The sequence below is a fragment of the Acinonyx jubatus genome, chromosome B4 (genome assembly GCF_027475565.1).
Source record: "Acinonyx jubatus isolate Ajub_Pintada_27869175 chromosome B4, VMU_Ajub_asm_v1.0, whole genome shotgun sequence".
Classification (NCBI taxonomy): domain Eukaryota; kingdom Metazoa; phylum Chordata; class Mammalia; order Carnivora; family Felidae; genus Acinonyx; species Acinonyx jubatus.
In genome coordinates this window covers 77,109,325-77,177,784 of record NC_069387.1, presented here as the reverse complement: position 1 = coordinate 77,177,784, position 68,460 = coordinate 77,109,325, and the positions used below count along the sequence as shown (strand labels likewise).

The 68,460-nt window shown below is 52.6% G+C and overlaps 4 protein-coding genes and 1 long non-coding RNA gene across 9 annotated transcripts; 3 read left to right on the top strand and 2 right to left on the bottom strand.

Moving 5' to 3' along the window:
- The first annotated feature begins 11,410 nt into the window (after nt 1-11,410).
- On the top strand, nt 11,411-18,073 carry LOC106986419 (keratin, type II microfibrillar, component 7C). Its single transcript, XM_053226276.1, has 9 exons — nt 11,411-11,881; nt 13,169-13,377; nt 14,440-14,500; nt 14,631-14,726; nt 15,312-15,476; nt 15,744-15,869; nt 16,123-16,343; nt 17,026-17,057; nt 17,556-18,073. Exons 1-9 carry the CDS (start codon nt 11,498-11,500, stop codon nt 17,741-17,743), a joined length of 1,482 nt encoding a protein of 493 aa, XP_053082251.1. The 5' UTR covers nt 11,411-11,497; the 3' UTR covers nt 17,744-18,073.
- Nucleotides 18,074-24,813: 6,740 nt separating this feature from the next.
- Nucleotides 24,814-31,693, bottom strand: LOC106986418 (keratin, type II cuticular Hb6). The gene is made up of 9 exons (XM_053226277.1): nt 31,246-31,693; nt 30,287-30,495; nt 29,435-29,495; nt 28,585-28,680; nt 28,204-28,368; nt 27,811-27,936; nt 27,337-27,557; nt 25,691-25,722; nt 24,814-25,559 (listed from the first exon to the last, which is right to left on the bottom strand). The coding sequence occupies exons 1-9, from the start codon at nt 31,612-31,614 to the stop codon at nt 25,399-25,401; spliced, it is 1,440 nt and encodes a 479-aa protein (XP_053082252.1). The 5' UTR covers nt 31,615-31,693; the 3' UTR covers nt 24,814-25,398.
- Nucleotides 31,694-40,807: 9,114 nt separating this feature from the next.
- LOC128316400 (keratin, type II cuticular Hb1) lies at nt 40,808-46,365 on the top strand. The gene is made up of 9 exons (XM_053226274.1): nt 40,808-41,257; nt 42,008-42,216; nt 43,008-43,068; nt 43,823-43,918; nt 44,135-44,299; nt 44,569-44,694; nt 44,948-45,168; nt 45,433-45,464; nt 45,764-46,365. Exons 1-9 carry the CDS (start codon nt 40,889-40,891, stop codon nt 46,006-46,008), a joined length of 1,524 nt encoding a protein of 507 aa, XP_053082249.1. The 5' UTR covers nt 40,808-40,888; the 3' UTR covers nt 46,009-46,365.
- Nucleotides 46,366-51,291: 4,926 nt separating this feature from the next.
- On the bottom strand, nt 51,292-57,050 carry LOC106986415 (keratin, type II cuticular Hb1-like). Of its 5 annotated transcripts, none has more exons than XM_027036226.2 (6): nt 56,357-57,050; nt 55,826-55,921; nt 55,101-55,205; nt 53,296-53,516; nt 52,302-52,333; nt 51,292-51,784 (listed from the first exon to the last, which is right to left on the bottom strand). In XM_027036226.2, exons 1-6 carry the CDS (start codon nt 56,357-56,359, stop codon nt 51,621-51,623), a joined length of 621 nt encoding a protein of 206 aa, XP_026892027.1. In that variant the 5' UTR covers nt 56,360-57,050; the 3' UTR covers nt 51,292-51,620. The 5 variants fall into 5 exon arrangements, with proteins under 5 accessions (XP_026892027.1, XP_014940069.2, XP_026892029.1 ...); XM_015084583.3 differs by having other exon boundaries at nt 55,080-55,205; nt 56,357-57,046; XM_027036228.2 differs by having other exon boundaries at nt 51,292-51,437; nt 55,080-55,205; nt 56,357-56,791.
- On the top strand, nt 56,509-63,931 carry LOC106986454 (uncharacterized). The gene is made up of 3 exons (XR_001432066.3): nt 56,509-56,862; nt 60,202-60,375; nt 63,036-63,931. It is a non-coding gene; the product is annotated as an uncharacterized LOC106986454 (long non-coding RNA).
- Nucleotides 63,932-68,460: the final 4,529 nt, after the last annotated feature.

The window sequence follows — 68,460 nt, the reverse complement described above, 5'->3', positions numbered from 1 at the left end:
GACAGAATCGCACTTGAGGTGAGGAGTATAAGGATGAATCCAGAGGGAGCACTGGTCTGAGATGAGGACCTGTTTCTGAATCTGGAGGACAGAACTCCAAGGGGGAACCAAGTCTGGGGTGAGCCGGGGGAGACACCCCACAAACTGCGCCCCTGCAGAAACAACTTGCTCTAGCCTTTTGCTCTTGTGGCCCCCGAAGCACGGCTCCCACGCTAACCCTAACAGGTGGGAAGGGGAGCTGAGTGTGCCAGAAGCTGAGAGAGCTCCTCCGTGGGGGGACAGGAGGACCAAGGAAAGCAAAGCAGAAACCTGATGGTCTGGAAGGGCCTGTCTCACACTGGGCCCTATTTGTTTCTTTTTTTTCATTCAGCAAGGACTTATTGAGCACCTACTATGTGCCAGGCACCTTTCTATGAGCTGGGGATACCTCAGTGAATAAAATACACAAAGATGTACGTTTTCGTGCGTTCCCATTCCAGGCGGAGAGATCGACAATAAACTTAGCAAGTGAATGGATTGTATATTTGATGGTGGTAAGTGTCCTAAGAAGAAACAGAACAGGAAAGGGGGACTCTACAGAAGTGAGAGAAAGATGGGGTCCAATTTTAACAGGCTGCCCTGCTCCCCATTGAGCACAGAGTTTGAGAAGCTGAGGGGACGAGCCAGTGCCAAGACCAGAGGTGGGAACAGGCCTGGTGTGAGCAAGGAGGCCAGTGTGCTTTGAGCAGAGAGAGCGAGAGGGAGGCCCGGGCGTGGCAGGTTCGGGGGATACAGGGAGGGAGCTGGGGACCAGTGGGCCGTGTGGGTTCGGGCCTGCTCCTCACTCAGCCACGCGGCTTACCTGTGGGTGCCTGAGCTGCTTCCGGTCCCAGCACTGCTCGGGGAAAAATAAAAGCAAACTCACTTTGGTGTCTTTGGAATTGAAATTATGTGGCCCGCCTTCAAAGCGGGCCCCTCCAGAGTGTGCAGGAAGGCGTGGCAGAAAGCTTCCCACCGGTCAGGACCAGCAGCATCTCTGGTGACCCAACTACAAATGTCTGGCCTAATCTTGCTAATCTTGTGGCCCGGGTCACAGGGCACAAAGATAAGTACCTGGGACCTCTTTCTCCACAAGGGCCTACATTCTGGAGCAGGCAGAACTCCCAGGATTAGTAAATATGTTCCTGTATTCCTGTATCGTAAAGGAAGCTCACTGTGTTAAAAAAAAAAAAAAAAAAAAAATGCGTAATGGCTCCAGCGATGGGGAGGGGGGCGGGGGGGTGTGCACTGAGCGGGTGGGGAGGCAGTGCACTCTGATAGGGAAGAGTACTTTGTCACTGGGATGCCTGGGTGGCTCCATCAGTTAACACCGTCCGACTTTGGCTCAGGTCATGATCTCGCGGTTCGTGAGTTCAAGCCCCATGTCAGGCTCTGTGCTGAGAGCTGGGAGCCTGGAGCCTGCTTTGGATTCTGTGTCTCCCTCTCTCTCTCTCTGCCCCGCCCCTGCTCACGCTCTGTCTCTCTCTCTCTCTCTCAAAAATAAACAAACCTAAAAAAGAATTGTTTTTAATAAAAAAATAAAAACAAAAGAACTGCTCCTGCTGGGTGATAACAAAAGCTAACTGATTTTTAGTCCATTTTATTGTTGTTTTTAAATTCTCTACCAAAAAAAAAAAAAAAAAACCGCACCCCTAGGCCTCCAGCCAGGGTGGACCGGTCTCACGGCACCCCCACTCCATCCCATATATCACTGAATGTCTCAAATGCCGTAAGAGTTTATTCCTTGTTCACGGAACGCTGCTGAGGGTGTAGATTTGTGGGTAGTGTGGCTTCCCCCAACATAGTTATTCAGAGACCAAGGTTCTCATAAACGTTTGTGATTCCCCACCTCGCCCAGCATATGTAGAGCGAGCCTGTGGGTATAGGATGCTGGGTGAATCGCCAGAGGAAAACTGGGGATCTTCTATTATAGGCCCTGAAGGTACTACATACATGGTCTTTCCATTTTGTCTCCAGCTTAAGGACGCTTGGATTTCTTGCTGATATCACCAACATTATGAGAGTGCCCCCCCCCAAAAAAATCCAGAAGGGAGGATCTCAACTTGAATCTTCTGCTATGTTCGCTCCTAAAGGAGAGTTGGCGATTCCTGGCCGGATTCTTCAGCTGGAACACCAGCAGGGTTGGGAGCGTGGGAAGCCCCTGAAAACCGAGAACGTGGCCGTGGATTGAGCCCTGTTCACAGCCCGCCCAGGCTGCCCTGCCTGGCATCCGTCTCCAGCAACAAGCCTTTCCCTAGCATCTGAATGTGTCTGAATGTGTCTGGCAAGCGGATGTTCTGTGGTTTGGGGGGTAGGGGAGCAGGGTGGCCCCTGAATACCCATCTACCCCCTCGTCTGCGAGTCCTTGGTCTTAGCACATCCACTGATCCATTCATTCAGCAGTTGCTTATCAAGTGTCTGGCGGTGATGTGTTGGGCTTGATGCTGGTGACCTCAAGCCGGGCAAAAGCCAGTCCTTGCCCAGTCCAGTGGCCCACAGCCTACCGGTCACAGTGGGAAGTCAAGCATCTATAGTACAGTGTGGTAACAGACATGGGCAAAGATACTGAGCTCCTTTTAAAGGAAACACCCCTGAACCAAGCCTTGAGTTGCCCAAAGCCAGGGGACAGTGTGTGCGAAAGTATGGAAGGACATTCAGCTGGCTGAGTGTGGCAGGAGGGCAGGGCGTCCCCTGCGGAGTGATGAGGGGGGCGGCAGGAGGGAGCTCAGTCAGGACCCAGGAGTTGACGCTCACCCTGCCAGCGGCAGAGGATTTCAACTCTCGGTGGCAGGCGGGTTGGGCTGGACAGTGAGGAATGGGTAGGTGGGTGGGAGGAAGGTGACTGCATGTACAATGGGATCAACTAAGAAAGGGGGTGAAGAGCTGCTTGTGGGGACATGATAAGAGGCAGAAAATCCAGCTAGCAAGCTATCATGTGAACAAAATGAGAAATAACACGGCCTGAAAGAAGACCGCGTTGGAGGGAGTGCAGAGGACAGGGAAAGGACCACAAGGTATCAGAAGAGCGTGGCAGTTTATTGGATGTGGGAGAAGCAAAAAAAAAAAAAAAAAAAAAGACGGAATGGCAAAGAGCAAGTGACCTGCCCATCCCTGAGCCGCAGCACCCCCGTCAGCCCTGCAGAAAGACGCCCCGATCACAGCCCTGCCTGAGCGTGTGGAGAAAATCAGATGAGACGGCCGCACAGTGCACTTAGCACAGCGGTCAGTCAGTAGTCACTTGTGCTGTCCTTTCCCCCTTGGGGACCCAAGCCAGTGTGTACTAGAAAATAGCACAGACAGGGGCGTCTGGGTGGCTCAGTCAGTGAAGAGTCCGACTTAGGCTCAGGTTGTGACCTCATGGTTTGTGGGTTCGAGCCCCGCATCTGGCTCTGTGCTGACAGCCCGGAGCCTGGAGCCTGCTTCGGATTCTGTGTCTCCCTCTCTCTCTGCCCCTACCCTACTCATGCTCTGTCTCTCTCTCTCTCAAAAATGAATAAACATTAAAAAAAAATTTTTTTTTAAAGAAAATAGCACAGACAGTGGGATGTACCAGCATGAGGACAGACTATCCTGCACGTCACACTAGCTCCCGTGTGCAGGTCACATTAAACGTGGGTGTGAAACGTCACACTCAGTGAAACGCTACCCCAAGGAGCAGGGTCTCTGTTCGGCTGGCGGCTGTGAAAATGAAGCAGGACCTATCAAGGACACAGTGGCAGCCTCACAGCCAGGAGGCAGCCTTCCGGTTCCGTCTCCGCCTTGAGCTGGCGGTCGGGCCTGAGGACAGCCCCTTCCCCTCCCTCCGGGGCCGTTTCCCAGTAAAGGGAGAGGCTGAGCCATGGCCCTATAACCCCAAACCGCTGAGTCAGCTTCACATCACATCCAATGCACTTTACTGCAGCAGGAAAGTCGGTAACAGACTTTAGGAATATTTCCATACACACAGAAGTTTGGGGTCAAACTTCCAGTATTTGAAATTTTACTAAGAGTAACATCTCTTTCCCTCGCAATTCCAGATCAGCAGAAGGTCCTTGCCCGTGGGTCAGATCCCTGCTTCTAAGACGCTTCCAAGCTAAGTGCGAGAAGAGGACAGACAGCCCGGTGCAGAGCAAGAGTGTGGGACAGGACGAGAAGGACAGGGACGCAGTTACATCCCGGGCAGGTGGGAGATAGGAGCTGACGTCTGGGACGTGGGTCATCAGGAAAACATGTGCATCACCAAGGAAGATGGTGGGGGACCTGGGGAGAAGAGCTTTAAGTCTCCTACACCTGATGGGGGAGGGAGACACACACAGGCTCTTCTGATTTCCAGGGTGAAGCGGCCGCTAAGAAGCTACGAGGCACATGTCCAGTAAATTAAGATATTTGGAGCCTTATTCTGAGAGGGATGGAGATCCAGCGGATTTCTCCTGTGGTCCCAGAACGGCAGCCGAGTCCCAATGCTGAGCACAAAAGGGCATTAGTCCCCCACGTTCTAAGAAGCTACACACGGACCCGGCCACCACCCCTCACGGTCACCAGCTTACCCGGTGGAGAGTGGAGACGGAAGGGTCGGGCCTTGTCAGCACCCAGTAGCATGGAAGGCAAGGTGTGGCCACAGGTCACAAGGCAGCACAGCGTCGGGGGACCTCACTGAAAGCCACCCTTGAGCAACAGGCATGTGGGGGGCCACCACCCACATGGCGGCCATGGAGCCTCCCGCCCCCACCAGCTGTCACCGAGGCAGAGCCCTGTGTGACAGTACCTCCTGCGACACAACACATGTTTGGAAATCTCGAAAAAGAAGGAGGCCATGAAAAGACTGTGCCCCATGAACCGAGCCATTAGAGCCATAAGAGGCTGGCCGGGTGTGGGGGAGGGGCAGGTGGTTTAGGGGCGGGGAGAGAGAGGAGGTTGGAGCAGAGCTTAAAACTGAAATTGTGGGGGCACCTGGGTGGCTCAGTCGGTTAAGTGTCCGACTTCGGCTCAGGTCATGATCTCACTGTCCGTGAGTTCGAGCCCCGCGTCGGGCTCTGTGCTGACTGCTCAGAGCCTGGAGCCTGTTTCAGATTCTGTGTCTCCCTCCCTCTCTGCCCCTCCCCCGTTCATGCTCTGTCTCTCTCGGTCTCAAAAATAAATAAACGTTAAAAAAAATTAAAAAAAAAACAAAACTGAAATTGTGCCATGACTTTAAAATGTCTTAAATTCTGGAATAAGATGAGTCTCATCATAGGAAGCGGTTGCAGACTATGAAATCTAGCCAAGACGTCTGTTCTGGGAACCGTAGCTGTGTACTAAACCACCCCGAAACTCAGCAGCTTTAACAACCAATATTTGTTGGGGTGCCTGGGTGGTTCGGTCGGTTAAGCATCCGAACTTTGCCTCAGGTCATGATCTCACAGTTCGTGAGTTCAAGCCTTGCATCGGGCTCTGTGCCGACAGCTTGGAGCCTGGAGCCTGCTTTGGATTCTGTGTCTCCTTCTCTCTGTCTCTCCCCATTTCACACACACACACACATTCTCTCTCTCTCTCAAAACTTAAAAAAGTTTGTTTTACTCATGCATCTGCAGCCTGGGCAGTGCTCGGCAGGGACAGCTCACTTTTCTGTCCCAGGGAGCTCCCGCACCCTCAGGCGGCACCTACAGACGCACAGTGTCCAGGGCAGCGGCCAGCCCTGCCCTCTGCTGCTCAGACCACACAAGAGGGAGAGCGACCGGTCACAGCCCCCTCGCTGCTTCTAGGGGGCCAGTGCTGGCCAAGACACTCCCAGGGGTGTCAGGGCTCCGGGGGCCCGAGACCCAGCCCTGTGAGGAGTGTTGAGGAAGAGGAGGCTGGTTTGGAGTGGGGGGAAGAGCGGAGGGCACACATGAGGCAGCTGAACCGGCAGGCCCTGAGTGAGGACAGGGCTGATGTCATGGGGTGCCCAAAGAGGACAATCAGTGGACTGAAGTGACAGGGGGTTCAGCTTCGGGCCCTACTTAAAACCCACTCCCAGGGCTTTCCAACCTGCTCCATGGGACAGGGAAGCAGCTACCTGGCTTGGGGGGGGGAAGGGGGGGGAGGGCACAGTGGGACATTGCCCCCTGCAGGGTTCCCCTAGTCCAACAGCTCAGAAGCCTTGCCAAGAAGGAGGACTTTCAGGAGACAAACAGGAAGAAAACTTGGCCCAGAAACACTTATAATTAGCCCTTTCCTGTCTTCTCCCTGGAGCCCATCCAGCTGCATCACACCTGCATGACGTGCAGTCCATTTCACAAACCAAAACCCTGAGCTCTGAGGCTCAGAGAAGCCCACGGGGCTGTGTGAGTCACCCACCCCACTGCTGCAGAAGCGCCTTAGAAGAGACGCGTCTGGACTGCGAGGACTGCCACACTGTTCCACTAGAGGGCGCCCTACCCTGGCGGCAGAAGTCACCCAAAGCCCCTTTCCTCCGGGAAGCCTTCCCAGGTTAATGAGCACAAAGCGTGGGGCTTCCCCGGCTCTTCTTCCCTGCCTGGATTTTTCACGCTTCCAGCAGCTTCCCTGCAAGTACTCAGCACGCCATGGTGCACCCTCGCTGGTGGCCCGCAGCCACCACCCCCATGTGTTAACTTCCTAACAGATCTGTGTGCCAGGCTTCCCTCCCCCAGTTTATCCTATGCCTTGACAGTCTTAACTCGCTCAAAATCTGCTTCCAAGACACACGTGCCCGGGCACCAAAGGCCGAGCAGAAAGCATCTGACGGTTCCTCAGCCCAATCCCCAGGCTGGCACAGCAAAGTCATCTCCTAGGACCTCCCCCACTTTCTTTATCTTATCTTCAGTTGCGCTTTGGGACCTCTTGGGCAGAGGGGTAAGGCTGTGGCATGCTCCTGCTCTCGGCACGGCGTCCTTGCCGGCCCACAGAAGCCCCTCTCGGTTTTGTTCACCTCTTCCCTTCGTTCTGTACCCACCCCACCCCCTCCGTCCCTCTCCACATCACAGGCAATGCGTGTGATGCCCTCACATACATGCTCACGACTGGAAAGGAAGCAGCAGCACATTCCGAGTGTGTCTGTTTGATCTACCAGAGCAGAATGATTTTGACATGTTCTAACTCAACCCTGTGTGGTCGGTAAGTACGTCCACTTCTAACTGCCTTAATCTGCCTTTACCCGCTGTCCCCTGTCACTGTCCAGTCTATCATCCAGCTTGGCCCAGCTTCCTTCTGCTGCACACAAGGCCACTGCTCCTCTCGTCTTATTATTTCTATAGTTTATCAGTTGATTTTGTTTGGTTTTCTTTTTCTTTTTAATTTTTTTAATGTTTATTTATTTTTGAGAGACAGAGACAGAACGCAAGCAAGGGAGGGGCAGAGAGAGAGGGAGACACAGAATCCAAAGCAGGCTCCGAGCTGTCAGCACAGAGCCCGACGCAGGGCTCGAACCCACAAACCGTGAGATCATGACCTGAGCCGAAGTCAGACGCTTAACCCACTGAGCCACCCAGGTGCCCCTTGTTTTCCCTGTAGCTGTGCAAACAATGCCAATCCTCCTCTCATGCTGACACATATTTACTTTCTTGGCCAGGAACTCCAGTACGTTAAGGACGGCCTTGAGAGTAGGCATTCTTGCCCTGCCCCCGGTCTTACGGGAGTGTGCCTGAAGTTCATCCTTCAGCGTGACACCCTCCAAGCTCTCCCCATATTCATCTGCTGCCCTGACCTTTCCCATAGCCTCCTTGGTTGCGCCAGCTCATGGAGAGCTCCTCCCTGGGCCGCTGAGACAAGACACACTCTGTCAATCGACCATCCTTCATGCACTGACCCGAAAAACTACTCTAAGTACTGTCCACGTAACTTGTGCCTGCTTACAAACCTACCTGACCAAGCAGTCAGCTCCTTAGGACAGGAATGTATATTAAACTCCTCTTTCTACCCTCAGGTACGTAGTACGTGTTTAATAAACACCTGTGGAGCACATAAGGGTGCCACGCTTCGTCAGCTCCAGCTCACGGGCCGGCATGTTGTGAGTTCAAGGCCAGAAGACAAAACTGGAGTCAGCGAGGTCGGAGAACCAAGGCACAAGAGATCCCCCACGCCGGGTAGGAGGCGGGTGCACGCTCAGCCCCAGTGTCCCGTGTGCTGTCACACACACCACTTCGTTGCGTCTTCACAAGGCCCAGGAGGTCCATATTCCTAAAGAAATTGGCGGCTACGTGCATGAAGATACACCTTACATATGTTCATCACAGTGTTGTTTATCAAAACTCCATTAAGGGGAGGGGCGCCTGGGTGGCTCAGTCGGTTGAGCGCCCGACTTCGGCTCAGGTCATGATCTCACAGTCTGTGGGTTCGAGCCCCGCATCAGGCTCACTGCTGCCAGCATGGAGCCTGCTTCGGATTCTCTGCCCCTCCCCTGCTCATGTTCCCCCACTCTCTCTCTCTCAAAAATAAATAAAACATTTTTTTTAAAAAATCCATTAAGAAGATACAAAAATGAAAAGGCCCGCTGATATGAAGGCAACAAGAAATGCCAACAGAACCAGTGGGCCAGACAGGCAGGTGACCACCAGAAAACCCCAGTTATAAATAAGGACAAGCGGTTCTTACAATCCCAGGGAGGGAGGGAGGCCGGAATCAAAGGTCCAGAAGGACAGGGCAAGCAGTCACTCCGGGCAGCAGGGACCAGTCAGCCCCCAGGCCGACCCAGGCCAGCTGTGTGGGGAGCAGGCTCAGGGCACAGGCCTGGGTGACCCAACCAGCCTGGGGCTCGACCAGAGCCTTTATAGCCCACGGTTAGGGCCTGGAGCCCAGGTGGACGGAAGCAACCTGCTGGGCTGCTGTCCCTTTGTCAGCTTCCTGTCTAAGTCTGTTTTCAAGGGCTCACCCAGTTCGCAATTCTCTTTGTTCTCAGCCATTTACAAATAGGTGCTCTGATTAAAGCTTTCTGATGTGGCCGTGACTGCCTTGTAAAGCTGTTGGGCTGTTTTCTGCTTACCAAGAATGGTACTTCACAGCCGGTATAGACTATGCCTTGCAAGGGCCTGCTTAACCAAGACCAGTCACCTTGTTAGTATGGGGTGAAGGTGCGGGTGGCGCCTCCCACCTCCAGGCACCCATTTAGTCCCTCCCAGCCGGGCATGGATCTCTGTTCATATTTTACCAGTAAGGAAACTGGGGAACCATTACTTGCCCGGGGTCACAAAGCTAGTCAGCGGTAGAGCCGGGCTTCAAACCATGCCTTTCTATCTCCAGAGTCCACACTGCCATCATCTCCAGTTAGGACAGGGGTCTGGGCTCACTCATGGCTCCCCCAGCCCAAGGAAGTGGGTGTGTCTACACAGAGACCCTCAGTGAAGCGTGCAACTCGACACCAGCCCAGTGGGTTGTAACGGATGGCATGGGTCAGAGCGCAGAGGTGCAATCACCAGCACGGCAACAGAGAGTGCTTCCTGCGAGATTCAGCGCCTTGTATCCCTCAGCGTTTTACCAAGAATTAAATCCCATGTAATCCTTGGGCATTTGAGAGAAGAGGAGCGAAAGAGCTGGTCCTTCCTCGGATGTCTGGTAGATGTGTAACCCAGCCAACACTCAGCATGAAAGTACCCACCGGCCACGCCTCCCACAGAAGCGCTCCAAAATCCCACCACCGGCCACTCAGCTCCTCCCCAGGCCTTGCCTTCTTGGGTGTCTCTCACCCCAGAAGCCCCTACCCCACAGCCCATACCTGAAGAGCTCGCACTCCACACGTGAGAGCCTATGAAAATTTTTCCATAGGGCCCAAGAGGAGGGGCTGGAAGTAGGATACATTAAGATGTTACCCTGCCCCTGACAGATTTCCTTCCATAGCACCATCACCTGCCTTCCCAGAAAAGACAGGCCTTCCTTTACCCTGGGACATAAGTGACCCACCTGCCCTGAGAGGACTAAGGAGGGCAATAGGTGAGGCCCTTTTGCATAGAGGGCTATTTTTAGCCCAGCCTCGGTCAGCATGTGCTTGTGGCTGGTCGGTAAACAGGTCCATCAAAGGAGCCATGCTCAAGTACAAAGGCAGTCAAGAATCTTGCTCTTGGAAGGGTTTATGAGCTCAGACCCACAGGTTTGAGGAACCTCCTGGCTTGGTCCCACTGTCCACCCACCAAAGCCATCAGTGGTCCTAGCCCAAAGCGTTGAGGGGGAAAATCATGAGAAATTGGCCTTTGGGACGGCCACATGAGCCCATCACTTCCTCTCATGGCGTGAGTCCTCGGAGGAGTGGAAATGATGCCATTTCAGGACGCTGGTGACCTCCCTCCCCCCATCTCCAGCACCTTTCATCCTTCCTGGTGGGGGCATACCCACCAGTATTCATCATTCAGCTTCCCTGCTGACAACCTAAAGCGTCCCCAGAGCCCCGTATCAGATCCCAACTCAGTGTAAGCATCTCAGGACCTTCTCTCCACCTTTGGCTTCTCCTCCTCCCCCCCGGCCAACTGTTGCCACCCCTGTGTGCATGCCGCCCTCTCCCACCTCCAAATACCTCAGGCCTCTGCTGGATTCCCAGGACCTAGCAGGTGCACAGTTGGCACACATAAGAATTTTCTGAATGAATGAGAGAGTGCATGATTACACAGCCTAGCCTCCAAATCCGAGCCAGACTCCTTTCTCATCTCCTCCCAACCCTGCCCCCACTGCACCCCAGTCCTGCTTCAACCCACCTCCCGGTGGTCTTCCCTGATCAATCTCTATAGCTCTGGGTAATTCTACACTCCTACTCTTGCCCCCTAATCCCCCAGCAACAAGACCCAGAACTCCGAAGAAGAGCCCCGGTTCTCTCGTGAACTCTCTGACTCAGTTTCTCCCATGTCCCAGCTGGTGTCCAGTGGCCCATCTTCCTGGGAATACCCAAAGTGCAGAGACCATGCTCCCTCCCAAACCTGTACCCCCACTGCCCTCCCTGACTAGGCTCTGGGTAGGAACAGGTCGGGAGAGACTGATATTGACAGTAGAGAAAGGGACACGCTTTGGAGAGACAGAAGAACGCAAAGGAGCCTCCTAGAACAAGAAGTTGTTTGGGACACAGCCCGCTCCTTGGGGCAGGCTAGCCATCCACCCTGAGGCCAGGTCATAGGTCCGAGGCCCATAGCCCAGCGATGACCCTTCCAGAAACGAGAGCAGGCTCCACCCCAGGTCCCTGCACCCATTCCCCGTAGTCAGAGCGTCGAGTGCAACTGATGCTTCCAGGACCCCTTCCCTTTCTCCGCTTCCAGTAGCAATGGGAGGGGGAGAGGCCATGAGGAAGCTTGTTAATAGCTTTGAAGATGAAACAGGCCTGTGGCTGTGGATTGTTGACACAGCTACACTGAAGAGGCAAGCCTGGTTGGCTCTTAAGAGGCCGGGGTGATGCCAAGCCAATAAAACGCAGCTATTGTCTCTTTGCTGCCCCTTTTAATGCCAGCTGCCCCTGGCGCATAAAAGGGCCTGCCACAGCCCAGGGAGCACAAGCCTTTGGCTCTGTCCTCTGCCAGCTTCTCCACTGCTCCCACACCTTCCTGTCTCCAACATGACCTGTGGCTTCAGCTCCGTGGGCTGCGGATTCGGTCCCAGGAACTTCAGCTGCATGTCGGCCTGCGGGCCCCGGCCCGGCCGCTGCTGCATCACCGCCGCCCCCTACCGCGGCGTCTCCTGCTACCGCGGCCTCACCGGCGGCTTCGGAAGCCACAGCGTCTGCGGCGGCTTCCGCGCCGGCTCCTGCGGCCGCACCTTCGGCTACCGCTCCGGCGGCGTGTGCGGCCCCAGCCCGCCCTGCATCACCACCGTGTCGGTCAACGAGAGCCTCCTCACGCCCCTCAACCTGGAGATCGACCCCAATGCGCAGTGCGTGAAGCACGAGGAGAAGGAGCAGATCAAGTGTCTCAACAGCAGGTTCGCTGCCTTCATCGACAAGGTGGGTGTCCTTGATCACACCGTCCCTGAATCCGAACCATGGTCAGGACTCCAGCGGGGCACTGAGGAGGGAGTCCGAGGCAGGCCTTTGCCCAGAGAAATCCCCAGCCAAGTCCAAAAGGGGAAGCAGTCACCCCCCTAGGACACAGACAGAAAGACTAGATAAACCAGAGTGGTTTATCCAAGCCTTGGGGCTCAGGATCCAGGGGTGAACAACAATCCCCACTCTGTGGGCCTTATAGGGGGGCAGGCAGTATATGGTCTGGACGCAGTTGAACCCATCAGCAGATGTCAGTGTTCAGCTCAAGTCTGCAGCCATCTTCCCCATGAGGGGACGAGGGAGAACTCTCCAACTAGAAAGCAGTTCTGGGGCTGGGGAGGGCTCTCCGGAGTCAGACTGGAAAGAAGTCACTCTACAGAGATGTTCACCAGGAAGGACCCAAAAAGTCTGGAACTGCTACCAACACGAAACACCAAGGACAGTACCGGAAAGGACTTAGCAGGGTTGTAGCAGTCTCGAGACAAAGGGATCTGAATGAGGAAATGGACCGGCCGGGCCAGCCTCGTGGCAGGGAGATGGAGGTGAAATTTACCCGAGGGCCAATAGTCTGATTATTCTAGAGAGAGAAGAGCCCTCTGTGGGGCAGAGTTTTGAGTCTTTCCTCTGCCATTGTGAGGTCTCAGGCAGCCAGGTAACATCCCTGGGCCTTCAGTTCTGCACCTGTAAAACGGGAGGGTTGGAGTACAGAGCAGGCGTGCCCTCAAATCCCGGGTGACTATCATTCTAATGGCCTTGTTGTTGTAAGGTTTCAATGATTGGCACATACTTTATTTTTCAACTTCTGCAGGCAGCCTTTCTAAAAAGGCCAGCCTGACCATCTGCACGCCGACAACCACAGCTGCCCTGTGTAGTAGCTGTCCGGCCTGCAGGTGCCCAGGCTCACTAAGCCCTTTAGTGAAGTGAGCATAAGCCTCCCACTCCGCAAAGAGGTTAGCTGCTGGGTCCGAGGACACGTGACTAACAAGCAGCAGCAGAGTCTGGGCTCGGCATAGTTTAGCACATTCCGTGGCAGCCCGTAATGGCCCAGGAAAGACGGAAGCGGGCTCTCAGGAAGGACTTCCAGACGAGCTGATGAAGCCCTGGTGTGGTTTTGACATTACACCGGCCGGGGAGGACTCTGGGTCTGAGAGTTGGGGGCCTGCAGGTCCTGGTGCTGGGATCCCCGCCTCTTGCCCCCCACCCCCATCCTGTAAGAAGAAATTCTCAGGCTCTGCCTCTGGGCGGCAGGTGCGCTTCCTGGAGCAGCAGAACAAGCTTCTAGAGACCAAGTGGCAGTTCTACCAGAACCGCAAGTGCTGCGAGAGCAACCTGGAGCCCCTGTTCGAGGGCTACATCGAGACGCTGAGGCGGGAGGCCGAGTGCGTGGAGGCCGACAGCGGGAGGCTGGCCTCGGAGCTCAACCACGTGCAGGAGGTGCTGGAGGGCTACAGGAAGAAGTGAGTGCTGGAAGGTGCTGGCTCAGGAAAGGGCTTGAAGGAAGCTCCCAGCACGGGGAGCAGTGCCTGGGTCTGTGGCTGGGACTCTGCCTGAGGATGGGGAAGAGTCTGTACCCTCTGTCCTTCCTGGAGGCACATGGGGCCTGCGGGTGGGTCCTGGCCCGCTGGGAGATGGAGTTCACCTGGCCTTCCCATCTGCAGGTCAGGGAAGTGATATTTTCTCCCTTTCTCCATCCACCAGACACTTCTCTTACGACCCCAGAAAAATTAACACCCCCGGTGCCTTTGAATCTAGCCTTCAAGGTCCCGGACGTTGCTTCTCAAGTTTACTCCTTGACTCAACCAGCATTTTCTGAGTGCCTACCAGGTGCCAGGCAGACACCGAGAAGGGTGCAGGCAATCCAGGGGCAAGGCGTGGACACAGTGCCTGTCCTCGTGGGGCCTGCAGTCTGCTGGGAAGCAGGTCTGATCCAGTCACGGCACAGGCCATCTGTCATAAAGCGTGACACAGGATACGGAGGGTGCACACTGGGTGCTATAGGATGCTGGTTTCCAGGGGTGGCTAGTAGCACTCTCAGCCATGAACTTGCCAGACCGCCACACTCCCTGCCTCTGGCTCGGAGCTGGCCTTGCCCACAGAGCAGGAGGAAGTGGCAGGTTTGACTGGTACTGGCCGAGCCCAGGAGGGGGAATGACTGAGAGGGGTTCCCGTTATCTATAGCAAAGCCAGGGGCGGAAGAAAGGAAAATGGAGCCCTGGGTGAAAAAAAATACTCCCCCACCCTCTGCACACACACTCATGCACGTGTGCACACACCAAGCTTCCAGATCCTGCCCTCCCCCCCATCCCCACCGAAAAGATCGGAGGTGATGTGAGCATGGGCACTTCAGTTCTCCAGTGTATCTCAGCGGGCCTGGACAGGCAGCCTGACTTCTTCTTGGTCCTGCCCCATGTCTTCTGGAGGCGGAGGGACGAGCAGGGAGAGGGTCTAGGAATCAGGCGTCCTTCGTGGCCAAGTTGAGAGCTGCTCAGGCAGCGTCCTGTTCTTCCCTCCCACCTCAGGTATGAAGAAGAGGTAGCACTTCGGGCCACAGCGGAGAACGAGTTTGTGGCTCTAAAGAAGGTGAGTGTCAGAAGCCCAGCCCCACCCTGAGTCCCTGGCTGCCCCATCCTCCCTGCCCCGCCACGTTGCCGCCAAGCCCTCAGAGCGCCCTGAGGACAGCTGGCCTCACAGCCCCTTGAACCCCACACAGGAGGTGGACTGCGCTTACCTCCGCAAGTCAGACCTGGAGGCCAACTCGGAGGCCCTGATCCAGGAGATCGACTTCCTGAGACGCCTGTACGAGGAGGTGAGGGAGCTCTCAGCCGTGGTGGGCATGCCCAACCCCCTGCCCAGCCCCCCAGAGGCCTGCTGACTTGGAAACCCAGGCTTGAGGCTGGAAGGTTGCAGGGGAGCAGGGAGAGGGAAGAAGGGAGGCAGAGGAATGGAGAAAAAAAGGGGACGGGATTAGTAAGGGGCAAGAGAGGGCAATCCCCAGGCCAGCCCACACAAAGCATCCCACAGCCTCAAGCTGTTTTCTCTGGCAACCAATAGCCTTCTTTTATAGACTTGGCCCAGCAGAATGTGAATGGGGCCTGACACAGGGTCTGGGCCCTGGGAAGCATCCACAGCATTCTGGCAGAGCGGGAAGCAGCCCAGGCTCACAGGGGCCTAAATGTCCCTGAAGCAAGCATTTGAAAAGTGGTTGCATCTTCCTCTAAAAGGAATTTCTTAACTGTACATAAAGTCCTACAATTTCATCAGAGGATTATCCGCTCCGCATAGGAGACTTTGGCTCCAAATAGGTCAAAGAAAGTACAGGCATCAGCATCAGCGAGTGACAAAAGGCACAGATAACTTGCTTCTGCTTCTTCCCCCACTCCTCCCCCCGCAGGAGATCCGCGTTCTCCACGCCCACATCTCAGACACCTCGGTCATCGTCAAGATGGACAACAGCCGGGACCTGAACATGGACTGCATTGTGGCCGAGATCAAGGCTCAGTACGATGACATCGCCAGCCGCAGCCGGGCTGAGGCCGAGTCCTGGTACCGCAGCAAGGTGAGGGGCACAGGACACCTGTCTCTTAGACATGGCAGCACAAGGGAAGCCAAGTATTTATTAAGAAGGCCTCTTTTGTCTGGAGTTTCTGATCCCGTGGGATAGTAACAGAATGGCACACAGCTCTCAAGTTATAATCGCTGGGCAGGGCTGCCATGTATAGTTGCACAGGCTGAGCACTGTACAACCTCCCAACCATCTGTGGTGTCTGAATGGGAGGGAACCTCCATCCTGAGCTCAGGAGCACCTCTGCTTCTCCCCCCCCAGTGCGAGGAGATGAAGGCCACGGTGATCCGGCACGGGGAGACCCTGCGCCGCACCAAAGAGGAGATCAACGAGCTGAACCGCATGATCCAGAGGCTGACCGCCGAGGTCGAGAATGCCAAGTGTCAGGTACGGGTCGCCTGGGGCCTCCCCAGGGCCACACAGGCAGTGTGTGCCCCGACTGGCTCTCACCATTCATGATCCAGCCCATTTGCAGGACTCATGTCCCTGGTTGTGGTCCCTCAGGGGGACTCCGTTCATGAAGGGGAGAGGCCTGTTCTTGGGGTGTCCCCAGCTGGGGGAGGGGAGAGACTGGACACATGAGGGAAATGGACCGAGACACCCAGGACCATAACCCACTTTGTTCTCTCCTGGGCCCCAGAACACCAAGCTGGAGACCGCGGTGACCCAGTCTGAGCAGCAGGGCGAGGCGGCCCTGAGCGACGCCCGCTGCAAGCTGGCCGAGCTGGAGGCCGCCCTGCAGAAGGCCAAGCAGGACATGGCCTGCCTGGTCAAGGAGTACCAGGAGGTGATGAACTCCAAGCTGGGCCTGGACATCGAGATCGCCACCTACAGGCGGTTGCTGGAGGGCGAGGAGCAGAGGTGAGGCCCAACCCAGCTGCCCCAGGAATTACACTTGCCTAGATCTGCCCACCTTTGATTCCTCCGTATCCCAGTCTCAGTCCCAAGAACTGACCCCAAGCTAGACTCTGGGGTCTTGGAATCCCAGGTTTCAAAGGACTGGATCTTAGACATAGCATCCAGAGAGAAAAATGAAGGTCAAGTGTCACTGTGAGGTCTAGAGTCCCAGAGAACCCAGGTCCAGAACCAAGATACCCACTCTCTCAGTTTAGAACATCCTCAAATTTTTCCATCCTCAAGTCTTTCAAGATCCACTCACTGCCTGGTTTCTAGGAGGTTACCTTGCCCAAGAGTGGAGTTGCAGGCCAAAGTGTGACACTGGCCTCATGCGACTGCCCAAGAGAACCTTCCCTTTCCTAAAGCTGGACCCATCCAAGTATGCCATGTATGGTTGTACAGGCTATGCACTGCACAAAGGCAGCCATCTGAAAAGCAAATAAGAGCTGAAATCCAGCCCATGCTCTGCTTGCCAAATAGTGTGGCCTGGCATTGCTGAAACTGCCAGAAAGATACTTTTTAAAAGGTATACAAGGGCATAAATATAGACCAAAAATAGACCTGAGATGATCCCTTCCAGCCTAGAGGAAATTTGAGGATCTCATCCTGACTTTTCTCTTTCCTTTCTTACCTTTTCTCCACTCAGGCTGTGTGAAGGTGTTGGAGCTGTGAATGTCTGTAAGTATCTTGAGCCCTGAAAAGGAAAATTTCCTGTTGGCAACAAGAATTCTCTGGCTGTGAGCGTATAGAAACACTGCGGGGAGTGTTTCCAATAATTCCCTCAGTAAATGGTAGTAGGTTGGTCATGCAGCAGGAGCGGCTAAGGTTAGCCTGCAGGAAGAACTGGCCAGCATACATGGGGTAGGGGAATAACAGGTCACTGCAGAACGGAACCTGAGATGTCACTCAATACAACCGCCACCTTGTATAGGTGAGGAAGCCGAGGACCAGAAAAAGGAAGGGACTTGCCCAAGGTCGCAAAGCAGAACGAGTGTCAGAACCCAAGGCTTCCAGCCCAGCCAGGGCTCCTGGCTCTCCGACGAAGGTTCCTTCCATGCAGCTGAAGGCCCTTTGTGTCCTTCCCTTGAGGGTTAGGCAGATCAGAGAGGCCGAAGGAAGGTGGCCACATGGGGTGGCCACCAGCAAGACCTCCCGACTGTGCCCTTGTGTCCACAGGCGTCAGCAGCTCCCGGGGCGGGGTTGTCTGCGGGGACCTCTGCGTGTCCGGCTCCCGGCCTGTGACCGGCAGCGCGTGCAACGCCCCCTGCAGCGGGAACCTGGCGGTGAGCACCGGAATGTGCGCGCCCTGCGGCCAGCTCAACACCACCTGTGGAGGGGGTTCCTGCGGGCTGGGGAGGTGTTAGGCGGCCCCGAGAGAGCCAGAGAAGCCCCTCCTGCCTGCCAGATGTGCCCCTGCCTCCACCTCCAGCTGAGAACAGCGGTGCCTCGGTAGCTCTTCCCCTCGTGTTCTGAGAATACACCATGCGGCTCTTTCCCATCAGCCACTCCTCTGCTCGTCTTGTCCTACTGGAGGGGGCTGCTGCCTGGGAATGGACCCTTCCCTTCCGCTGTGTTGGCCTCTGGCCCCTCCCTGGGAGAAGGGCTCTCCTTCCCCGGCAGGAGCACTGCTGGAGGCCTCCCCTGCCTCTCTGGTCTCTTGTCTCCTGTTTTTCCCAATAAACTGGAGGACCTGCTTTCTGTGCTGTGGTATCTTGCTTTCTTGGCCTGAGCCCATGTCCACTGACCGGTGAGCACCCTGGCCCCACGGGCCTGTGAAGACTGGGGCAGATCTGAGCTGTCTCAGGGCCTGGACACCTGCAGGGCCCGTCCCCAGACAGTGGCATCCTCCCCTGGCCAGGTAGTTTGGGACTTCTTCTTCTGACTGGTTCTGAAGGGAACCAAAGGAGGTCATGGTGTCGGCTGGAAGACAGTTGGGGCAGTTGGTTCTAGCCTCCTTCCCCCTCACATACACCCCACTTTCTTGATACACCCCACTTTCTTGGTACACCCTCACTCTCTCCCCTCCCCACCACCACCACCACCCACCCACACAGCACAGCAGCAACCACCTCAGGTGGCCGCCCTGTGTCAGTTTGGACCCCACCCCACCCCATTCCCACTGCTGCCCATCAAACAAGGGGAGATAAGACCCCTGACACCCACCTCTTGCCCATCCTTCCCACCCCCCCCCCCATACACACACCTCTTCAGCACCTGGGACAGCCTCCTCAAAAGCCCCGTAGCTGGTAAGAGCATACCATCTACTCGTTTCCTCGGCTCCCCTCCACACTACCTCATCCTCAGATACCTCAGAGCTTCAATCCTAAGGCTGAGAGGGCTCCTCTGCCCCCCGAATGGCCTGATCTCTCCTGTTCTCCGTTCAGGAAGAGTGGAGGAGTTCTCAGGAGGAAAAGCTTGAGAGTCCTCTAACCTCATTCAGGAAGAGCCAGGCCTGGAATAGCCTTCCTCAGGCCCCAGCCCTCCCGTGCAGTCTACTTCCTTCTCACTGACCCTCTTCATTTGTCCCTTTGCCCCAGCTGTCCCCAGCCCCCATGCTGGCCACTCTTCCTCCAGGCCCTGCTCCTTCCCACCCATCTCCTCAAGCTGTCCTACGAGGACCCGCTACCTTCCCTCACTCCCTCCTGGAATCCCTGGGGCCCTCTCGGTTCCTCACCCAAGCCCCCTAGGTTCCCTGTGGCCCTCTGTCCCTCCCCATTCCTGAGCCCTGAGTCTCAGGCCTTCCACTACCTTCTTCTGCCTGTTCTGACTTGTTTCAGACCCTCAGCTGCTCCCAGGCCGAACCTCTCCCTGGCTCATGTCCCTCACCCAGACAACCTTGCCCTTGAACTTTCAGGTGCCTTGGGGCCCTTCTCTCACCTCTCGGCACACGCTGCCTGGGCAATGACATCAGTCTCTGGCCTGCAGTTACCACCACAGTTAATGGCCTCCTTGATTAAAATCCCCCACCTGCACTTCCGAGTCCGGATGAGTCCCCCGCCACCCGACCTCACTCCCCAGCTTCAGACCCACTTGCCCCAGTTCCTACAAGACATCTCCACTTGGCAGTTCTGGAGACTCTTCTAAGCCAACAGACCTTCATGCTGAACTCACTATTCGCTCTCTGCCCGCCAGAGCCTCCTCTTGTGTCCCCTGTCAAGATCATTAACACACTTGCCCAGACCTATAATCTCCCCATGCCTGCATCCTCACCTTCAAAACCAATCAACCCCCAAGTGCTTTCATTTTCTATCTCCTAAGCACCCCTCTAAACCATCCCTTTCCTCTCTCTCTGTGCCACCACCCACATTCCGGGCCCCCACCATCCTGGCTGGAGTGCCAGTCTTCTCGCCTCCCAGCCCACACCCCACAGCAGCCAGAGGTCTTTATAAAACACAAGTCTGACCTTTCAGCGGGTCCCCATTGCCCTCAGGATGAAGTCCAGACTCCTGAACACAGCACACCCGTCCTATATATCTGGCTTTGACCGATCTCACCACCTCTCCCCACTCCCTGTCGTCCCTGCCTTCCTCCCCGCCTCTGGCTCAGGATGCCTTGAACACATGTCAAGTGAGGGCTGGCCCAGGGGCTGTGCAAGGGCCTTTCCAGTTCTGACCTTCTTGCGTAGTGACTCTGAACTCTGCTCTGGGATCATAACACTCCCTCCCCAGGGACTTAAGGAGGCTACTATAAGGACTGCCAGCCTTGAGATGTCATCCAGGTGCCCCAGAGGATCCCAGGGAGACCCCATGCCTCTGGACGGGATGTGTCTTCCTTCCACCCTGCCAGTTCAAGGCACCAGGCAGGACTGACGCTGCATACTCTCCGTCTATTAGAGCCTCCTTTCCTGGGTCCCTGAGCCCCACCTCCTCCATCACCACCGCCACCTCTCCATCAACGACAGGTGCAGCCACAAAGAGGCCTGGGCCTTGGTACTAGAGCAAAGGAGAAGCATGGTTGTAGGAGTATTAACCAGGGAAAGCTGGCTACCTCCTGAAGGAAGTAATATTGAAGCCGAGACCTAAAGAAAGAGCCAGAGTTTGTTTATTCAATCAACAAATAACTATAGAGCACCTAATATGTACCAAGGACTGTTACACAAGCCAGGGTTCATGGCAGTGATGGAAATAATCACAGATGCCTGTCCTCCAGGAAGCTTACATCTTACGGCAAGAAAGTAAACATAAGTAAGGGGTTAACCAGGAGGAAGAGATGTGCTCCAGACAAGGGGAAGAGCATGGAAAAATCCAGGAACTCTAATAAGTCCTAAGGCTGGTGGGGAGGAGGGGGACCGCTCTCCAGTGCCATCAGAAAGCTTAAGATGAGCCCTTCCTGTCTATGCTTTTCCTCCACGGCCCACTCCTACCCCCACCCCCAACTCCACCCCAGAAAAGCTTTGCCCGCGATCATTCCTCATTCCTACTTCCTTCCAGGCACTTTTCACATCATCTTGCAGAGGTAGATGGCATGGGCCAATTCCAGGCTTCACAGAGAGCCCTGTGCCTCCTCTCTGGAAAGTCCGCATTGACTGCGAGGAACATGAGCTATCTGGATGTCAGGCCCCTGTGGGCTGACAAGCCTGAGGTGAGGCCAGCTGTGGTAGTGACCATACCCAGAGTCACAGTCCCTCGGCGTCTGCCTGGCCCTGCCCAGCAGCTGGAGTGAGTGCTCATTCAGTTATCACCCCAAAACATGGAGAAACTGAGGTTCCAGAAGCTGAAAAGCCTTGACCATGCGCTCTTGGTGACTAAACCAGGACGAGAACCCCCAAAATTCCAGACTTTCCACACCCAGCCTTTTTCTTTTTTTTTTAATGTTTATTTTTTGAGAGTGTGTGTGTGTGTGTGTGTGAGCAGGAGAGGGGCAGAGAGAGAGGGAGACACAGAATCTGAAGCAGAATCTGAGCTGTCAGCACAGAGCCCGACGCGGGGCTCGAACTCACATACTATGAGATCATGACCTGAGCCCAAGTTGGACGCTTAATCAACTGAGCCACCCAGGTGCCCTGCAATACCCAGGTTTTTCGACAACCCTACCCTGCCTCCTGCTGTTTACAGGCTCAAAATGCTGTGCCGTTATGATACCACAGTAACAGTAATAACAATAATGATGGCAGCTGTCAAGTATCAATTATGTGCCACACTGCACTCTAAACTTTTATTTGCGTGGTCTCACTGAATCCTTTTGTGGTGGCTGTCTTCAGAAATGGCCCCCAGCTATTCCTCCCCGTTCTGTACGTGCCACTCACTCCCCATCAATCCTCATTGCCCCTCCCCTGGATCTGGGCGGGGCCTCTGACTGCTTTGACCGATAGAATGTGGTGGAAGTGGCACTCTTGGGCTTCTGCACCCAGACCTTATGGGGACTGGCAGCATGTGGAGGAAGACAGAGGCTCCTGGCCATCAGCCCCAGCTGAGCTCTCGGCCAGTGGCCAGCGCCACATATCAACCACATGAGTGAAGCCACTTGGACCTCCCCGAGCCCCAGCCAATAATATGAAGCAGAAGAATCATCCAGGGTTCATCCCAGGGACCATCAGAAATATTGTTGTTTTAAGCCACTAAGTTTGGGGATACTTTGTGAACAGCCATAGATACGTGAAGAAGAAATCCGTACCTGGAATGAGGATGCTACCACGAGAAAACCTAAGACCTGTAACATTGTCAAACCAGGAGATAGAAACTTCACAGAAAGTCAAAAGCTTGTTTTTCAGAGAACTGTTTCTCCCTAATCAGCTACTGTGTCTTTTCTGCCCCCACTAACAAATACGCTAGCTGTCTCTGCAGAAGCCTAGACTCAAGGTCAACTCATATGGTTCCTGCCCATGAACAGGCAAAGCCCTGCATTCCTTACCAGAGACAATGAACCATCTGGTTTATACCCACTCTCGGAGCATGCCCACAGTCCCTGCTCCTTGTCCTGAAATAACCTCTTACATTAGGGGCTGAATTTTGCCTCCTTCTGATGCTAAGAGTCCACCCCCAAGTGAACATGGGATGTATGTTACATGCATGTTTGCTCAGGGCACACGCTCGATCTGTTTTCATGAATAGTCATAAGTTTCCCTGCCTTTCCATTAATATATATATATATATATATATATATATATACATATATATAACCTCAACTCCTATGATTGTAAAAAACTTGTTCTCTCCCCCTTCACTGAGGTCAGTTGGAGGCTTGCCATCATCCTGTCTCTTCATTTGGCTGCCTCTTGAATAAACCTTGTCCTTTCTGCATACTCAGCGTCTCAATGATCGGCTTTGCTGCACGTCGGACAAACAAACCTGGGTTCGGTCATGACTGATTCTGGGACCAGGCATCAGGCAGAGTCTGAATGTCCTCCAGGAGACCATTAGAGAAAGCTGGACGGACAATGAAGAAGTTATTACTAGGTGCTGTAAAAGGTGACCCATATTATGTAGTGGTGACAAGTTTGGCAGTACTATTTCCTGTGGTGACAAGGAAGGTACAAAGGACATCTATGGAGCTGGGGATCTGGCCAGGGTTTCCAGGTAGAATGACCAAGGTGCCACTGGCTTCTCCTAGCTGCCTATGATAAAACACAAGAGGACAGAGATGGACTGTGGAGGGAAATGTTCGGCTTTTTAACATAACTCAGAAGGACAGTCTTTCCAGTCAGCAAAAGGTTCTCAAAGTAAGAAATGGCTGCAGAACAAAGATCAAATTCAAAGCCCTGCCAGTAAACCACGCCCTCAAGCAAAAGCCAGATGAACACTGTGACTGTTAGATCATTTGCTGAGATCTCAAAAAGACTTAATTCATGGCCTCTTAGACTCACTCTGTGGACCAAAAGTTTTCTAAGCATCTGAAAGGCGCCATCGGAGATATTCTGAATACTAAGCAACAGGGCTTCCAAGAATCTTCGGTATTGTCCTAAAGCATTGTGACTCTCAGTCTAAGGTTGAGAGGAGCCTATCTCAAAGTGATTTATGGGGATAGCTTCTGTCCAGCAAATTCTGACACACCAAAAACAACATTTTTAAGTTTTTTTTTTTTAATGTTTATTTATTTTTGAGACAGAGCATGAGCAGAGGAGGGGCAGAGAGAGAGGGGGAGACACAGAATCCAAAGCCGGCTCCAGGCTCCGAGCTGTCAGCACAGAGCCCGACGTGGGGCTTGGACTCACAGACTGCAGGATCATGACCTGAGCAAAAGTCAGACACTTAACTGACTGAGCCACCCAGGCACCCCAGAAACATTTTTAAAAGAACTACAGCCATTCTCACGAAAAGAAATAGAGATAGTTCAAGATGAAAACAGACCTCTGGTCCCCAACCTCCTATAGACAGGAAGTAGGCTAAGAAAACATGAGCCACTTGTCATGGAAAAGAAAGAGCGATCCAGAAAACGGAGCCAAGATCCCAAAGGATAGAGCCAAGAACAGAGGAGGACCACTTCCAAAGAGCAAAAGTGGGCACTAATGACACTCTACAACGGAAGGAGGTAGCAGGGCCTGGCTGACCATACTTGGAATTGCTAAGAACCAGTGACTTCTCAGTGCCCCCAATTTTTCCTCCCTCTAAATGGGAGTGCCCACTGTGGCTATCCTACCCCCATCTCACTGTTGCAGGACAGGTGTGTGGTAGACATAAAAACTCGTAATTCACAGGTCTTCAGATAGAGATAAACCATAATGGGGGGGGGGGGGTGCTGCAACCAAGGAGCCATGTCCCAAAGCCTTGTGCATACCTGGATCTGATCCAAATAGTGAGATCCTGAACTTCAAGCTGATGTCATGACCTGATGAAACTTTGGGGGATCTTGGGAGGGAAAGGAAGGGAAGCTCGGACTGTGGAAGCAGTTTGCCCTAAGTCACACGTCTGGGAAATGGCAGAGGCAGGACGCTGAATTAGAAACCTAGTCTGACTCCAACCCCAGTGCCCTTTCTCTCCCCCACACTGCTTGTCTCACACTCCTTCCTTCTGTTCTCATCTTCACACCTTTCCTCATGCTCTTTCCTCTCCGGGAATGCCCTTGGGGTGGGGGGTGGGGGGCAAAATCACCCTGGTGGAGAACTCCTACGGCATACGTGGCCATTTCTAGAGACATGTTGGGTTGTCACAATGGATGGGGGTGGGGGAGTGCACCCGGCATCTAGTGGGTAGAGACCAGTGATGCTGCTAAGTACCTTGCAATGTTCAAGACAGCCCCCCAACAAAGAGCGCTCCAGCCCCAAATGTCAATATTGTTGAAGCTGAGAAATCGTGGTCTAGAGAAATCCATGACCACACGTGATTCCCTGCATCACTGGGTCTTCTTCTGTGTCTCCAAGGCTTGCGTCGCTCAAGATCAGAGGGACGTACCCAGTGCCAGTAGTAACTAAGTGGCTGGAGGGGTCCTGAGGAAATCTCTGGCAGGGAGCTCCTATCACAGGACAGCCCTGGCACTTTGAAAACTCTGAGGCACCGGGTTTGATACGCTACAGTTAGTTTATTGGAAACACAGAGTGAAACGAAGACAAAGGGGCTGGCAGTTACGTCGCTGGGTTTTCAGAAGCTTCTGCAGGCAGCCCTGCAAGGAGATGCTCTTCCCTCCCACGGCCATGGGCCTCACAGAGTTACAGGAAAACCACCATCAGTGTTCCCCACCTCCCTTCCACAGGATCCAGCACACTGGCAGATTCCCAGGAAGTGGAGACAGGGAGAGTCTAGGGCCTGCCCTGTCCCGCAAGCTTAGGTGAGGGAGTCGGGCAGGACGAATGAATCCAGCAAACAACACAGAAGGCAGAAGAAAGGATGAATCCTCAAGATGATAAATCCACTACTAGGAAAGGCTACGGAAAGAGGCCAAGGTGCCGCCCCAGGTGCACAGGGCTCAGGGCGCCCGGGGGGTGGCGCGCAGAGGGAGCACCCAGGGAGGACGTGCCGAGGGTGCACACCTGGCGACTGGTTGTTGGGGGCGGGCAGCTGGCGGTCGTGGGGCAGCGGCGGGGCGATCGGGGTCGGGCCGGGCGGAGGGGGACGTGGCTGCGCGCTAGCAGGGGCGCCGCGGCCTCTTAGCACTTCTTACAGCCCACACTGCAGGCCCCGCACGAGTTGGTGCCCACCACCACGTTACCGCTGCAGGGGGCGCTGCAGACGCGGCTGGTGACAGCAGGGGCAGCACCTGAGGCGCAGAGATCGCCACAGACGACGCCACCGCGGGAGCTGCTGACACCTGCATGGGAGGGGGAGGAGAACGCATCAGGCACGGCCACGGCCAGGCTGCTTGGGGGTCGCGAACACGCCCCTCCCAGAAGGCTTGGGCCCCCCCTGACGGGAGCAGACTGGAAGGGAAGAGCTACTTACAGACATTCACAGCGCCGACGCCCTCGCACAGCCTGTTGGGAAAGGAAAAGAGAGAGGTTGGTGTCATGGGCCAGAGGCGACATCGAGGTCCGTGCCCTCCTTCTGGGCACTTGTTTTGGGGAAGGGGCTATAAGCGCGCCAATCGGGAAGCCGGGGTAGCCCAGCCGCCACGAGGGCTCTGGAGACAGAATGCCCATTGTGCCTGGCTGGCTAGCAACCTCAGATTTGCCCTGCCCTCCAATCCACCTGCCTCCTGATCGGGAGTATCTACTCCTAGATCCCCTGTGAGGGTGGAATCCAGGGACCCGCGTAAGGGCTCCGTGCCTGCCACGTGGTGAGCAGTTCAGACCTGTCGGCTGCTATGATTGCTGTTGGTTCCGATTGACTTGTAAACGCATTCGAGGAAGTGCAGATTTAAATTCTTAAATCTGGTCTGACTGTGGTCACTAGAACGTGGGCCTCAAGAGGGCAGAACATTTTGTCTTGTCTTTTCCCCACTGAAGAATCGACAGTGCCTAACAGTGTTCGGCCAATAAACAACTGTCGCATGAATGAATGGGATTTTAGGGCCCATTTAGAACAGGCTGTCTCCATGAGTTCCTTCATTTGACGGGTGGAGAAAGCAAGGCCCAGGGAGAGGAAATAACCGGTGATAGAGGCAAGGCTATAATTTTGGCCACCTAACTCCACTCAACCCTCATTCCCTTCCCACACAACGCGACTCCTTAAGGAAAGGGAACGGGCGTCCTTCTGGTTGCACCAAGGCAAACGGTTGACAAAGTCAGCTTCAGGTGTGGGGAGAATTTTTGCAGTCCACCACCTACTCACCCCATGCCCAGGGTTCATAGAGGACCCACACCAAAGCTTCTGAGTTCCCCGCCCCCACGAGCCCTATGTGGTGGAGGGCTGGACTTCTCAGTTTCCAAAGCTAACGTCAGGCCTTCCAAACTCAATCTTAAGATACTCTTCGCTGCGGAATTGTCCGCTAATGAAACTTCCCTGACCAACCCAGGGGCAACATTCTGGGAGTGTTGTATACATAGGAGATGGTCAGCTGCCCTCCAGCCCTGCCACCTCCAACACTAGCAAAAAGCAAGAATGCCCAGAGCAGGACACCGCTGCCTCAAGGGACAGGCCCCTGCTATCTGTCCACCTTCCGCCCCACCTACTGCAATGGACGACCACTTAGGGCGGCCCACTGTGCTTACAATACATAACTGTGAGTTGATAAAATCCCCCACTGAGTCAGTCATTACAGGATAAATACGAACTCCCGAATGGGGCCAAGGCCAGCCTTGAGACAAAAGCTAGATGCTGGATTATGTGCAACCAAGGCCAGGAGGGGAAAGACACGTTCAAGAGAGGGTGGCTGAAAGCCCAGACTAGGATTCTCGGGAAAACAATTACTAGGGCCTGACTCCTGGCTCTGAAAGGCAGATTTGCAAAAATACCAAACTCATATGAGCACCTAAGTGGGCATGACTGACTCAAAGGAGGCTAGAAACAAACTGAAAGGACTTTCTCAAATTACCTGTAAAGATGCAGGATGGGGAGATTTGGAAATGGGAGTCCAGTGATGCCAGAGGGCACATGGCACGCTGGGAACCCAGGCAGGGCTGGGAGAGAAAATAGGCTATTGTACCCACCTCTGCTCCTCGCCCTCCAGCAGCCGCCTGTAGGTGGCGATCTCGATGTCCAGGCCCAGCTTGGAGTTCATCACCTCCTGGTACTCCTTGACCAGGCAGGCCATGTCCTGCTTGGCCTTCTGCAGGGCGGCCTCCAGCTCGGCCAGCTTGCAGCGGGCGTCGCTCAGGGCCGCCTCGCCCTGCTGCTCAGACTGGGTCACCGCGGTCTCCAGCTTGGTGTTCTGGGGCCCAGGAGAGAACAAAGTGGGTTATGGTCCTGGGTGTCTCGGTCCATTTCCCTCATGTGTCCAGTCTCTCCCCTCCCCCAGCTGGGGACACCCCAAGAACAGGCCTCTCCCCTTCATGAACGGAGTCCCCCTGAGGGACCACAACCAGGGACATGAGTCCTGCAAATGGGCTGGATCATGAATGGTGAGAGCCAGTCGGGGCACACACTGCCTGTGTGGCCCTGGGGAGGCCCCAGGCGACCCGTACCTGACACTTGGCATTCTCGACCTCGGCGGTCAGCCTCTGGATCATGCGGTTCAGCTCGTTGATCTCCTCCTTGGTGCGGCGCAGGGTCTCCCCGTGCCGGATCACCGTGGCCTTCATCTCCTCGCACTGGGGGGGGAGAAGCAAAGGTGCTCCTGAGCTCAGGATGGAGGTTCCCACCCATTCAGACACCACAGATGGTCGGGAGGTTGTACAGGGCTCAGCCTGTGCAACTATACATGGCAGCCCTGCCCAGCGATTATAACTTGAGAGCTGTGTGCCATTCTGTTACTATCCCACGGGATCAGAAACTCCAGACAAAAGAGGCCTTCTTAATAAATACTTGGCTTCCCTCGTGCTGCCATGTCTAAGAGACAGGTGTCCTGTGCCCCTCACCTTGCTGCGGTACCAGGACTCGGCCTCAGCCCGGCTGCGGCTGGCGATGTCATCGTACTGAGCCTTGATCTCGGCCACAATGCAGTCCATGTTCAGGTCCCGGCTGTTGTCCATCTTGACGATGACCGAGGTGTCTGAGATGTGGGCGTGGAGAACGCGGATCTCCTGCAGATGGTGGGGAACCTGTTTACACCCCAGCCTCACCCACCACAGTGTGGACCCAGTCATCTCAGCCCTTACCTGGTCTCTACCCCAGCTCCCACTACAGCCTCATGGACTGCAGCCCCCACCCAACCCAAATCCATGGCCAACTCAGTCCCAGGCCCCAGCCCCCTCTTCTAGGCTGGCTGCTTCTTTTCGACCTGGACCACGGCCCCTCACCTCCTCATACAGGCGCCGCAGGAAGTTGATCTCCTCGATCAGGGCCTCCGCGTTGGCCTCCAGATCTGACTTGCGGAGGTAGGCACAGTCCACATCCTGGAAAAATGGGGTGTCTGTGAGCTCAGAGGACCCCGGTGCTCACTACCCCAAACACTCCCCTCTCTTCTCTCCCATTCGTGGAGGCCAAGGGAAAGGACTCCCACTGTTCTGTTCCCAGGCCGTCGCCATACTTTCTGACCTGCCTGGGGCGGGCTTTGCAACCTCCTGCCCTTTTGAGAACAAACCCCTTTGTGCCTGAGATGGGCCGCCAGCCTTTCTCTCCTCTTATGGTCCCAGCTCTGCTTCTTACCCTCCCTATCCCAACAAGCCTGCCAGACTGACTCCCTGCTCGCCACCTCGACCCCTCCCTGTCCCCTGGCAGTCCTCCAAGACCACCTGGTCACTCCGGGTTCAGCTCCATCCTCCCCAATACCCGGGGACTGGGCCCCTCCTGTTGGTCAGACTTGCCCCAGTGCTAGACAGGACGCTGTCCCTCAACAGAGAGACTGGAGCTGCCCTGCCTCCATGGGGTCCCCGCCAGAGACCACAAGTTCTAAAGCACAGTGGGACATCCGCCGGTCAGCCCAGCCATCCCTCGCCCCAGGGCAGGGTGCTAATGCACAGTCCAAGGTTCTTGCCCTTCATCGGCGACCTGAATGAGCCTTCCATGACCTGACCTCTGGGATTTCCCAGCCCGATTGGGCCAGGTCGTGTACCCCACGTGGAGGTTGAGACCCTCTGGGTCTCCCCAGGAAGAGTCTGTCATTCCGAGATCCCTGGTGTGTGTGCTTCCGGATCCCACGTCACTCACCTTCTTCAGAGCCACAAATTCATTCTCAGCTGCTGCTCTCAGAGAGACTTCCTCCTCATACCTGAGGCAGAAGAGGGCAGAGAGGGAGGTCAGGGAAGGGCAGGTCTCACCAGAGGCCGTCTCCCTTTCACATCAGTGGAGGGGGCAGTATTAGTGAGCTCCCAAGAGCTGGAATGCAGCAATTCTGCTGTCTCCGTTCTGTCTGGTTAGATCTGGAACGGGTCTAGGATCCTGTCTCCACTTTAAATTGAGGGGTCCAGAGAGCTAAGGTGTGGGACCTCCCAGCCCCGTTCCCACAGCTGCCGTGAGGTCACCTTAGGAGGCACATAAGGACCCAACCCCCGGCCCCATGCTAGGAGAGGACAGTGTCACCTCTGGGGCAAGGCAGCCCCAGCCTCCCCTCATCTGGCTGTCCAACCTGGCTCAGGTGTGGGGGCCTATGACACGCATCCCCCATCGGCACTCAGCACCCCAGGCAGTGGCACACCCGGGGCCCCGGGGCCTGTCAGCCCCGAACCACCAGACGCTCAGGTGCTACGGGTGGGAAAACTGAGAGGTCAGTCAGCAGGAGGCAGCCAGGGAGCCTGCAGAAGCCTCCTCCCCACGGGGCCTGGGGGACAGCCTCAGAGAAGGGAAGGCTGAGTAGGGGACAGACAGGTCTCCTGGGGGCATCCCGGCCCCACCCTGAGGCAGGCATCTGGGCAAGAGTGGCGCAGCTGAGATGACCCTGCCGCGCAAGTCCCCGGCCTGCATGGCCCCTCGTCCTTCTGGAAAATTCTTCTCAAGTCTAACCCAACGGGCTCTAAGCCAAGTCCATTTCCTGTGCCCAGCGTCACTCCGGGCCGCACTCACTTCTTCTTGTAGCCCTCCAGCACCTCCTGCACGTGGTTGAGCTCCGAGGCCAGCCTCCCGCTGTCGGCCTCCACGCACTCGGCCTCCCGCCTCAGCGTCTCGATGTAGCCCTCGAACAGGGGCTCCAGGTTGCTCTCGCAGCACTTGCGGTTCTGGTAGAACTGCCACTTGGTCTCTAGAAGCTTGTTCTGCTGCTCCAGGAAGCGCACCTGCATTCAGGGTGTGGGGGAGGGGTCAGACGGCTCTTGGTGTCCCGAAGCCAATTTGGGGTGGGGCTGGGGTGATTGCTTTAGGGGCAAACTCCCAACCCTGGAGCTCAGCAGACATTGGCAGAGATGGGCAGTGGGAGACAAGGTGACTCCTGGATTTCCCTCCTGTGATCTCTGTCTGGATTTTCTCACTCAGGGATGGGAGCAAAGGGCTGGGCAAGGTCAGCGTCTGCTCTCAGGTAAAGTGAGTTCTCCAGACCTGGTGAGTCCAGGTGGCATGTGTATTCTGGAGGCAGAGGCAGGTAGAGGTCTCCGGTTGGCCTCTGGCTCCCCCTGTCTCAGTGCCCAGCCTGAGTGCTGAGCATGGGTGGGCTACAGGAAGGGTGTGGTCAAGGACAGCCACCCACTGGCTCACCCTGCGGGCCTCTTCCTATTTCTTGTGTCCATTTTGGTGTCTGTGTGTGTGCATGTTCTGCCCTCTTCCTCTGACAGGCCAGTTCCAAGCCTGTCCTTGTGTCTCCGTGGGGACCTGCCTGTCTGGACAGAGGTTGCATATAATGGCAACACTATCAAATCAGGAGCCTCTGCTCTGTATCCTGATGTCTTCGGTCCTCATGTGGCCTGGGTGTGTGTCCATTTCGTCCATCAGAGCGGGAGCTCACCTGGACCTCCTGTCTCCTGCCCCTGACTGTCTTCAGTGCCTAGCCCAGGACCCGAAGGCTCAGGAAGGGTGTGATCAAGGACACCCACCTTGTCGATGAAGGCAGCGAACCTGCTGTTGAGACACTTGATCTGCTCCTTCTCCTCCTGCTTCACGCACTGTGCATTGGGGTCGATCTCCAGGTTGAGGGGCGTGAGGAGGCTCTCGTTGACCGACACGCTGGTGATGCAGGGCGGGCTGGGCCCGCACACGCCGCCGGAGCGGTAGCCGAAGGTGCGGCCGCAGGAGCCGGCGCGGAAGCCGCCGCAGACGCTGTGGCTTCCGAAGCCGCCGGTGAGGCCGCGGTAGCAGGAGACGCCGCGGTAGGGGGCGGCGGTGATGCAGCAGCGGCCGGGCCGGGGCCCGCAGGCCGACATGCAGCTGAAGGCGCGGCCAGCACAGTAAGATCCACAAGTCATGGTGCTTCTTGGGGCAAGGGAGGCTCTGAGGAGGGAGACGTACTAATGGAGGGTACGGTGACTGAAGTGTTCAGGTCTTGGACATCTTTGGGCCCTTTATATATGCGGGGAGCCTAGTGCGTCCACGAGTTAGGAGCAATTAGATGTCTTTATTGGCTTGGGTTGTTTAGCTGCTTTGGCTCCTCCCTTATGTGCTTAATTGAGGGCCAGATGCGGCCAGATGTTTATGGCCTTTTACCCAAAACTGCACAATGTTTATCTTCAAAAGGCCAACTCACCTCTCTCACACCCTCCCCGTACACTACTTTTACGCATTTGGCGGAACTCTTGGATTCGATGATGGGAAGCAATGACTCAGATTAGAACGGAGGGAGGAGAAACGCGGGGCTACAGCTCCTGTACCGCCCCATTTCACAAAGCCGCCACCGCTGTCCGTGGTGCTGATTGGACCAGCCTTGGGACACTGGGAGAATGTGATATCTACAGAAGATGATGTGAAATTTGGGGTGCGTTTGGTGGTCTCCCTCACACCGATAGCCCATATCTGCCTGGCCAAAGGCCCAATACCCCCATGCCAGCCCCCAAAGCCCTCACCTACACCTATCAACATATTCTGTCTCTATGACTCTCTCTGTCCCTCTCTCTCTCTCACACACACACACAACACACTCACATACTGGCCTTGCCACCCATAATCTCTCTCTCTCTCGCACACACACACACATACACATGGGCACACACTCATTTGTTCATGTGTACACTCGCCCATCTCAGTTTGCACACAGACCAGTCCTGAGGCCAAAACATGAGACCGTTCTGTCCAGCCTATGCTAAAGAGGAGGCATTCCCTTCCTCAAAATCTTCCATGGGGCCTAAGGGGACACACAGTGGCTCGCTGGCTTCAGGAATGCCCAACTATTTCCAGCAAGGCTCCAAGAAAAGATAAGCATGTCTGGTTTTCATCTCAAACTTCCATTTTCCTCTAGGGCCCAGAAAGCATGGGGTAGACACTACTGTCATGAGCTGTATAGCATTTCGCTCAGAATATAATAGAATCAATCTAGACAGAGCCATCAGTAGGGAATCCAGCCCCCTGCCTCCACCTCCCCCCTCCCAGATCTGTGCTGCTTCCTATGCTATACAAACCCTGTAACCCCCTTCCCTTTACAGCAGTTTGTCAGTAATCTTGGCACATGCCAAAACAGATCCATGTTGGCGTGTGCCGCCTGTAGTGTGGATAGTGTGGGCCTTGAACCCAACAGGGCTGGATGGACATCAAGGCTCTTCCATGAACAGCTCTGTGTGATCTGGGGGCAAGGCACTTCATTCCTCTGCGAAATATATTAAGTCTTTCCTTCCAGCACTGCCTGGGAAAATTACAGAGATGTCCACATGCTCATTAAACTCCAGAACACAGTACATATGTGTTTTATTATAATCATTAAGAAGCAGGAGGCTCTGGGGCAGCATTTTTTTCAGAGTTCACATTGTGGCCCACTAATAGAAGCAAACAGAATTTTAATGAAGTAGATTAGAACAAAATCAAGCAGAGTGGAATAGAAAATAGCAGAGGGCATCATATGTAGTAAAAAAAAAATTTATTTCCTTTTTGTCTCAACTGTATGTGGTGTGTATGTATGTGTGTGCTTCATGACTACATAAAATCATTTCTTAATATGATTGAAAATAAAAAGTTTAAATACATCGCATATCAGTTAAGCACACAGACCCAGATTCCAAACTGCCTAGTTTCAAAGTCCAGCCCTGCCACTTTCTAGCTATGTAACCTCAGGTAATTACTTAACCCCTCTGTACCTCATTTCATGATTTATAAAATGGGGATAATAATATCCACCTCATAAAGCTGTTGTAAGGATTAAAAGAATTAATCCATGTAAAGCGTTTAGAACAGAGCCTGACACTCTAATTATGTAATCATATTTGTAGTTGTTATTGCTGCTAATGCTGCTGCTGTAGATATATCAGCAGGTTTGGTAGAATGTACCTACCCACATTCTTAAACCACCAATGTAAAATCCCCACTAATGGTGTCTATCTTAAAGGACTAGTAAAAGGATTAAATTGTACATGAACAATGCTTAACACAGCACCTGGCACATAGCAAGTGCTCAGTAAATGTTATCTACTATTATTATTCTACTATGATTTCAGTCCAAGGAACAGGGAGGACTTGAGACCTTTGGCCATGGTTACTTCTTTTATCCTGGAAGAGAACCCAAAATCAAATGCCCCTCCTTCAATCCCCACTCTAGACCAACTGCCCCCAGGGAAGTCCCAGGGAGGATCTCTCCTCTTCGGCAAAGGGACAATGTCAGCAATCCTTAGGCAACTATACTACTGGATGAAAAGAGGCTTGGACAGTCCCAGAAGTCTGTTATCTATTAATAATTCATAAATTTGTATTTCTAACTTGGCCTTAACAGACCGCCAAAAATCCTCAGCCATAAATCAATGACATACTCACTTATCTTGCTTCTTTCCTGATCCTGAAGCCCCCTGATTGGTTAGTAGCCTGCATGAAGTTGAGGGTGGGGGGTATGCCACCCATCCAGGTACAGTGGAACTCCAAAGAGAGCAAGAGAAGTCAGATTTTCACTGCAGCTGGACAGATGGAAATTGGAGTTGAGGGAAACGTCCCAGAAGGAGAGCAGGTAGTCGTGGTATCCTAAAAAGGTGCTTGCATTATATCTCCCATTTAGGGAAGTTTTATATAAAAGAGAAAAACCCTTTATTCTGGAGTAGCCACGGTGTTTACAGAAACAGGGTGAACAAAAAACCTTCATATCAGGAGATTAGAGGCTCTTCTTTTAGCCTAAGTGGATCTTGTTTCAAGGGATACCTGGAAAAAAAGGGGCAAATCTGGTGGTTTTAACATTAGGAAGTTCTTGTTCAAGCTTCCCTTCAGTACATCCTTCTCCTGTGAAGAATGTTGTAAGGCAGATTCCCCCACATGGATGATGGGTTAGATGAGATAACATCTTGCTGGGGAATTCAGGGTTTCTGTGATGGCTACATCTCTGCCATATGCTGAAGTCTGTCTTAATTTTGGAAAAAGGGAGGAAAGCACTAAAAGAAAAAAGGAGACATGGATTCTGAAGTTCCCAATCTGACTGGGAAGACAGACCCACATTTGTGAGAAAGGCTGGAAGTCTGAAGAGGGCTCCTTTTCAGCTGTATCATCAGATGCTCAGAAATGCAATGTCTACTGAGACTGCCTATTCTTTTTTTTTTATGTTTTAATGTTTATTTTTGAGAGAGAGACAGAGCATGAGCATGAGTGTAGGAAGGGCAGAGAGAGAGACACAGAATCCAAAGCACCTCCAAGCTCTGAGCTGTCAGCACAGAGCCCGAAGCAGGGCTCGAACCCATGAACCATGAGATCATGACCTGAGCCAAAGTCGGATGCTTAACCAACTGAGCCACCCAGGTGCCACTGACAGTGCCCATTCTGGGGCAACGTAGAATGCAGCTAGTCTGATGCGAAAGGTAAGAAAGGCCCCCTGGAAAGGGTGACAACAGATGCCAGTAAAGAGGCAGTTGGGGCAGTATTGGTGTAAAAAGTGTGCATGGAAGTTTTCAGAGAGCAGACAGTAGGGAAACTTGGAGGACCTTGTGGGAGAGGCAGAGATAGTGAGATGCTGTGACAGAGCCCACTGAGGCAGAGCCCTCAGAAGTAGGGCTAGTCGCATCTCTGGGATTCTGCTTCAAAACTACAAGGTGGGAGGCAGCCTGTAGGTTCCACATCTGGAGGATACCAAAACATCTGCATACCAGGCTTGCAGGTATCTAAGGGGCTGTGCCCTTTCTCACCTTGCAGCTCATACTTTCTGTTCACAGAAAGCAGGTGCAGGCCAAGTTTCAGTGAGGGGAGTTGAGGGGTGAAGGAATGGCTGTTTACATAACACTCAGGCTGTATACGAGGGAGTTGACCCTAGGCCAGCCAGCAGGCAGGATGACTGGATTAATGAGTTGAGAGGCCCAAGTCAGAGTCCTGCCTTCTCAGCCAAGTCAGCCTGGGACAGTGGCCAATTATCCATTAGAATTCACCAGAGGAAGGCGGGGCCAAAGGCTCTTGTGGACTGCCTGGGGGAATGGGGAAATGAAGACTGACTCAGGAACTCTGCCCTTGATGAAATCCATCCCACTAAGCAGGCTGAACCCCTGCATCTCCTCAAGCCCTTCCCTCATCTCTCCCAGTCTCCCCTCCCTCCCATACTCTTCACGCCCCAGATGGTCTATGTCCTTCCAAGTAGCCCTAGAGAGCAATGGTCTAAGATCTTCCCTTCTCTAAGGGAGAAGGATCTTCTCCCTTCTTTTCCCTAGAAATCCACCTTCCATCCACTTCTCTCTTTCCTTCCCCAATCCTACCCTTCAGTCTCTACTTTGCCCCATGGCTTTCAAGATTCTTGCCCTTGTTGGTTGGCTTTCCCGACCACTCTCATCATTGTTCAGTTCAAGGACTTCACTTTGGTCAAGGACACATCTACTCATTTCATTCCTCCTTCAGGCCCCAGCCAGGAATGTCTCCCTACCCATCCCCCACTCCCAGGAATGGCTGCCCTCTGGTCTGCTACATCTGATCCCCACCCCACCCTACCAGAAAGCTTTGCACAATTAACGACCAAGCTTTGATGGTTCCATTACTCAGCATTTAATAGGCAGCTGGCATTCGTTTCATTCATTCCACAAATATTTATTGGGCACCTACTATGTGCCAAGCCCTTGGAATAGATCCACGAACCAAACATTTGTGCTCATTGGTGTGTTGCAAGGTTTGCATTTTTGTTCACAATCTGCATACGTGTCCAGCTTTTCTCTTAGAACTGGAAGCTCACCACAAACAAGGGTGAGCTCTTCTCTATCCTCTGGCCCTGAACCCTAAGAGCACTGTAAGGGGCCCTGAAGAGGGTCCTGGGGGAAGGGATCAGTGAGAGTGTGTGTTAATGTGCTATATACCAGCACCATCTATTGTGTAATACTTCTAACGATGGTAGAGGGGCAATGAGATAAGCTCATCCCTTCCACTGGGATCAAACATACCAGCAGACTCTGAGTGCCGGCTTTGCCACTAACGACACAAACTGAGCAAGACTCTTAACCTTCTAGGCCTCAGTGTCCTCACCTGACATCTGCCTCAGAGGGTAATTGTAAAAATTAAATGCTTTAGTGCATGTTGGGCAATCAGCATAGCATCTAGTAGGAGGTAAGATGAACATCAAGAGATGTTATGATTTTTTAAATTTGGAAGAAGACTCATGAAATGGCTTTTGACACTAAGCATATACCTACTTGCATATTTTTTTTAAATAACCACATACCCTAGCAAAACCCTTCCACAGATATGCCAGAAGACACGGAAAGAATGTTCATGGCCACTCTGTTCATAACACAGACCCTAGAAACAACCACGAGGCCATCAGGGTGGAGAGATAAATAAATTGTGGCATATTCATACAATGAGTATGAACACAATACAGCGACAGGAAGCAATGTTGAAAAAAAGGAAGCCAGACACAAAAGAATACACACAATACAATTCCATTTACATGAACTTCAAAAACTGGAAAACTATGGGGCGTCTGGGGGGCTCAGTTAGTTACGCGTCTGACTCTTGATTTTGGCTCAGGTCACGGTTTGTGAGACTGAGCCCCGCATTGGGCTCTGCACTGACGGCATGGAGCCTGCTTGGGATTCTCTCTCTTCCTCGATCTCTGCCCCTCCCCCGCTCACACTGTCTCTGATCTCTCAAAATAAATAAATATTTTTAAAAACTGGAAAACTAAATAATTTATGGTTTAGAGATGCATACATTGGTTCTAAAACTGCTAAGAAAAGCAAGGGGATGAGTGAACACAAAATCCCAGAGGGATGTTGTCCCTAGGCCAAAAAGAAATGGGTACAACCAGAATGAGGCTTATAGGAAACACCTAAGTCACACGTATATTTCATTTCTTCCTATAGAGGGTAGGTACACCGCCTATATGTTCTTTTGTGTGGGTAACATAGTTCTCAATAAAAACAATTTTACCCTTGGGGCGCCTGGGTGGCGCAGTCGGTTAAGCGTCCGACTTCAGCCAGGTCACGATCTCGCGGTCCGTGAGTTCGAGCCCCGCGTCGGGCTCTGGGCTGATGGCTCGGAGCCTGGAGCCTGTTTCCGATTCTGTGTCTCCCTCTCTCTCTGCCCCTCCCCCGTTCATGCTCTGTCCCTCTCTGTCCCAAAAATAAAAATAAAAAACGTTGAAAAAAAAAATTAAAAAAAAAAAAAACAAAACAATTTTACCCTTGATAAAACCCATATGGCCAGAGCCAAGACTATGGTGGTGATTCAGCCAACCCTCCCCCTCTCTTCTCTTCCCCTCCCCCACCACAAGCTTTTCTACTCCAAGAAAACATACAGAACAAATGTCCTTTCGGGTCTTCAAAAATTAGCTGCCATCAATCATGCCTGAAATTCAATGACATGGTGAAAATTTGATTTTGTTATATCTCGTTTCTTTAAATTGCTTCTGGTGTCTTTAAAAGTGCTTAGGAAGGGCCAGCTATTAGTAATTAGCTCATGTTTATGCATGTCATTTTTATAAGGAGTTACACTGGTGGAGAAGGTAAAGCATGTGTGAGATGTACCTTGACTCACAGTGCTTCTCCTCAGGACACCAGCCAACTGGTTTGCTGGGAGCACTGCCATGGCTCAACTGCGGGCAATGTCCAGAATGGCAATGAAGGTATAAAGGGTCTCGGAAGTGCTGGCCCAGCTCCCCAAACACATAAAGTGACAGCAGGTGCCACACCCTCCTGGACAGCCAGATGGCCGACACGGTCCACGAGCCCGTGTTTGTCCTGTCACAAGGCCTCAGCCCTGAATGTTTCACACAAACACACAGAGCCCTACCCCCAGCCCTGGTCTGTTCCCCTCCTTCCTTCTCCTTTCCCGCCAGCCCCACCCCCCTTCCTCCTTCCCCGAAGCTGCCCTGCCTGCCTTTACCTCTAAGACACGGCAGCTACAGGGGGCTGCCGGCCACATCGCTTCTCTTCTCTTTCATTTAATAATGCAAATCTCTGTACTTTATGAGAGAATTCTTCTAGACCTGTTCCCCTGCAGTAGGAGGCTTTGTGGGTAAGTAGAAACAGTACCCTCTGTCAAGATACTCACAGTGCACCAGAGGTATACAGATAACTAAAACCGCTCAGTTCTCAGCCACAGGACCCTATAGATCCCAGCCCCAGCCTCACGTTGCCCCTGTGCTACATTCCCACACCACTGGCCCCTCCTGGTTCTGACCATCCCAACCCCCCGTGACGCTGCCCATCTGCCCAAGACTGATTCTTCCCAGCCATAAATTCCACAGCTATCCCCTCCTAAACAACTTTTCCTACCCCTCTTGAAAATTTCCAGAGAGTAGGAAATCTGGGGGTTGTCACAGCATGTAGGTGAGAAGGCATTGCCTCTCCTGGGCTCCATGACTTAACTAGCTAGGAGATACTGGGCAAGTTATTTAACCTCCCCGAGCCTCAGTTTCTTTATCTGTAAAATGGGGATAATGATACATACTTCGTATGGTTGATGGGAGAATTAGAGATTGCTTACGACATAAAATATCAGATAGTAGGTGGCCAAAAGAAAAAAAGACAAGAAAATATCCTCTTATCAAAATAGGATATATGTTTTCCTACATTGTTCTTTCTAATTACAAAGGGGAAATGTATGCAAGTGATCCGATTTAGCATCACAGATACTGGAACAGCCTGATATTTTTGTGCTTCTTGGGGTGACATAATAAGAATCATATAGCATTGCTCATGAGGTATTCTGCCCAAAAACATGCCAGTTGAACCCAGACAAGCCTCTAGACCAACACTATCCAGTGGACAAGCTGCAATGGTGGAAATGTTCTGTACCTGCGCCATCCAGTAAGGTAGTCAGTGGTCCTGTGGTCATGTGGCTCCTGCAACTGGGGAACTCCATTGTCAATTTATTTAGCTTTAACCAATTTAAATTTAAACAGCCGCATACGCCTACAGGATGCCACACTGAACAAGTCAACTCTTTAGAGTTAACTTCCAGTATCTTTAAAATATAAAGAAAGGATGGAGGGGCGCCAAGGTGGCTCCGTCGGTTAAGCACCAACTTCGGCTCAGGTCATGATCTCAGGGTTTATGCATTCAAGCCCTGCATTGGGCTCTGCGCTGACAGCCCAGAGCCTGGAGCCTACTTCAGATTCTGTGTCTCCCTCTCTCTGCCCCTCCCCTGCTCGTGCTCTGTCTCTCAAGAATAAATAAACATTAAAAAAATTAAATATAAGGGACGGAGCCACAAGACAAGTCACATAAAACCCATTTCTTAAAACTTTTGAGACAATTAGGAAGGCTGAAAATGGAACGGCTAGTAAATGATTCTTTGCAACTGTTGTTAATTTTCTTGCACGCGCAGTGGTACGGTCCTGCTTTCTACACGTGCCATACTTTCTGTAACTGTCAAATATGCGGACAGGGCTGGCACAGTGTTAACCACTCTTGAATCTACGTAACTCAGTGAACATCTCAGGGTGTTTTTATGCTATGCTTTCAACGTTTCCAGATGTTCAGAAACTCTCATGATAAAAGTTGAAAAAGACAAAAAAACACACACACATATTTAATAAACTGCTGGCTGCTGTCTTGACAGGAAAAATGGGATGTATCTCAGCAGCCCGCTAGACAGTCTGGGGATGGGGGGAGTGCACATTTGTGGTAGAGTAGCACCATGGCCACTACTGGAATGGAAACTTCTGGATGTTACTTGTTAACACCTCAGTCTTTCCTGAGTCCCCTCTTGACCACCCCACTACACACACACACACACACACACACACACACACAGGTGCCCTGAACCTCCCAGCCTCTGGCCTTGCTTCTCCTGGCCCCCTTCTTCCCTCTCCTGCCCTGCCCTTCTCTCCCCAGTCTCCTCAGATGAGTGCATAGACTGCTGGCAGGGCACTTTGAAGATGAAACATACTGAGTCCCCCTACAGCCCAGAGGTTGGCATCCTGTACACTGAGGAGGGTGCGGGCCACTCCACCATGAAAGCATGTGCTAAAGACGGGTTGGACTCAACTAACCGCCCAAGCCCATAAAGCACAAATTGACCGAAATGCACAGCCAAGCCCTTCAGATCTGAGCATAAATAGGACTGAGGTGCCTCACGGAGCACATTGGAGTTTCCACAAGACTCCAGACCTCGGTCCTGTACTCTGCTACCCAAGACTCCAGGAGCACCATGACTTGCGGATCTGGATTCTGCGGCCGCACCTTCAGCTGCGCCTCGGCCTGCGGGCCCCGGCCCGGCCGCTGCTGCATCACCGCCGCCCCCTACCGCGGCGTCTCCTGCTACCGCGGCCTCACCGGCGGCTTCGGAAGCCACAGCGTCTGCGGCGGCTTCCGCGCCGGCTCCTGCGGCCGCACCTTCGGCTACCGCTCCGGCGGCGTGTGCGGGCCCAGCCCGCCCTGCATCACCAGCGTGTCGGTCAACGAGAGCCTCCTCACGCCCCTCAACCTGGAGATCGACCCCAATGCACAGTGCGTGAAGCAGGAGGAGAAGGAGCAGATCAAGTGTCTCAACAGCAGGTTCGCTGCCTTCATCGACAAGGTGGGTGTCCTTGATCACACCCTTCCTGAGCCTTCGGGTCCTGGGCTAGGCACTGAAGACAGTCAGGGGCAGGAGACAGGAGGTCCAGGTGAGCTCCCGCTCTGATGGACGAAATGGACACACACCCAGGCCACATGAGGACCGAGGACATCAGGATACAGAGCAGAGGCTCCTGATTTGATAGTGTTGCCATTATATGCAACCTCTGTCCAGACAGGCAGGTCCCCACGGAGACACAAGGACAGGCTTGGAACTGGCCTGTCAGAGGAAGAGGGCAGAACATGCACACACACAGACACCAAAATGGACACAAGAAATAGGAAGAGGCCCGCAGGGTGAGCCAGTGGGTGGCTGTCCTTGACCACACCCTTCCTGTAGCCCACCCATGCTCAGCACTCAGGCTGGGCACTGAGACAGGGGGAGCCAGAGGCCAACCGGAGACCTCTACCTGCCTCTGCCTCCAGAATACACATGCCACCTGGACTCACCAGGTCTGGAGAACTCACTTTACCTGAGAGCAGACGCTGACCTTGCCCAGCCCTTTGCTCCCATCCCTGAGTGAGAAAATCCAGACAGAGATCACAGGAGGGAAATCCAGGAGTCACCTTGTCTCCCACTGCCCATCTCTGCCAATGTCTGCTGAGCTCCAGGGTTGGGAGTTTGCCCCTAAAGCAATCACCCCAGCCCCACCCCAAATTGGCTTCGGGACACCAAGAGCCGTCTGACCCCTCCCCCACACCCTGAATGCAGGTGCGCTTCCTGGAGCAGCAGAACAAGCTTCTGGAGACCAAGTGGCAGTTCTACCAGAACCGCAAGTGCTGCGAGAGCAACCTGGAGCCCCTGTTCGAGGGCTACATCGAGACGCTGAGGCGGGAGGCCGAGTGCGTGGAGGCCGACAGCGGGAGGCTGGCCTCGGAGCTCAACCACGTGCAGGAGGTGCTGGAGGGCTACAAGAAGAAGTGAGTGCGGCCCGGAGTGACGCTGGGCACAGGAAATGGACTTGGCTTAGAGCCCGTTGGGTTAGACTTGAGAAGAATTTTCCAGAAGGACGAGGGGCCATGCAGGCCGGGGACTTGCGCGGCAGGGTCATCTCAGCTGCGCCACTCTTGCCCAGATGCCTGCCTCAGGGTGGGGCCGGGATGCCCCCGGGAGACCTGTCTGTCCCCTACTCAGCCTTCCCTTCTCCGAGGCTGTCCCCCAGGCCCCGTGGGGAGGAGGCTTCTGCAGGCTCCCTGGCTGCCTCCTGCTGACTGACCTCTCAGTTTTCCCACCCGTAGCACCTGAGCGTCTGGTGGTTCGGGGCTGACAGGCCCCGGGGCCCCGGGTGTGCCACTGCCTGGGGTGCTGAGTGCCGATGGGGGATGCGTGTCATAGGCCCCCACACCTGAGCCAGGTTGGACAGCCAGATGAGGGGAGGCTGGGGCTGCCTTGCCCCAGAGGTGACACTGTCCTCTCCTAGCATGGGGCCGGGGGTTGGGTCCTTATGTGCCTCCTAAGGTGACCTCACGGCAGCTGTGGGAACGGGGCTGGGAGGTCCCACACCTTAGCTCTCTGGACCCCTCAATTTAAAGTGGAGACAGGATCCTAGACCCGTTCCAGATCTAACCAGACAGAACGGAGACAGCAGAATTGCTGCATTCCAGCTCTTGGGAGCTCACTAATACTGCCCCCTCCACTGATGTGAAAGGGAGACGGCCTCTGGTGAGACCTGCCCTTCCCTGACCTCCCTCTCTGCCCTCTTCTGCCTCAGGTATGAGGAGGAAGTCTCTCTGAGAGCAGCAGCTGAGAATGAATTTGTGGCTCTGAAGAAGGTGAGTGACGTGGGATCCGGAAGCACACACACCAGGGATCTCGGAATGACAGACTCTTCCTGGGGAGACCCAGAGGGTCTCAACCTCCACGTGGGGTACACGACCTGGCCCAATCGGGCTGGGAAATCCCAGAGGTCAGGTCATGGAAGGCTCATTCAGGTCGCCGATGAAGGGCAAGAACCTTGGACTGTGCATTAGCACCCTGCCCTGGGGCGAGGGATGGCTGGGCTGACCGGCGGATGTCCCACTGTGCTTTAGAACTTGTGGTCTCTGGCGGGGACCCCATGGAGGCAGGGCAGCTCCAGTCTCTCTGTTGAGGGACAGCGTCCTGTCTAGCACTGGGGCAAGTCTGACCAACAGGAGGGGCCCAGTCCCCGGGTATTGGGGAGGATGGAGCTGAACCCGGAGTGACCAGGTGGTCTTGGAGGACTGCCAGGGGACAGGGAGGGGTCGAGGTGGCGAGCAGGGAGTCAGTCTGGCAGGCTTGTTGGGATAGGGAGGGTAAGAAGCAGAGCTGGGACCATAAGAGGAGAGAAAGGCTGGCGGCCCATCTCAGGCACAAAGGGGTTTGTTCTCAGAAGGGCAGGAGGTTGCAAAGCCCGCCCCAGGCAGGTCAGAAAGTATGGCGACGGCCTGGGAACAGAACAGTGGGAGTCCTTTCCCTTGGCCTCCACGAATGGGAGAGAAGAGAGGGGAGTGTTTGGGGTAGTGAGCACCGGGGTCCTCTGAGCTCACAGACACCCCATTTTTCCAGGATGTGGACTGTGCCTACCTCCGCAAGTCAGATCTGGAGGCCAACGCGGAGGCCCTGATCGAGGAGATCAACTTCCTGCGGCGCCTGTATGAGGAGGTGAGGGGCCGTGGTCCAGGTCGAAAAGAAGCAGCCAGCCTAGAAGAGGGGGCTGGGGCCTGGGACTGAGTTGGCCATGGATTTGGGTTGGGTGGGGGCTGCAGTCCATGAGGCTGTAGTGGGAGCTGGGGTAGAGACCAGGTAAGGGCTGAGATGACTGGGTCCACACTGTGGTGGGTGAGGCTGGGGTGTAAACAGGTTCCCCACCATCTGCAGGAGATCCGCGTTCTCAATGCCCACATCTCAGACACCTCGGTCATCGTCAAGATGGACAACAGCCGGGACCTGAACATGGACTGCATTGTGGCCGAGATCAAGGCTCAGTACGACGACATCGCCAGCCGCAGCCGGGCTGAGGCCGAGTCCTGGTACCGCAGCAAGGTGAGGGGCACAGGACACCTGTCTCTTAGACATGACAGCACGGGGGAAGCCCGGTATACACTTAACAAGGCCTCGTCTGTATGGGGTTTCTGATCCCGTGGGATGGTGACAGAAGGGCAGAGAGCTCTTAGGTTATAGTTGTTGGGCAGGGCTGCCATGTATAGTTGCACAGGCTGAGCCCTGTACAACCTCCCGACCATCTGTGGTGTCTGAATGGGTGGGAACCTCCATCCTGAGCTCAGGAGCACCTCTGCTTCTCCCCCCCCCAGTGCGAGGAGATGAAGGCCACGGTGATCCGGCACGGGGAGACCCTGCGCCGCACCAAGGAGGAGATCAACGAGCTGAACCGCATGATCCAGAGGCTGACCGCCGAGGTCGAGAATGCCAAGTGTCAGGTACGGGTCGCCTGGGGCCTCCCCAGGGCCACACAGGCAGTGTGTGCCCCGACTGGCTCTCACCATTCATGATCCAGCCCGTTTGCAGGACTCATGTCCCTGGTTGTGGTCCCTCAGGGGGACTCCGTTCATGAAGGGGAGAGGCCTGTTCTTGGGGTGTCCCCAGCTGGGGGAGGGGAGAGACTGGACACATGAGGGAAATGGACCGAGACACCCAGGACCATAACCCACTTTGTTCTCTCCTGGGCCCCAGAACACCAAGCTGGAGACCGCGGTGACCCAGTCTGAGCAGCAGGGCGAGGCGGCCCTGAGCGACGCCCGCTGCAAGCTGGCCGAGCTGGAGGCCGCCCTGCAGAAGGCCAAGCAGGACATGGCCTGCCTGGTCAAGGAGTACCAGGAGGTGATGAACTCCAAGCTGGGCCTGGACATCGAGATCGCCACCTACAGGCGGTTGCTGGAGGGCGAGGAGCAGAGGTGATGCCCAACCCAGCCTGGCTCTGAGTTGCCCATTTCTGCCCCTTGAATACACTCCATCCTTTCTTCTGTCTCAGCAATGCCCAGCGGTCTAGGAAAACCTCTTATTCATCACTTTGTGCACGGGGGTGGTTTGGGAGGGCTGTTCCCTCAGACCCTCTGCTTCCACGCTGACCACTTGTCGACCCTGCCCCATGGTGTGGGGGAGCTCTATCCGAAACTCTGGATGAGTCACTCATGTTGCCTTTTTCTTCTTCCCTCTAGACTATGTGAAGGCGTTGGGGCCGTGAATGTCTGTGAGTAACACAGCCCCTGTGTGGATGGATTTAATCCCTTCCTATAAGGGGTAGCAGAGTCTGGAGGGTGGGGTTCCACTGAAAGCTAAATATCATAAAGTGGGCTGGCATCACAGCAGGAGGGATTGGGGGTCAGAGAGCAGGAAAGACCACAGCTTTGGGCCTAGCATTGTAAGTAAAGATTCTCCTGACTTTAGTACACAGTGCTCAGGGCCCGGGGATCTGCATCATCTGGGAGGCTGATGGCTCGCCCCCCCCCCTCCCACCCCAGAAATCTCATGAGCCTTTGGGTTTTGCAGGTGTCAGCAGCTCCCGGGGCGGGGTCGTCTGCGGGGACCTCTGCGTGTCTGGCTCGCGGCCGGTGACCGGCAGCGCGTGCAGCGCCCCCTGCAGCGGGAACCTGGCGGTGAGCACCGGAATGTGCGCGCCCTGCGGCCCCTGCAACTCCATCACGTCTTGCGGCCTGGGCACCGGCGGTGTGGGCTCCTGCGGCATCAGCTCCTGCGGCGTGGGGTCCTGCGCCAGCAGCTGCCGCAAATGTTAGGCGGCCGAACTCAAGCCTCGGGCCTGGGGTCTCTCCCACCCAGCTTCCCCATGGAGCAAGCTCTCAATTACCTCTCTGGCACTTTGAAAGGTCTGTCCCACTCCAGGCCTCTCATGTCTATGTGTGATCCCCTCTTCCTCGGCTCTGCTGCCCCATGCTGGGAGAGGCTGCCCCTAAAAAGTCCCCTTGACGCCCATACGAAGGGGGTTGAGGGGCCCAGAGGGCCAGGACAAGGTCCTACCCTAGGCTGTCATGGGGCTGATGGCCATATCCCACCCCCAACCACTCCCCTTCCACCTCTGTCATGTTCATCTGTCTTGATCTGTGTTTCCAATAAATCAATGTAGCCACCTTTGAGCCTTGTCTGCACCTCTGTTATCCTCAAGGGTCAGGGTTTGGGAGAGTCCCCAAAGTCACGTGGAACAGAAAAAGGTCTAGTCTGGGGTCAGTAACCGGGGCAGGGCCCCACAAGCTTCCATGGTCCAGCCGGTGTTTGAACCCTGCGTGCACCTTTAGTGGCCATTTCACTAACACACGGTTGCCTCCCAGAAAACATCCCTGTGCATATCTGTCAACTGATGGATAACGAAAATTAGATTCATCAGTCACTCAAAACTTAAGGAAACATCACTCACTGCTTTGCTGGGGAAGACTCATGCCCGAGCAATTTATTAGAATTCCTTAAAGGGTAACTATATGAACATGACTTAAACTTTCAAAAAGCCTTTGATGTGGCTACTTTTTGCTTTTTGAATGGAGTCCTTTTGGGGTCTGGAGACCTGCCAGAGCTGACAAATTACCTCCAGGATAGAAAACAGCACGTAGCAAGACAATGAGGTGGCACAGAGGTAAGGACATAGACTCTGGAGCCAGATGACTTGGGTCCAAAATGGGGCTCTGCTCCTTCCTGGCTGAGTGACCTTGGTTAATTTCCTCACCCTCTCTGTGCCTCAGTTGCCACATCTCTAGAGTGAGAAAGATAAAAGCGCGCCTACCTCATGGGTAGATGGGAGGACTAGGCATTTCATACATAACGTGTGCAGATGGTGCCTGCTGCAAAAGAATCATGACATGCGCTTGTCATGAGCCCTATTCTCTTGCAGAATATAAAGTGGAAATCCCTCCAAGGACCAGGGCTATGGCCAGCCTCCTGTGCCCATCTGTAAATGATTACAGGGGTGCCTGGGGGGCTCAGTTGATCAAGTGTCCAACTTGGGCTCAGGTCACAATCTCACACTCCGTGAGTTCAAGCCCCGCGTCAGGCTCGGTGTTGACAGCTCAGACCCTGGAACCCACTTCGGATTCTGTATCTCCTTCTCTCTCTGCCCCTCCCCTGCTCATGCTCAGTCTCTCTATCTCAAAAATAAACATTTAAAAAGTTTTTTCATTAAAAAAGTGAATAAATATCTTTAAAAAATTTTTAACAATAAATAAATAAATAAACAGATTACATTTCCCTCATATTACACTTAGCTGTGTGATCAGAGACAGCAAATAGAGAAAGAAATCTCCACGTATTCCAGGGCCATTGAGCTCCTACATGCAGAGAACTGTTTCCCCCGTGACACTATGAGGATCTTACAAGTAGCAAAGAAAGTAAGGAGATGGCCCCTCCATCTTGCTATGGCGAAGGCAAGTCCCTGAATACATATATGTACAGCAGGGCAAATCTCTAAACTTCCAGGCCCGGAAAACTATAGCAGAAATCTAAACCCACCCCCATCCTTCAGGGCAATAGAAATAAATAATATTAAGAGCCCAGAAGCAAGTGGTCTGAAAAGACCAGGCTCTTTTAAGGTAGAGGATCAATCCAAGGCCCCCCACCCACTAGAATGTCTCCTCTCCCCTCCTGATGGAATTCTGAGCAGGCCAGGACCCTGGGAGAGTTCCAGACCATGCAGTTGTTCTAACCAGCTCTCTGTGCTGTGACACCACACAGCTCAGAAGCAGGCCATCAGGAGTCCAGACCTGAGGCCCAAACCCCAGCTCCATCACTCCATCCCTCCCCAGTTCAGAAACTACCCAATGAACTTCTCATCTCTGCCAACCGACCCCTCCCTTCCCATCGCGCTGGTCTCATCAGCCCAGCCGGGCCCTGATGGCCTTACTTACTCTCAGCTTCCTTCCAGTTCCCACTCCTGGAAAGGCTCAGGAAGCAGAGCAAGAGTGAATGAATCAAGTACATAATACTCCTGATGCAGAACGGTGACAAAAACGGAACGCCTCACTGTGTGACCTGTGGCAAGTTACCTCCCCTCTCTGGGCCTCAGTGTATTCACTAGTGACACAAAATGTTTGGACCAGATGGCTGCTGAGGCCCCTTACCGATGTAAAAGCTCCATTGGTCCTCAGGGGAGGTGGGACAGGACTAGGAGCTAGAGGCGGGGGGAGGTGGGGACCCCAGATGCCATGTAGCCGTGCGGTGTGCGTGCTGGCTATACCTTCTTTCTGCAGAGTTCACTGTCTGTAGGCAGCTCTCTGTCAGTAGAACAATATGATCGCATCCAGGTACGTGCACATCTCCGGGCATCTGTGTGGAAGCACCTGTGTGTGTGTGAGAGAGACTGTGAGCATTTCTACATGTGTGATTGTGTGTGTGAATGTGCACATGCCTGTGTGTCCATGCTGAAGGGGGGAGCTCTGTGGGTACCACAGTGTGAGTGACAGGTGGACTCATGTGCTGATGGGGGAGGCGGCGGAGAACCGGGCTAAGGCAGGAGTGGTGAGGGTAGGTGCCGCTGGGTGTCATCCTGGGGAAGTGCCCTCTGGCCAGGGAGCCCCAGCTCTAACCCGTAGGGTTCCCTATTTCCCCTCCTGCCCTGTACACTCTAGCTCCAGCTGGGGCAGCAGGAGACCAGCTGGCCTTAGACTTGTAGAGCCTTCTGTTAAAGGTGCTCAAAGCCTTTCCCAAGACTCCAGTACCTGAGATATTCATTGCATTTATGTAACTCTTACGATGTTTTAAGGACTTTGCATATAGTAATATATTTTTCACACAATCCTGTGACAGGGACTATTCTCGTTTTACTGGTCAACTATGGTGCAGAGAGGTTCAGTAAGGAGGAAAATGAAAAGGGACAGATGAATCTTCACCAGTTAGATCTAGGAAGGGCAGGACTGAGACTCAGAAACAGGCAGTGTTTGGGCCAGGGTAACAGCAAGATTGGGAACAGAATCCAGACCCTTCCTTCCTTACTCCAGGCTGGCCTGGCTGATACATTGCAGCTGGGATTTCATCAGGAAGGATTGTGTGTAGACTCATCCAGAGACTCCTGAGGGGTTTCCATGGGGTGAGACAGGTTAATGGTGGAAGAATGACCCAGTGCGTCCAAGGCCAGAGCTGACCACACAGGACCACAGAGCCTCACTCTACCCGTTCACCCGTTCATCCGTTCATATCCACTGCATGGCAGGCCCTAGAGATGGGTTGACAAGACAGTCACTGGCTCTGAGGGGCTTATATAGAGATGCCAACATCTAAGTCACATCTGTCACGTCTAAGTGCTATCAAGTATGAGGCAGGCCGGAGCAGAAGAAGGCTGACCCCCTAGTGGTCCCGTTCTGCTGAGAAGTGATGTCTTAACTGGTCGACACCCACCTCCCTTCAGAAGTCACCTTGACTAACAAAGCTTGTAAATAGGCTGGTAAGACTCTCTATAAATGCACCACACAGTTCTCTCCCACCCCAGGCTGGAATGTGGCCCGTGGCCAGAGAATCAGTCCCCAAACCACAAACATGGCTGGTGGCCCACGCAAGACACACAAGCCTGACCCAGCAGCCCATGGGATCTGGACTGACGTCAGGCTTGGGATTCGAAACGGGAAAACGTGAACAGCCAGCCCTCCGTGGTGTGGGCCGCAGAATGCTCACCATAAACCCAGCCAACGACTCCAGGTGAGAGTTCCCTTGGCACCTCCCTCCAAGTCCTTTCCTTGACATTATCAGCACAGCAGGAGCTGGCAAAACCTGACCTTGAAGATCACAGAACGTCATTACCTTCTTAGCAAAATGCAGGGAATCTGGAGCCCAACCGCAAAATCTTGCAAAGGGGCAGCTCGGCTCTCAGCTGCTTTGCACTGAGAGTGTCGGTAAGAACGTTTGTTTATACAGTTGGTGTCGGTCAGAATTAGCCAAATGGGGCTGATGTGTGCGTCCATTGGGTCCGTGTCCCCTGCCCCCCTGCTGCGTGGCAGTCCTTATGCCAAGTTTCGGTCTCATTCCTCTTGCATGATACAGTTCTGTTTACCCAGGAAGGGGGCCTTTTTGGATACCTGTTTTCTGGGCAGGGACCCAGGAGAACACAGCAGACATAGTGTACCTTAAAAGGTAAAGCCAAGGCCTCTGGCCAATGACGCACCTTAACCCCACCCAGGGACATAGAAAGCAGGAACCATTGTTCCCCGCATGTGTTGATGATGTAACCCTTTGTGCAATAGAAAAGACTGCGAGTTCACCGAGTGGAAGCTTCTCTCAGGCCTGTGTGGCAAAGAGAGAGCCCAGAGATCCAGCCCTTCTCTGGCCACCCACCACCCCCGCAAACTGGCCTATCTTCTGCCCCTCAAAGTCCAGTTGCCTTGTAAAAACCCACAGCAAACAACACCATAGACCTGGAAATAGAGGCAGAGCCAGAAGCTCCATCTGCTTCCAAAGACATGCTCTCCCAGCCCACCATCGGGTCGTTTGTTAAACTAGAACCCAGGCCTGGGCCACCCAGCTGTGTTCATATCCCCCGCCAGAATCTTCGAGGGCCGTCTTCCCCGGAGCCTGTCCTCAAGTGCCCTTGCCAGGCCGGCAGAGGGTGATTTGCCCTCATCCCCACCTCCTCCATTCTCTTTGGGGCTGGTTTGGGCCTGCCTCCCCACCAGAACGTCCTGTGCAGGGCCAGAACCAGAGTGCCTGGCTCACTCAATACTGCACCTGACCCTCAGAAGCCATTCGGTAAGTGTCTGTAGGGCGAGTGACTGGATGAATGAAGGCAGCGCTCAGCAACCAGACATGGTGAAATGCGAGCCCCAGGCTGGGGAATAAGCAGGTCTGAGGAGGAATGAACCCCTTCTTTCACTTTCCCCAAGGGTCCTCTGTCAACCCACCACCAACACCAACCTCAGGATCCTGGTTCAGTGACATCACCATAAACTGAAGTCATGTGGACCCACACTCCGCAAGGGGAGGGCTGCTTCCTGGTAGTGTTCGCTCCTTTTCTCCCCTACCCCCAAATCCAGCCAGCTTCGTCTTGGCTCTGTACCTAGCTTGAGGAATCCAGGCACAAGCAGCCCAGGGGCTCAGTCCACTGAAGAACTTTTATTGCAAAGGAGGAGTCTTAGGAAAATAAGAGTGAAGGGGTGGGGGCAGGTCAGAGGGACAGGGTGCTGGGTCCAGGTAAGCCACACGGCCTCCTCAGTGGCTCAGCATCCGGGCTATCTTCACCCTGGAAACCGGGCAGTCACCGTCCGGTAAACTAGATTCCAAGACTTTACGCTCCGGGGTGGGGGCAGGCAAGAGGGAAAGATGAGGTGACGGCTAGCTCCGTGGGAGGGGGCGTCTGAGACAGAGGGTCAAGTCCTTGGGGCAGAAGCTAGGGTTCTTTTTCTCCAGAGCATGGCAGGAAGGTTCAACATCTGCGGGCACCGCTGCAGCCAAGGCCCCCGAAGCATCCGGGGGAGCCGCAGAGCGCGCAGCCGCCGCCAGGGGCGCTCGTGTCCAGGGCGCCGGAGCCCGCTCGGGGAGGCAGCAGGTTGGCCGGGCCAGAGGCTGAGCCCAGCCCGCTGCCCAGGGCTGAGCAAAGCGCGGCTGTCAGAGGAGAAGCCGTCTTCTCCCGCTCCGCCCCCAGGAGACAGACATACAGACTCCTCTCCCAGAGAGTAGCCTCAAAGACCCTCCTCCTCTCCAGGAGTCAGAGGTGCAAACTCCCCAAAGACCAAGGGGTCTTGGTGCAGACCCCTTCCTCCAAGAAACAGACTCCAGAAGGCCCCCCTCCCTGAACTCGGACACTCAGGTTCTCCCCACGTGAGAATCAAACAGTCTCTTCCACAAGGACAGACCCACAAGAACACCCTCCCACAGCCCAGGGCAAACCAACAGAACCTGCCCCCAAAGAACAGACCACAAGACCTCCCCCTTCAACACACACAAAGAATCACCCCCGAGAGAATAAACAGCCCCCCACAAAAGGGAGACACACAGAGGAAGCAGATCCCAAATCCCAAATCCCTTCCCAAGAGAATTCACACAAAGGGGTGTGGGGGATAAGATTGAACTCCTCTAACCCAAGCTATGTCTATTATTTACTTACTGAAGCTTCCTGCCCCAAATCCCAGACCAAGCCTGCGGAGAGAAGGAGGAAGTAGGTGAGTGAACATCCCTCCTGGGTATAATAATCCCCATTCTCCAAAACAAAACTTTCCTGGCCCTCCCGGGATGGGCAGAGAGATCTACACGCCCCTGGTTCTCTCAGATCCCCACAGCCCTTTTGCATCAGACTCCTCTGGAGCTTAAACTCGATCTTTCCTCCTTAAATTCAGATAGTCCGATTTTATCGATGACCTCTTGGAGGAGGGAGAAGGCTAACGACGCTTCCTTTGGCCTAAACTTAGCCTAAAAGGGGAGACCATGAAGGGAACATTTTAAAGGACACTATAGAGGAGATAGCTCAATCATCTGAAGACTATTGGTCAAGCCACACCCAGTCGCTTTCTACCTGTGTGTCCTTGAGGTGGTCCTTTACCCTGAGACTCAGTTTCCCCATCTGTAAAACGGGGATGACAGCACCTCCCTCCCAGGGGTTTTGTGGGGTTGAAAGATAATAAATGCTGCATGCCTGTTGCATGGCGGGTTCCCTGTCCCTCCCCTCAGCCTGGGGTACCCAGCTGGAGCTAGCAGCCCTTGGGTCTCTACTGCAGTCTGAGGTTAAAAGGCAGGCCCTGCCGGTTCCCATAAACCCTGCCTTCGGGGCAAGAAGGGCAGAACTGAGAAGGCACTCCAAACTGGAGACATTATTGCCCCTGGCTAGGCCTTGGTCCTTGCAGCTGCCTCACTGGACAGACTGGCCCCTGCTCTCTGCCCTTGGGGGTGTGTGACCATGTGTCGACCCATCCCAGGTGCCCATCCCTAAAGGGCCTTAAGCTGGTGGGGAGAAATTGGTTCCAGGAGAACAAGGCCCTGGATCCCCAGGTCTTCTCTCCCCACCACCACCCCCCCTCCCCAGCTGGTGAGGACCCAGATGGTGACCTCCCTGGGCCCCTGCACTCCTCGCCGTGGCCACACCCAAAGCACCGCCCAGCCCCCACCTGCTCTCCTCGTCCTCCAGCAGCTTGCGGTAGGTGGCGATCTCGAAGTCCAGGCCCAGCTTCACGATCATGAGCTCCTGGTACTCCCGCAGCTGCCGGGCCATGTCCTGCTTGGCTCGCTGCAGGGCGGCCTCCAGCCAGGCCAGCTTGCCCTGGGCACTACCTGAGGCACTCTCCTCCTGCAGAGCTCGTGGCTCCCTGGCTCTGTCTAGTTCACAGGGCTGGGGGCGAAGGGAAGAGCACGGACAGGACATCCTTGGCCCCCACCCCCTCCCCTATCAAAGATCCAGACCCTTCTTGGAGGCCAGAGGGCCAATGAGGGATTAGAGATCACTGTATGGAATGGGCCTTCCTGTTCCAAAAAATGTGTCTGTGTCTGCCCAGCTCCCAGTGTGGAGATTTGGGACCAGCCATCCCAGATGGCTGAGACAGACAGAGCCTTTCACGTCTAATATGGTAACTCTTCTCAAAGGAGCTAGGATCCAGGAAGCATCAAATGCTCCTGAGCACATAATGCTAGGTTTATTATTTCATCAGGGAAACTAACAGGAAGGATATCCTTTCCTCACCAGAAACCAGCCTCCGTAGTCTCTGCAGAAATAGAACAATAATAAACGCTGGCCTTGATGAGCTTTGCTTGCTGCTTAGGAAACTGGGGGTGGGGGATTGGGGGACTGTGATCCGAACAGCAGAGGCCGGTGGCAGACTGAACCATGACAGGCCCATCCATTCACTGTGCCACCCCCTTGAACCTGAACAGCTTGTCCCTCCTCACAGTCATCAGTTCCTGAAGAAGGGAGGACCCCTCAGAGCCTCAGACACTTGTATCCACAGAAAGCAGGGGAAACAGGGAGCAGAACCCTTTCCCTCTGCAGGTAAAGTATGAGCCCAGGGGGCTTGACAGGGCAGCTGGGAGGAGAGAGGGGAGATTGAGAGGCAGAGAAGTCGGAAGAAAGAAAACATCCACGTGGGAACCTCTCTTTCCTAAGCCTAGCTGCAAACCCGAATGCCTCCAGAGGCCTGGCTGGAGGCATCCCAAGGTGAAGGCCAAATGTTAACCCTCTAGCAATAGTATCCAGTTCCAGAAAGAAATCCGCACATTGTCCATCTCCCACAATCACCAGGACCTCTTTCACGGTTTCAGCCTCTCACATCTCTAATTTAGAGACGCGGGTGTTGGTACCTTTTGCCTTCCACAAGGATAATAACAGCACCAGCCAAGATGATGACAAAATGGCAAGAGCCCTCTGCCTCTGCATCAAAGGACGCAGCTCAGGGTGATGGGGTCGATGCACACAAAAGGAGCACGGCCTTGTGTGAAGGCGACAGAGAAGACAGAAGCCTCCCTTCCCTAGCAGAATGTTGCCAACTCCGTGCATTATTTAAAGAGAACCCAGAAAACCGGATTTCTACGGAACGTCTTGCGATTCCCAAAGAAGGGCTCAAGTTTAATGCTATGTAGGACAAACAAAGCATGCAGATACAAAATCGCACGTGCGCATGAAAACTGATAGGCAAACAAGCGTACAGATTTATACGTATTTTGCCTACGGGTCAGTTACGTGCCCACATGAACTACTACAGAGTCCCAGGCAAAGGCAGCGTGATGTACACGTGTAAAGCCACACTTCCGTTTGTTCGGACACTCACAAAGAGAAACTCTACCCATCTACTCCAGAGGAGGGGGACGACTAGTCGAGCTGTCATAGATAATGGACACCCTCCCACCGTTCATCACTCCCGTGCGCCACCCCCACCCCCCCCCCGCCACCCCTACCCCTCACCTGACTCTTAGCACTGTTCACCTCCGCAGTCAGCCGCTGGATGGCCTGGTTAAGCCTGTTCAGCTCCTCCTTGCTGTGTCGCAGGCCCTGCGTGTGTTTCTGCACGGTCGCCTGTACCTCCTCGCACTGTGGGGCGGAGGCAGCCCAGGACAGGGGAGGGTCAGGGCGAGGAGGACAGCCAACAAGGGCACTCAACCGAAGCCCGCAAGACAGCTCCAGGACCAACCCCTCCACCTTCCCTCATGAGCAGGTCATCTGACTACTCTGGGCCTCTGTTTCTCTGTCTGGAAAATGGGGATGATCGTCTTTCCTATTGCCGAGGGTTGACGGGCACACTGGCGGATGCTCTATCGGGTCTAGAGATGCCAAAGGTAATGTCGAAGGGATGGCACAAAGAACAACGCAGGCCGATAATCTGTCGAGTCATTGGACTGAGAGCACATAGGGTTTATCCCAGGCAACAGGGGTAGTTAGACTCTAGCAAATCAGTTATGGTCATTCACATAGGATCATGGCAATTAATACAAACACCATTTTTAAAGATCCAGCAGTGATTCCTAATTTAAAAGTACTTTCGAAAATCTCTGAATATAAAGAAACTCCTTTAACTTGATGAATGCTACTAATCAGCGACAGGGATCCAGATTCCAGCTCCTTCGCTAAACCCAAGGCCACTATGGGGAGAGCTATCTAGAAGGGACAAAATCAGGGGGTCTCTTCCCTTTCCTGCACCTGTCCTCACATACCAGCCCATAAACCGCCTGGGCTCGGTAACTGACGCACAGGGCCTTATTCTCTTCAAGGTCTTCTGTCTCCACCGTCTCACCTGGGCTCAAGACCACCTGTGAAGTAGGCCAGGTGGGTGTTACTGTCTCCCTTATCCTTCCTTGGGCAAGCTGAAGCTCATTACATCTACTGTCCGAGGAAGGAGGGACCCAGTGGGACATGAGTGACCCTGCCAGTCGAGCTGAGCTAGACTGCGTCTTAAGTGCATGTTCTTTGCTCTACACCCTGAGGAACATTAAAGTCACACACACTCTTCAACCCAGACAACAGGAACTGTTCACGCCAAACCCAGTGCAAATTGCTTTCCAGGGCAGAGGGGGTATGGGAAATGGATACGAACAGACTCCCACAGGCCACCCTTTCCGGGTCCCCTTCCCAAAAGCTGTAGACACAGCAGACAAGCTTGTGCCTGGCTAGGTCCAACAGATCTGGGCAGAGTCCAAGACCCCCTCATCCCATGTGACCCAATGTGCCACATAGACAAGTCTCACCATGATGAAAAGAGCTGTTGTCTCTCCAAGCCTCCGGGGCGCACCTAAGCCCAGCTCCAGCCCAGGGAGCTCCCAGAATCCTCGCCTCTGGGGACAAAGCTGCTCCTTCCCAGGGGGCTTTGTGACCTCACCTTGCAGAGTTCTGACAGGGGCCGGAAGGGGCTGTTCTGTCAGCCCAGGTGGGAGAGTGGAGGTCCCTGGCCTGGAATGGGCCTTGAAGAAAAGAGGAGGAGAGGGAAGGAAGGATCCTTCAGGTGGGGGAAATATGCAGAGCCAAGGAGTTTGGGCTTATGGGGTGAGAAATGGGGAACCACAGAAGGTGCTTGAGCAGACCACCACCCTGGTGTGCGATGCAGTTTAGGAAGGCCCGTCTGGAAGCAGACGGAAGGCAGACAGGGGGGAAAGAGACTGGGTCTGGGGTTCCAGTGCCAAGACTAGGTAGGCATCTGGGACAGGATCGAGCCTCTAAATTGCAGGAGGAACCAGGAACCAGACAGCACACGCTGGTCAGCATTTTCTTTCTGTTTTATAAACTCATACGTGCAAAAGAATGTGTGCATATAACCTACATTTAATGATTTAAATCGCAACAGTAATAAAAACAGATCCTTGTGTACCCATCAGTACCTTCGAAGCCCCACGTGGGACCCTTCCTGATCATAGCATCCTCGGTCCCTGACCCTATCCCATCTCCAAAGTAACCACTCTCCTGGGGTTTGTAGTGAGCGTTCCTTTGCTTTTCTTTAGCCTCTGGTGTGCATGAGTCCCTCCGCATTTGTTCAGTTTTGCCTAACATTAAGCTTTACAAAAATAGGATTACGTTGTTTTTATGACTTGCTTTTCCCTCCCCAACATTCTGTATGTGAGCTTTTGATGCGTACAGCTTGGTTCGTTTGTCACTGCTGCGTAGTATCCCAGTGTGTGATTCTCTCTCCAGTCCCCTGCAGGTATACATCTGTGCACCTTTGTTTTTGTGCTAACAAACAATGCCGGTGTGAACCTGTAGGTACGTTTCCGCTGTCGTACTTTGGCAGGAGGATGTTTGGGCTACTGACAGTCAAACTCTTGTTTAACCACAGCTCAAAATAAGAAACGGATTTTATATCGTGAATCCGTACCTACCTCCATGCTCACGCACCTAAAGGGAAATAAGTTTCGTGAAGAATTGCTCACTCCTACTACACGCGGTGCGTTCTGACTCTCGAACCACTCACCTGCACACGTTCTTTCACTTTGTATGGCTTTATGTTTTATCTTTAGGTTTTCAACAGGACCTTATGTTGAGACTTCACTTCTTATAAATAGGGTGTTGATTTTATTATGTATTTAATATAATGAAAATGAAATACCCATGAAGCCACTTATAGGCACAAGAACCAAACGTCCCTAATAATTTACACATGCCTACACACTGCCTCCCCAGCCTGTTTCTGCTTCTTGATCTGGGGGGGGGGGGGGGGGGGGCCTTCCTTGAATTTCTCATCATTCCCTTGTTTTCTTTTCTTCTAGTTTGATTACATGCATGCACGTACCTGTAAACATTATTATTATTATTATTTAGTTTTTCTTGTTTGGTTGGGTTTGGGGTTTTGGGTTTTTTCAGTATATCACTTACAAAAGGACTTGCTTTTTTTTTTTTTCTAATATTGTAGAACTAAGGGTCCTTCACTAGGATTCATAGTATTCTATTACGTGAATACACGACACTTTATATAACTCTATTATTGTTTTGCTCTGTTTTCTCTTACAAAGTTGGTGCTACGAACATTTTTCTAAGTGTCCCCGATGGATGTGTGTGAGGATTTTTCTGTGATACACATCTAGGACTGGTATTTCTGAATCAAATAGTGAATATTACAACACAAAAGTTATTTGCCAAAGTCATATAATAAAGACTTATACTTTGATCAGCAATACATAAAAGATTTGTATCTTCTCTGACGCATCTGATTTTCAATAATGAAATGATATAATCAGTCTTATTTTTGATCTTACTTTGCATTTTCGTGATTCCTATTGAGGCTGAGTATCTCTAAGTGTTTATTACCTGTATGGATTTCCTTTTGCCCATTTTTTTGTTGTTGGGTTGTTTGCTTTATTCTTACTAGATGCTAAGTGTTTTTTATATTTCTATATAAATTTATACTTCTAGATATTATACTTTGTCACTTATGTGTATCACAAATATCACCTTCAAATTTATGGCTTGTCTTTTCACTTTGTGAATATTTTGATAAATAAAAGTTCTTAATTTTAGTGTCTAATTTACCCATCTCTTCTTTCAGATTAAGCATTCATCATGCCTTGCGTAAAAATCCTTATTTATACCAACGTCAGAAAGAGAGGGACGCCTGGGTGGCTCAGTCATTTGAGCATCTAACTCTTGATTTCGGCTCAGGTCATGATCCCAGGGTCGTGGGATCAAGCTCTGCATCGGGCCCTACACTCAAGCACGGAGCCTGCTTGGGATTCTCTCTCTTTCTCCCTCCACCCCTCTCCCCTGCTAGAGCTTGCCCACACACACTCTCTGTCTCTCTAAGTAAATTTAAAAAAGAAAGACATTCACTAATGTTTTCTTCTAAAGATTTTAAAGTTTTGCATTTGACATTTATAATTATAGTTTGCTTGGAATTGATTTTGTGTATAATAGAAGGCAAGAATCCAGTTTCACTTTTTTTCCATGTGGATAACCAATGCCATAGTCCCTTCTTTACTACTGATCTGCAATATCACTACTGTGGCATATCAAAGATGCAGATCTAGCTATATATATAACTTTATATATTACATATAACTTTAGTTATATATTTATATATAGTTACTATATTTATATAATATTTACATACAAGAATAGACAAACTGATCAATGAAACAAACTAGAGAACCCCTAAATTGACATATATTATGTACATTACACATAACACATATATATGTTGTTAATATATTCATGCTTTATATAAAGTATATTGTATTACATATTATAATAAAAATATTATGCATAAAACACATCTAATGTGTATATAATATATATGTATAATATATATGTCATTATATATATTGTTACTATATATATATATATATAAAATATACGTCAATTTAGGGGCTCTCTAGTTTGTTTCATTGGTCAATTTGTCTCTTCTTAAGTGGATATTACACTGAATTAATAGCTTTATAACTACCTCTGAAAGGGCAAATACCCATTCAAATGCTCTTTTTTATCCCATGTATTCTTTTTTTTTTAATTTTATTTATTTTTGAGAGAGAGAGAGAGAGAGAGACACAGCATGAGTGGAGGAGGGGCAGAGAGAGAGGGGGAGACACAGAATCTGAAGCAGGCTCCAGGCTCCGAGCTGTCAGCATAGAGCCCAATACGGGGCTCAAACCCACAAACAATGAGATCGTGACCTGAGCCAAAGTCCGAGGCTCAACCAACTGAGCCACCTACACTCCCCCCACCCCCCGCCGTGTATTCTTATATAGCGCCTTGACTATTCTTGATTGTTATTCTTCACCATAAATTTTAGAATCAACTTGTTAAGACTTATGTAAACCCTTATTTGGAATTTGATCATAGTTGCATTGACTCTGTATATCAGTTTAAGGAGAATTAATATCGTTATGATAATAAAACTTCCCATCTATGAATCTGACATAGCTCTTCATTTAGTTAGAGCTGCTTTGTTATCTTGCATTTCACATAATGTTTATATTTCTGTAGGTATAGGTTTCTCCCATATGTATTAGACTGGGTTTTTAAGTCATTATTTTATTAATTTTATTAAGATAAAATATACCTACAATAAAATGCACACATATGAAGCATGCAGTTCAACAGGTTTTGGCAGATGCATCAGATGCATGCCCCACTTAACCACCACTGAATGAAGATACGGAACATTTGCATCATCTCAGAAAGTTCCCTCATGCTCCTCTGCAGTCCAACTCCCAGACCAGCACTGATCTAATTTCTGTAGATTAGTATTGCCACTTTTGGAATTTCATATGAATAGAAGCATTCGGTATGTGCTCTTTTGTGTCTGATTTTTTCACTCAGCATGGTTTTTTAAATCTTTTCAAACGTATTTATTTATTTTGAGCAAGAGAGCAATGTCGGGGGGGGTGCAGAGAGAGAGGGGAAAGAGAGAATCCCAAGCAGGTTCTGCCCTGTCAGTGCAGAGCCTGATGCGGGGCTCAAACGTGCGGGACAAGATCATGACCTGAGCTGAAATCAAGAGTCAGACGCTTAACCAACTGTGCCCCCCAGGGGCCCCTTCACTCAGCATGTTTTTAAGGCTCATCCATGTCATTTTATGAATCAGCAGTTCATTCCTTTGTGTTGTTAGGTGATATTCGGTTGTACAATTATATCTCAGTTTGTCCATTCACCTGTTGAAAACATTTGGGCTGTTTCCAGTTGGGGGCTTTAATAAATAAAGGTCATATGAAAGTCATGTACCAGTCTCTATTTCAACCTGCTTTTCATTTCTTTTGAATAAATATCCAAAAGTGCACTTGCTTTGTCATTTGGTAGCGTATGTTCAGCTTGATAAGAAATTGCCAAACTGTTTTCCAAGGTGACTAGACCATTTTACGCTCCATGAAAGCTCCAGCCGCCCCCCCACTTGGAATCGTCAGTCTCTTGAATGTCAGCCTTCCAGTGGGTGTTGAGTTTTTCCCAGAGTAGGTTTCCCTGATGACTAATAATGATCAGCAAGTTCCCATGTGCTTCTTGGCCCTTAATACATCTTCTTTTGTAAAGGGCCGATTGAAGTCTTTCACCCATTTTAACTGAATTGTTTGTCTTCTTGTTATTGAAGGATTAGTTCTTTCCAGGAACAATTAATGTAATTATATATGATTGGATTTGAGTCAGCCATCTTGTTCTTTGTTTCTCATTTGTCTCACGTGGGGTTTTTGTTGTTGTTGTTGTTCCTCTGTTGTTCCTTTCTGCTTTCTTTGGAGTTCATCAAATAACTTTTAAATATTTGATATCATTTATCCTGTCGAAATCTTTTGGTTTACTTTATCATAATAAATGTTTGTTTTTAGTGATTGTTCTAGAGCTAATGCTATACATACTCCCTTAGTTATCAAAGTCTATTTGGAGTCAATACTGTGTTGCTCCCCACTTGGCAACTGACAAGTGCACACACGACAAACAGTGCAATTCGGTGACCCGCCTCCCCATCGTCTGTGTCACTTGCCAGATCTTTTACTTCTACAGACGTTACAAGCAATATCACTATTTTTGCTTTAAGCAGCCAGTATTCTTGGGCACCACAAGCATTCTTGGCTCTGTAAACTGATGTTTTTCACCAAAGATGGGAGGGTACTCCTTCAAACACTTTTCCACATCACTATCACTCTTCTCCTTCTGGAACCCCAAGCATACATATGCTAGATGATTCTAGGTCTCTGAGGCTCTGTTACTTTTTCTTCAATATTTTCTCACTGTTGTTTGGATTAGAAAACTTCTACTCCTGTCTTCAAGACACCAACCCTACCCTCTGACATCATCAGTCTTTGGCCAAGCCCCTTCGTTGAATTTTTCACTTCCATTCCCACACTTTTAGATCCAAGAATTTCTCGTTTTGTTCTTCTTGACAATTTTCCATACCGTCTTGCTAGCTCAATGATGCATTAAAATGTAGTTTTAAGTATATTTTTCACAATTTTAGGTGACTAATGGCAGAAGGATGTTTCAGAGTTGCTAGTCTGACATTTTGCAAGAAAAGAAGGTCCTGGTCGCATTTTTCAACGGAAAAAAATAGGCAGGATTCTGTGACTCGTTGGGTGGGGAAAATAGGTATGAAAGAGTTTTAAGCTGGAGATATTAGGAGGAGCTGGCAGAAAGAGGGAAAGCTGATGGAGGGGCATCAGTTCAGGGGGAACTGACAAACTGATTTTAAGGCATTTTGAATTCCAAATATCAGGGCAATATTCAAGTGAAGATGCCCTGTGAGAAACTGGAAACCTTAGAGATGAATTCATTTATCCTCTTGACATGGCTGAGTGTCTGCTACGAGCCAACACTGGGCCAAAAGCTTCCTGGCACTGAAGCACTCCCTCAGGGAGCCCAGAACCATCAGAACACCCCTCCTCAATGTCCCCAGCCTTGACACTCAAATAAATAGCTGGCCTGGCCTTGGCAGCCCCCACCACATTGAATGCCTTCCCCCCACCCGGAGATCCCACCCACCCTTCCTAGGACTGAAATAATGGACAGAAAGATCGAAAGCATGACAGGAACTATGTGACTTTATCTTAAGCACTGACAGCAAGGAGGGAAGGAAGATTCAGGAAAGGAAGGGAAGAGCAAGAGTTCAGGGAAGGGCAAGGTTAAGGGGTGGGGGCTGAGAGACGGTCCCCTTCATGGGTCAGACAGCCCAGAATCGTCCAACAGAATATATCCCTGTGCCTCTCCTCCCGATACCCTTTCTCAGCCTCAGGGAGGCAGGAGACAAGGAGGGAGAGTCCCACACAACAAGAAATGAGAAGTGGACAGCAGGGAAGATGGGCCAGGGTGAGATCAAGGGTTTACACCCCACCACCAGGGCCAGGCTGGAGAGAGAGCCAGCTGGGAACCTTGGGAGGACCAGAGCGCCAGAGGCTCGGTGTTTCATCAAACCCTGCCAGCTTCACACTTCTTAACCTGTTGCCACAAACTTCCATCCTACAGGATCTGATGCCACAGAAATGGGTGACTGAGACATCCCCCACCTACAACTCCGCCTGAGAGCGGCTGACACCTGTACAGGGACGATAACAAGTCAGAACCTTCGGCAGCGTGGGGACCAGAACTCCCGCCCTACCAGCCAAGAGCACCCAGATGTCTGAGATGGTTCTTGCTTATTCACATCTCCAAGGATATAGAAAGCCTACCTGAGCCTCCCTGTGGCCTGTCCCAGCCTTTACTGGAAGGGAGTCCATCTGGTGGTTTAATCTCAATCCCTTCTTAATCTAGTCTTCCGTCACTGACTTCAGGAAGACCTCCCTGGGGACAACCAAGCTGATGAAACATCTGTTTTAGTCCAGAGAGGTATTTGACATCTTGAATGTGGACACATGTGCTTGGACAAGGAGAAAATGAGAGCCTCCCAACAATGGGAAAGTAAGACTTCCACTCCGATGGGTATGGCATGAGGAGTTATTCCCCTCGTGACCCAAGGTCAGTGTTAGGACTGGGCACTAGCTCCCGACAGTGGTCCCAGAAGTAACGTGGTCACCAGCTCTGAACCCAGTCACCAAAGGAATCATTCAAGTTTTCCCAGGTCAGAAAAGAAGATCTGGGGTGCAGACCCCCCAGAGGCTCAGCATCTCCCCAACCCGGTTCCAAAAGAACATAAGGGTCAGGCTCTCCCAGACTCTTCTGGGAAGTGGGACCCGCCAAATGCAGCAGGACACAGAGATCCCTCCACCTGCCCAGGAGTCCAGCTCCGGGCTGCCTCCCCACCCACACTGACGGGCTACACGATCACGAACAAGCCAGTCTCCCCGAATCTTTCTATTTGCCCTTTCAGTGTGAGGCCTCCTTTTACCCTGCCTTCTAACCAACAGTGTTCTGGAACCAGTTCACAGAGCCTGTTTGACACATTTCTAACCAACCCTAAATGCAGTCACAGCCGGCCATGCCGGAAGATTTTACACCACCGAAACTGGCAAACCCTGTAAATGGGACTTTTGTTTCCTTCTGAGAGCTGGTTGTTAAACATTTACCCGCAAGCAATTGCCCCTAACTAAATTATACAAGAGGCGTATTGGAAATCAGGCAGTAGACCTCAGCTAAAAGTATTCTCCTTGGCCTCCCCTCAGGGCAGGGAGGGTCCCTCCAGCTTGGTGTTCTGGGGGCCAGGAGAGAACAAAGTGGGTTATGGTCCTGGGTGTCTCGGTCCATTTCCTGGATGTACCAGTCTCTCCCCTCCCCCAGCTGGGAACACCCCAAGAACAGGCCTCTCCCTTTCATTAACGGAGTCCCCCTGAGGGACCACAACCAGGGACATTTGTCATGCAAACGAGCTGGATCCTGAATGGTGAGATCCATTTGGGGCACTCACTGCCCCAAATGTGATGGGGGGCGGGAAGGTGGGGGCAGATGACCCACACCTGAAACTTGGCATTTCAACCTCATTAGTCCACCTCTGGATCACGCGGTCTGCGCAGTAATCTCCTCCATGGCAGGGTCTCCCCATGCCACATCACCATGACTTTCATCTCCCCATATTAAAGAGAAGCAGAGATTCTCCCGAGGCTCGGGACGGGGTGTCCCAGCAATTCAGACACCACAGATGGTTGGAGGTTGTACAGGGCTCAGCCTGTGCAACCATACATGTTAGTCCTGCCCAGCCACTAAAACCTCAGAGCTGTGTGCCCTTCTGTTACCATCTCTAGGGATCAGAATCCCCAGACAAAAGAGGCTTTGTTAATATATGCCTGGCATCCTTCCCACTGCCATGTCTAGGAGGCAGGTGTCCTATGCCCCTCACCTTGCTGCAGCACCAGGACTCAGCCCCAGCCTGGCTGTGTCTAGCAATGTCATCAGAGTTAGCCTAGATCTCAGTCACAGTGCAGCCCATGTTCAGGTCCCGGCTGTTATCCAGTTTGGTGATGACTGAGGTGTCTGAGATGCGGGCTTCGGTGACTCTCATTTCCTGTGGGTCCGACAGCCATTCATATCACCTGTACCATCGAGAGCCAGGTAGAACAGAGCTCACATTCCCCCTTCACACACACACACACACACACACACACACACACACACACAGAGCCACCATTTCAAAGCCTTCATGCCTGCAGACCCCTCTGTCCGCTTCTTCTGTTCAAAGTCTGGCCTGGGACAGAGTGAAGACGGATGACTAATGTCCTCCCTGCCAGTGCTCACTTCCCCCTATCATACGGTGTTCTGGAAGCTGATCTCCTCCACCAGGCCGTCAGCATTGGCCTCCTGGTCTCCCTTGCGCACGTAGGCACAATAACAATGCACAGGCAGTTCCTAGTTGTTGCAGAGATTTTCCAGGGGACTCTACCTCCCCCAGGCCAACCCTGGGAAATTTCCAATCCCATTTCCAGCCCTACAGAGCCGGTCATGGGCATAGATCCAGAAGTCAAGAGTTGGGGAACTAAGCTCTCCCTCTCACTCTAGCAAAACGTAGTATGTGACTTTGGGGAATTCTTTTATCTCGCTGGGCCTCTCTGTAAAGGAAGATCCAGAGAATCTCTGCCCTGTGGGTCTCCCGGGATATAAGGAAGAAAATGCCTTTCCATGGGTAGAAATAAAATATGAGCTTATTAACTGACGGATGGAGTACTGGATGCCCCTGAGGGCTGCTGCACGCAAACCCACTCACCGGCTTGATTCTGACAAGCTCATTCTCTGCAGTGCTCCCCAAAGTGACCTCCTCTTCCTACCTCCACAGGGAAAGGGGTTTGGATCAAGAGAAATTATCAGAGATTTGGCTAGTAGTGGAAGGAAGCAGAGAGGACCCCAACATGACCTATCACCTCCCCGCCCCCAGGATGTCTGAAATGTCCCTTTGACTCACATCTCTGATAGTACTTAACTTAAATGAGCATTACTCATTCTAAAGAGCTTGGTTTTGTTATTACTCTAATAGAATAAACTGACTGCCCAAGCTTCGATCCAGGACGGTGGGTGGAATTAGCGACATGCACCAATGAGTGTGAACGGTGGAGAAGAGGTGACGTCATTTCTTTGCACCCCTAGTACCTAGCATAATTTTGGAATAGAGTTAAGCGCTCAGAACAGGTCCACAGGGTGGGTGGACGAGTAAGGATAGGGCCCCTATCTTACGTTCATAAGGCAATGGGGAGAGGCTCTTAGCTGATATTTCAGCTTCTCTCCCCTTCCTGTGTCTGCCTGTCACTGCCTCTAATGCTGATAAAAGCACAAAGTGGGTTCACGAAGGAAGAAGTTTCCAAGGCCAGATCTTCCCCCGCACCGACTCGATTCTTGTAGCCCCAGCACCTCCTGCGCGTGGTTAGGGCAGGGGACAGCTGTGATGCAGCAGGGTCACAGGCCAAGGTACAGGTGAAGGTGTAGCCAGAACTGTCTCTTCAAGTGATCAGGCGGGAGCTGGATTTGAGGACCTCATTAGGGGAGCTTAAGCAAGATGATCCACAGGTTATGGTGAGCTAGGCTAGAAGAGTTAAGGCCAGAGGGAGAGGAGAAGGATTCTGACCCCTCCTTCACTGCCCCTCCCTTTTATAAACGCGGCCCGGCCACGTGGAGTGGCCATTTTGTCACCTGATCGGGCTTGGGAGACTTTGCAGCCATTTCTCCTCTTTCCCGGGGTCATGATATCGAGCTCCACACTGGGCTCCGCGCTGAGCATGGAAGCGGCTAAAAATTCTATCACCCCCTCTGCCCCTCCACTTTCTCCCCCCTCCCCCGCCGTCTCCCTCCCTCTCTCAAAATAAATAAGGGGCACCTGGGGGGCTCAGTCAGTCAAGGTCTAACTTCAGCTCAGGTCCCGATCTCCTGGTTCGTGGGTTCGAGCCCCTCATCGGGCTCTGTGCTGACAGGTCAGAGCCTGGAGCCCGCTTCCGATTCTGTGGTCTCCCTCTGTCTCTCTGCCCCTCCCCCGCTCGCACTCTGTCTCTCTCTCTCTCTCTCTCTCTCTCTCTCTCAAATAAATAAGCATTGAAAAAAAACTTTTTTAATAAATAAATTAAATAAATCCTCCATGCTTCAGCGTAACTCCGTTTCTTCTTGTGAGGGAGACACCAAGGGAAGATGTGTCCAATACTACCATTCCCTGGAGAAAATTGGAGTAGAATTACCTGTACCGAAGCCGTCAGTAACACTACTGGCAACCCTAGCTAAAGCTGGGAGTGGAAGCATAAGACACTGGAGTGGGACCCCCACCCCCACCCCACCCCACCCCCCACCCAGAGGACAGCTCTAAGGTTAGGCAGAAGCCCTGCAAAGTCAAGGCTAGACCAAAGGGATTCAGACCCACAAGAGTGTTGGGAAAGACAGCAGAGGGGGCAGAGGGGCACTCTCTAAAAATGGGTTGCCAGACAGCCCAACACCAGTCAGAGCTGGCCAGGAACACCTCTTGGGTTCCAGGATTTAATTACCCTTTGCATAATAACAACTTATATTTAAAAGCAAAGGAAGCTAAGGATGATTTGCATGCTTTTCTTTAATGCTGCCTGCTGAGTTCACATTCTAGTTTCCCCTGCCCATAATTGGACGTATAATTAACTTCCATTATAATGGGCTATGGCTTTCTAGAATTGGTGGCCATGACCAAGCCCCAGTTGAGGGGAAGGCTTTGGATTGGGCCTATTTTTCTAAGAGTCCAAAGCCTAGAAGCCTGGGCTCCCTCCTAGGAGAACTCAACCCTCACTGAGCCCCCAAAGACTCAGACCTCCGAGGGGCTGGCATGGAAGAGGGCTGGAAGCCTCCTTTCAGATTCTGAATCCCCTCCTCCATAGAGCTTTCTGCGCTTGACTTTAAGCCACTGGACCACTCTGAGCTCACCTTCCCAATCAGGTAAATGGGCACAATAATACTGACCTTGGAAGGATGCCCGAGGGTAAAGATAAGAAAATGCATCATAAAGCCCTCACACACTGGAGGCACTCCTTTAATGCAACTGCCTGAACCGACCCCCAGGAGAGTGGAGAGGGGTACAGGAAGCAATGTGGGGGACTAAGGAGTGGGAGCCCCACACTTACTAGGAAAGGAGCCATGAGCTGAGTTCTGAGCAACAGAGAAGGGAAAGTTTTTGCCCAAAGGGACATAGGATGAATGGCAAAATAACAATGGTAGAATAAACAGAACAAGCAAATAAACAAACGTTTATGGAGCTCTTATTAAGTGCTAGGTAGGGCCCTAAACGCTTTCCTGTCCATTACCTCCTTAGGTCCTCCCGAGAGCTTGCACATGGGTACTATTTATTACTCCTAACTCGCACAAGAGGAAACTGAGGCTCCGAAAGGTTATTCACTTGTCCAAAGTCATGACAAGAATCTGTAACACCGGCTTCAGAGACCCCTCCCCTTCGACGCACACACTCGCTCCCCCACTCCGTGGTGCACACGAGACCAAGGCTAAGCCGGCCCCCGCAGGGCGGTGGCGC

Excerpts from the sequence above, each read along its gene's own strand:
- LOC106986418 (XM_053226277.1), bottom strand. The coding sequence starts at position 31,614 with ATGACTTGTGGATCTTACTGTGCTGGCCGCGCCTTCAGCTGCATGTCG. Across the intron at positions 30,496-31,245 it reads TCGCTGCCTTCATCGACAAG|GTGCGCTTCCTGGAGCAGCA; the intron begins GTGGGTGTCCTT and ends CCCTGAATGCAG. Across the intron at positions 28,681-29,434 it reads AATTTGTGGCTCTGAAGAAG|GATGTGGACTGTGCCTACCT; the intron begins GTGAGTGACGTG and ends CCATTTTTCCAG.
- LOC128316400 (XM_053226274.1), top strand. The coding sequence starts at position 40,889 with ATGACTTGCGGATCTGGATTCTGCGGCCGCACCTTCAGCTGCGCCTCG. Across the intron at positions 43,069-43,822 it reads AATTTGTGGCTCTGAAGAAG|GATGTGGACTGTGCCTACCT; the intron begins GTGAGTGACGTG and ends CCATTTTTCCAG. Across the intron at positions 43,919-44,134 it reads TGCGGCGCCTGTATGAGGAG|GAGATCCGCGTTCTCAATGC; the intron begins GTGAGGGGCCGT and ends CACCATCTGCAG.
- LOC106986415 (XM_015084583.3), bottom strand. Across the intron at positions 52,334-53,295 it reads CTGGAGGACGAGGAGAGCAG|GCTTGGTCTGGGATTTGGGG; the intron begins GTGGGGGCTGGG and ends TTCTCTCCGCAG. Across the intron at positions 51,785-52,301 it reads ATTTGGGGCAGGAAGCTTCA|CCCTGGGCAGCGGGCTGGGC; the intron begins GTAAGTAAATAA and ends CGCTTTGCTCAG.
- LOC106986419 (XM_053226276.1), top strand. The coding sequence starts at position 11,498 with ATGACCTGTGGCTTCAGCTCCGTGGGCTGCGGATTCGGTCCCAGGAAC. Across the intron at positions 14,501-14,630 it reads AGTTTGTGGCTCTAAAGAAG|GAGGTGGACTGCGCTTACCT; the intron begins GTGAGTGTCAGA and ends AACCCCACACAG. Across the intron at positions 16,344-17,025 it reads CTGGAGGGCGAGGAGCAGAG|GCTGTGTGAAGGTGTTGGAG; the intron begins GTGAGGCCCAAC and ends TTCTCCACTCAG.